General features: G+C 53.5%; 1 protein-coding gene across 1 annotated transcript; it reads right to left on the bottom strand.

Moving 5' to 3' along the window:
* Positions 1-23,922: 23,922 nt before the first annotated feature.
* On the bottom strand, positions 23,923-65,510 carry LOC147099660 (uncharacterized). The gene is made up of 5 exons (XM_085969341.1): positions 65,343-65,510; positions 55,834-56,163; positions 55,035-55,568; positions 50,229-51,383; positions 23,923-24,186 (listed from the first exon to the last, which is right to left on the bottom strand). Exons 1-5 carry the CDS (start codon positions 65,398-65,400, stop codon positions 24,146-24,148), a joined length of 2,118 nt encoding a protein of 705 aa, XP_085825467.1. The 5' UTR covers positions 65,401-65,510; the 3' UTR covers positions 23,923-24,145.
* Between the last annotated feature and the right edge of the window lie 4,932 nt (positions 65,511-70,442).

Genomic DNA, 70,442 nt, shown 5'->3' with positions numbered 1-70,442 from the left:
GGATAACAACAGAAAATGCTGGAAAAACTCAGCAGGCCAGGCAACATCCGTGGAGAGAAAATAGTCAACGTTTCGAGTCAAACTCTTTGTCAAGACTGGTTAAGAGGAGATCTGATAGAGTTGTTCAAAGGTATGAGAGATTTTGATGAAGTAAACAGGGAAAAGGTTTTCCACTGGCTAGTGAGTCGGTAACTAGAGGGAATCAATTTAAGATCATCGCACAAAAGAAGGAAGGGAACGGTGCGGAGTTTTTTCTTTACACAGAAAGGGAAATGGATAAATATTTGCAAAAAGAAAAATTAAAAAGTTATCGGAGAAAGACAGGGGATTGGGACCAATTAATTGGAGAGCTCTGTGAGTCCAGGCACGATGGGCCAAGTGCTCTCCTACTGGGCCTGTGAAACTCTAGCAAACGTTAATGTATTATTTCGTTCCATTTTTATTTCTTTAGAAGCCCAGTTGTCTCTCTGTCACTTCCACTGGACCAGAAAGGAGGCCATAAGCTGGCAACCAGATGTTTCCATGAATACCCTCTGTGATTGGCTGAAGGATGGTGCACTTTTACAGCTGTTAGTCTGGTCCCACCAACCCTGCGAACATTCTCAATTTGAGGAGTGGGATTGAAATTATTCATGGAGGAACGTTCTTGCACGATTATCAAGGTGCCACGCTTAGCTTCTGGTGTCCAGCACCAGGCACTCCCAGCTTCAGTCTGCTTTGGGCGACAGGTAGAGACTCCACTACTCATAATATAAGACCGAGGGCCAACCTGAACCACCGACCGTGCCAGTCGAACATTTCACCTTCCCACGCCAGTTACTAAGTGTGCTGCTTACTGGACAGCTTGAGCCTGAGACGTTGGGTCCAAACTGGTTCCACAGAGGGCTCTTACAGCCAGGATAGACTTACATCCCATCAGTCTGGGGAGGATTGGAGCGGAGGTCCTAGATGTGAGTGAACAGTGCTTTGACTCACTACAGCACTGAGACACCTCTGATTTGGGAGTTTGGTGAAATGGAAAGCAAGGAACTGAAGTCTCACTCGGCCTGAGATTACTGAGCTTGGGTAGATAGTATATATTTTTTCTTTCTTTAGTTGATTTTAAATGATTGTTTTTGATTGAGGGGGAGTAACATTTCCCTGGTGGTCGATTGGTTATGGGTATAAGGATGGGGAAACTCGCTGATCTTTGGCAAGGAGTTGTTCCTTATAAATTTTTTGTGCACCTTTGCCTCAATGTAGTATCATGGCGCCTTCTTGTTCAGTTGTAGAGAGAAGATATTCAGGGAGCACCATCAGGAGGGAGGGTTTCAGGGCCTTCCCGGAGCTCTGCGGGCTCTTTCCTCAATCTGGAGGTGGATCTTGACTCCGACTCCCATTCCCTGATTGACTCGCTGTAAGGGGGCAGTGCGAGATTCTGGCAGCTAATGGAACAGGCTGGAGAGGACAACTTCCGTGGGCATTGGGTGAGAGTGGGAGGACTTCAGCAAACGTGAAAGGCAGGAAGTCAGCTTTTGAGGAGGTGACCCCAACACCCACCGCTCTGGGCACATGCTGCGCCCCGCTGAGTGGGCAGTCATTTCTGCAGCACCAATATTTCATCGAGCTAGCTTGGACATTGGAGTTGTGTCACTAAATGGGCACAATGGGCAAAGGACACTCATTGGGAATATTTGTCAACAGGAATTTCCTGCATACAGGCGAACTCATACTGGCAACGTGATGGCTTGAATGGTAAAGGGTGAATTCCCCTGAAAAACAGCCTCTCCATGTCGTGGCTCAGTGGGTAGCACACTCTCACCTCTGAGTCAGAAGGTCGAGGGTTCAAGGTCCACGACAGTGACTTGAGCACAAACATCTTGGCTGATACTCCCAGTGCCAGTACTGAGGGAGCGCCGCAGTGTCGGAGGGGCAGTACTGAGGGAGCGCCGCACTGTCGGAGGGGCAGTACTGAGGGAGCGCCGCACTGTCAGAGGGGCAGCACTGAGGGAGCGTCGCACTGTCGGAGGGGCAGTACTGAGGGAGCACCGCACTGTCAGAGGGGCAGCACTGAGGGAGCGTCGCACTGTCGGAGGGGCAGTACTGAGGGAGCGCCGCACTGTCGGAGGGGCAGTACTGAGGGAGCACCGCAGTGTCGGAGGGGCAGTACTGAGGGAGCGCCGCACTGTCGGAGGGGCAGTACTGAGGGAGCGCCGCACTGTCGGAGGGGCAGTACTGAGGGAGCACCGCAGTGTCGGAGGGGCAGCACTGAGGGAGCACCGCAGTGTCGGAGGGGCAGCACTGAGGGAGCGCCGCACTGTCGGAGGGGCAGTACTGAGGGAGCGCCGCACTGTCGGAGGGGCAGTACTGAGGGAGTGCCGCACTGTCAGAGGGGCTGTACTGAGGGAGCGCCGCACTGTCGGAGGGGCAGTACTGAGGGAGCGCCGCACTGTCGGAGGGGCTGTACTGAGGGAGCGCCGCACTGTCGGAGGGGCTGTACTGAGGGAGCGCCGCACTGTCGGAGGGGCAGTACTGAGGGAGTGCCGCACTGTCGGAGGGGCAGTACTGAGGGAGCGCCGCACTGTCGGAGGGGCTGTACTGAGGGAGCGCCGCACTGTCAGAGGGGCAGTACTGAGGGAGCGCCGCACTGTCGGAGGGGCAGTACTGAGGGAGCGCCGCACTGTCAGAGGGGCAGTACTGAGGGAGCGCCGCACTGTCGGAGGGGCAGTACTGAGGGAGCGCCGCACTGTCAGAGGGGCAGTACTGAGGGAACACTGCACTGTCGGAGGGCGGTATATCTGTAGCGACAATGAGAGATGGTCCTCCTGGTGTGTCTGCGGCCCATGTAACCATGGTCACCACTGCCATTGTCATTGGCAAATTGTCCCCTGCTCAAAGTCTGACTTTAATGCAGACAACAGTTTGAAAAGAAAGAAAGACTTGCATTTCTCCAGAGCCTTTCACGACCTCAGGACGTCCCAAAGCGCTTCACAGCCAATGAAGTGTAGTCACTGTTGTAATGTAGGAAATGCGGCAGACAATTTGCGCACAGCAAGCTCCCACAAACAGAAATGTGATAAATGACCAGATAATCCGTTTTAGTGATGTTGATTATGTGATAAGTATTTGGCCCAGGACGCTGGGGAGAACTCCCCTGCTCTTCTTCCAATAGTGCAGTGGGATCCTTTACATCCACCTGAGAGGGCAGATGGGCCCTCAGTTTAACAGCTCATCTGAAAGACGGCCCCTCCGACAGTGCGGCGCTCCCTCAGTACTGCCCCTCCGACAGTGCGGCGCTCCCTCAGTACTGCCCCTCCGACAGTGCGGCGCTCCCACAGTACTGCCCCTCCGACAGTGTGGCGCTCCCTCAGTACTGTCCCTCCGACAGTGCGGCGCTCCCTCAGTACTGCCCCTCCGACAGTGCGGCGCTCCCTCAGTACTGCCCCTCCGACAGTGCGGCGCTCCCTCAGTACTGCCCCTCCGACAGTGCGGCGCTCCCTCTGTACTGCCCCTCTGACAGTGCGGCATTCCCTCAGTACTGCCCCTCCGACAGTGCGGCGCTCCCTCAGTACTGCCCCTCTGACAGTGCGGCGCTCCCTCAGTACTGCCCCTCCGACAGTGCGGCGCTCCCTCAGTACTGCCCCTCCGACAGTGCGGCGCTCCCTCTGTACTGCCCCTCTGACAGTGCGGCATTCCCTCAGTACTGCCCCTCCGACAGTGTGCCGCTCCCTCAGTACTGCCCCTCCGACAGTGCGGCGCTCCCTCTGTACTGCCCCTCTGACAGTGCGGCATTCCCTCAGTACTGCCCCTCCGACAGTGCGGCGCTCCCTCAGTACTGCCCCTCTGACAGTGCAGTGCTTCCTCAGTACTGAACTGAAGTGTCAGCCTGAATTTTGTGCTCAAGTCTCTGGAGTGGGACTTGAACCCACGATGTTCTGACTCTGAGGTGAGAGTGCTGCCCACTGAGCCACGGCTGACAGCTTGTCCATCCTCATATCATTGGAGCCAATCGCCTGCTCACAACCTTACTATATCTTAGTTAACATTTCCCAGTGTGAATGCCTTTCCTACGGAGATATTTAACAGCTCCCACTTTTAAACTTCATTTAGGCAAATGTTTCTGTCGGTTTACATTCCGCGCTGTTGAACAAGCGACCTGTTTGCCCGTTGTACTGGTTGAATGGTTCGTCATCTCCTTGTGAAGGATAGGGTTGTCACTGGCGATGGGTGACCAGTGCCCGCTTTTCATTCAGTCCCACTGTGGAGTTTATGTTGAGCGTAAATGCCTCCGAGGGGTTTGGGGGAGATGAGACGCATTTCATTATTTATTCGATGAAATATGGATCCCAATCCCAAAGCACTTCCTAAAACAAAACGAAAATTAATTTTTTTTGTCTCCCATGCCCTTAAATTTCTGAAATATTGTTGCGTACTGTGTTTACCTCGAGAGCTGTTCCTCAGGTATGTGTGGGCAGCTCCAGGCACAGGCTGTGGTCCCAATGATGCCCACATCGCTGACTGGAGCCTCTGATATTAAACCGCCCGCTGTGTTGTCTTTCTGCCTCTTGGTGATCAGAGGAACGAAAGGCTGTTGACTTTATCAGGCCAGGTTTATCATGGCAGCTGTTCAGAAGGTTGCTTGGGGCTAGAATTTTCTGTCTATCCCTGGTTCACAGAGAGTCCCTGCACTCCCTCCCTCTCCGGCTGTTCCCCGGCTCACTTTGCATTTCTTCATGAATGACTGTTCCACCTTCCTTCAACTGTCGTTGCAGTTTTTTTTCTGGCTTATGAAGGTGAGGGTGTTAGTGTCGGAGAATGGAACTCGTGCGTTCGGAAGCCCTCAGTCCCACCGACAGCTGTTCCTTCTACTCTGCTCCAATCACGTACGTGCTTTTCGATAGGTCCTTCCTGCTACGCCGATTCATCACCTCAGGCCGTCCAAAAGATCTTCACAGCCGACGAAGCACTTGTTGAAGCGCAGTCACTGTTGGAAACGCGGTAGCCAATTTGAAAACAGCAAGCTCCCTGCTGTGTACAGTTTTGGTCTCCTTACCTAAGGAGGGATATACTTGCCTTAGAGGGAGTGCAATGAAGGCTCACGAGGTTGATTCCTGGGATGGCGGGACTGTCGTATGAGAAGAGATTGAGTAAACTAGGCCTGTATTCTCTTGAATTCAGAAGAAAGAGAGGGGAACTCATTGAAGCATACAAAATTATTACAGGGCTTGATAGGGTGGATGCTGGGAGAATGTTTCCCTTGGCTGGGGAGTCTAGAACCAGGGGCCACAGCCTCAGGATAAAGGGTCGGCCATTCAGGACTGAGATGAGAAGAAATTTCTTCACACAGAGGGTGGTGAATCTTTGGAATTCTCTACCCCAGAGGGCTGTGGAGGCTCAGTCATTGGGTATATTCAACACAGAAGTCGATAGATTTCTGACTAGTAAGGGCATCAAGGGATATGGCGATAGGGCCGGTGAATGGAGTGGAGGCAGAAGATCAGCCATGATCTCATTGAATGGCGGAGCAGGCTCGAGGGGCCGAATGGCCGACTCCTGCTCCTATTTCTTATGTTCCCACAAACAGCAATGTGGTAATCAGCAGGTTTATCTGTTTTTAGTGATGTCAGTTCAGGGATGAATAATAAGCAGAACCCCAGGGAGAACTCCTTGCTGTTCTTTGAAATAGTGCCCGTGGGATTTTTTCTGTCCACCTGAGAGGGCAGTCGGAGCCTCGGTTTAACGTCTCATCTGAAAAGACAGCCCCTCCGACAGTGCAGCACTCCCTCAGTACTGCCCCTCCGACAGTGCAGCACTCCCTCAGTACTGCCCCTCCAACAGTGCGGCGCCCCCTCAGTACTGCCCCTCCGACAGTCCGGAACTCCCTCAGTACTGCCCCTCTGACAGTCTGGAACTCCCTCAGTACTGCCCCTCCGACAGTGCGGAGCTCCCTCAGTACTGCCCCTCCGACAGTGTGGAGCTCCCTCAGTACTGCCCCTCCGGCAGTCCGGAACTCCCTCAGTGAGGGTGTCAATGCAGGGAGGAGGGACTTGGTCCTATTGTTGGGAATTTGATTGCCTGTGGGGTGAACACACCTGGATTCAGATGTATTTAAACCTGTAAGAAAGATCTGCTATTAACAAGGTGTCAGTCTGTAGTGAGGCCTGTGTCAATGTTGAGAATAAGATAGTTCGCTGCACTTTGCTGAGATACTTGTCTTGTTGTTAACACTTTTCCCGACACTGTAACTCATGGAGCTGCCAGTCAGTGGGAGTGGTTCCCGTTGACTCTCCCTTCACTCCATTGCCGTGGGTTTTGTCATATTGTGGAGCTAAATGCGACAGAGAGATGGCTTTCAAAATTCCCCGTGTGGTTTGATACCAACCCTTGACAGAGCAGGATCCCAGGTTCAATCCCTGGTGTGGAGTTTGGGGAGTTTGGGGAGTTTGGGGAGGAGATTAGTCAGGGTTCCTGCTCCTGACCACTATCTCGTGAGCTTGGATAGAAAGTCGATGTACTGGATGGGACACCCATTGCATAAGGTTAATATTATGGTGTTAGATTTGAGTAGGTTTATGACTATAGTTACATAGAATTACACAGAATGCACAGCACAGAAACAGGCCATTCGGCCCATCGGGTCCGTGCCGGTGTTTATGCTCCACTCGAGCCTCCTCCCACCCCTCTTCATCTCACCCTATCACCATGTCCTTCTATTCCTTTCTCCCTCATGTGTTTATCCAGCTTCCCCTTAAATGTATCGATACTATTCGCCTCGACCACTCCCTGTGGCAGCGAGTTCCACATTCTCACCACTCTCTGGGTAAAGAAGTTTCTCCTGAATTCCCCATTGGATTTATTAGTGACTATCTTATATTGATGGCCCCTAGTCCTGGTCTCCCCGAGTGTTGTTCCAGGGTTGCAGTGTTTGAGCAATATTGGCTGGTCCAGGAAGGCAGGTAAGGACATAAGCAATAGAAGCAGGAGTCGGCCATTCGGCCCCTCGAGCCTGCTCCGCCATTCAATAAGATCATGGCTGATCATCGACCTCATCTCCACTTTCCCGCCCGATCTCCATATCCCTTGATTCCCCTAGAGACCAAAAATCTATCGACCTCTGTCTTGAATATACTCAACGACTGAGCCTCCACAGCCCTCTGGGGCAGAGAATTCCAAAGATTCACAACCCTCTGAGTGAAGAAATTTCTCCTCATCTCAGTCCTAAATGGCCGACCTCTTATCCTGAGACTGTGACCCCTGGTTCTAGACTCTTCCTTGGACTTGCCTGCAGCCTAAGGGTTAAATGTTGGGGGTGGGGCTGCACGTGGGAGTAACTGCTATTGGTTCCAAAAAGGCAATGATATTTTGCGGGTGAATTATGAAATTTGACTCCATTTACCACCACCCCTCCTGACTGGCTGGAGTGCGGGTTCCCAGTGTGGCTCCAGCATGCACCTCTCCTCAGTGCCAATTCTTCACCTGTGAGTCGAGGCACAGCTATTCAGTCAATGGGGGCATCACACCTGAGCTCACCTGATATTCACCTTCCTACAGGGGGTGGTGTGGGCAATAGTCGTTCCCTATTTACCCTAATTGTAGGTCTGTACAGTCTGTCGATTTATTTCCCCCCATGAGAACGTGGTTACCTCATGAACCATGAAAGCAGGACAAATCCCACCCGGCCAATTACCGCCCATCAGTCTACTCTCAATCATCAGCAAAGTGATGGAAGGTGTCGTCAACAGTGCGATCAAGTGGCACTTACTCACCAATAACCTGCTCACTGATGCCCAGTTTGGGTTCTGCCAGGACCACTCGGCTCCTGACCTCATTACAGCCTTGGTCCAAACATGGACAAAGGAGCTGAATTCCTGAATGAGGTGAGAGTGACTGCCCTTGACATCAAGGCAGCATTTGACCGAGTGTGGCATCATGGAGCCCTAGTAAAACTGAAGTCTATGGGAATCGGGGGAAAACTCTCCACTGGCTGGAGTCATACCTAGCACAAAGGAAGATGGTTGTGGTGGTTGGAGGTCAATCATCACAGCCCCAGGACATCGCTACAGGAGTTCCTCAGGGCAGTGTCCTAGGCCCAACCATCTTCAGCTGCTTCATCAATGATCTTCCCTCCAACATAAGGTCAGAAAAGGGGATGTTCGCTGATGACGGCACAGTGTTCAGTTTCATTCACAACTCCTCAGATAATGAAGCAGTCCGTGCCCGCATGCAGCAAGACCTGGACGATATTCAGGCTTGGGCTGATATGTGGCAGGTAACATTCATGCCAGGCAATGACTGTCTCCAAAAAGCGAGCATCTAACCACAGCCCATTGACATTCAATGGCATTACCATCGCCGAATCCTCCACCATCAACAACATCCTGGGGGTCACCATTGACCAGAAACTTAACTGGACCAGCCACATAAATACTGTGGCAACAAGAGCAGGCCAGAGGCTGCGTATTCTGTGGTGAGGGTCTCACCTCCTGACTCCCCAAAGCCTTTCCACCATCTACAAGGCACAAGTCAGGAGTGTGATGGAATACTCTCCACTTGTCTGGATGAGTGCAGCTCCAACAACACTCAAGAAGCTCGACACCATCCAGGACAAAGCAGCCCGCTTGATTGGCACCCCACCCACCACCTTAAACATTCACTCCCTCCACCATCGGCGTACCGTGGCTGCAGTGTGTACCATCTACAAGATGCACTGCAGCCACTCGCCAAAGCTTCTTCGTCAGCACCTCCCAAACCCGCAACCTCCACCACCTAGAAGGACAAGGGGCAGCAGGCGCCTGGGAACACCACCACCTCCAAGTTCCCCTCCAAGTCACACAACATCCTGACTTGGAAATATATCGGCCGTTCCTTCATCGTCGCTGGGTCAAAATCCTGGAACTCCCTCCCTAACAGCACTGTGGGAGCACCTTCACCACACGGACTGCAGCGGTTCAAGGCGGCTCACCACCACCTCAAGGGGCAATTAGGGATGGGCAATAAATGCTGGCCTGGCCAGCGACGCCCACATCCCGTGAATGAATATAAAAAACCTCCCCATTTAAGGAAAAGCCCAGTTTGAAATTCTCAATCCTTTGTGCCTGTAACTGTTGCTGACAGAAAGCAGGCACTCTCTCCAGAAACCGCTTTGCTATTTGTGGTGTAATTAGTTCCCCCATCATGTGGCCGCTCATCAATGCAATGTGTTTTCAATCACGCCCGCGATCAGACATTGCGAGGGGAAAGTAACCAGAGATGGAACAAATTAGAGAATCGGAGGGAATATTATTGGCATGAAGGTCAGACCAGAAATAGCACTTTGGCTTAAAGGAATTCATTATTTAAAGTGTTCAGTGTCTGATGAGTCTGGAAGGAAGCTTAATGGAGGGTGAAGTCTGACAACTGAGCGCTTTGGTCGAGTATTGATAATATCAGGACAATGCGGGACAGCGAGGGCGAGCTGGTGAGGTTCAGGGTATTAGGACATTACCAGAGGGCAGAGGTCAGAGGTCAGTTTGTAGGTCATCATTCTAGCTCAGGCCATGTCCATTCCTCTCAGTAGCCTCAGTGAAGGGCACGACACGGGGTCTGTGCTGTCTGAGCCTGTGCTGTCTGGGCCTGTCTGTCTGTCTGGGTCTGTGCGGCCTGGGCCTGTGCTGTCTGGGCCTGTGCTGTCTGGGTCTGTCTGTCTGGACCTGTCTGTCTGGGTCTGTCTGTCTGGGCCTGTCTGTCTGGGCCTGTCTGTCTGGGTCTGTCTGTCTGGGTCTGTCTGTCTGGACCTGTCTGTGTCTGGGTCTGTCTGTCTGGACCTGTCTGTCTGGGCCTGTCTGTCTGGGCCTGTCTGTCTGGGCCTGTCTGTCTGGGTCTGTCTGTCTGGACCTGTCTGTGTCTGGGTCTGTCTGTCTGGACCTGTCTGTCTGGGCCTGTCTGTCTGGGTGTGTCTGCCTGGGCCTGTCTGTCTGGGCCTGTCTGCCTGGGTCTGTCTGTCTGGGCCTGTCTGTCTGGACCTGTCTGTCTGGGTCTGTCTGTCTGGGCCTGTCTGTCTGGGCCTGTCTGTCTGGACCTGTCTGTCTGGGCCTGCCTGGCTGGGCCTGTGCTGTCTGGAGCTGTCTGTCTGGACCTGTCTGTCTGGACCTGTTTGTCTGGGCCTGTCTGTCTGGGTCTGTCTGTCTGGAAATGTCTGTCTGGGCTTGTCTATCTGGACCTGTCTGTCTGGGTCTGTCTGTCTGGGCCTGTCTGTCTGGACCTGTCTGTCTGGGTCTGTCTGTCTGGGCCTGTCTGTCTGGGCCTGTCTGTCTGGACCTGTCTGTTTGGGCCTGTCTGTCTGGACCTGTCTGTCTGGACCTGTCTGGCTGGGCCTGTGCTGTCTGGACCTGTCTGTCTGGGTCTGTCTGTCTGGGTCTGTCTGTCTGGGCCTGTCTGTCTGGACCTGTCTGTCTGGACCTGTCTGTCTGGGCCTGTCTGTCTGGACCGTCTGGGCCTGTCTGTCTGGACCTGTCTGTCTGGGCCTATCTGTCTGGGCCTGTCTGTCTGGGTCTGTCTGTCTGGGCCTGTCTGTCTGGACCTGTCTGTCTGGACCTGCCTGTCTGGGCCTGTCTGTCTGGACCTGTCTGTCTGGGCCTGTCTGTCTGGGCCTGTCTGTCTGGACCTGTCTGTCTGGGCCTGTCTGTCTGGGCCTGTCTGTCTGGACCTGTCTGTCTGGGTCTGTCTGTCTGGGCCTGTCTCTCTGGGCCTGTCTGTCTGGGCCTGTCTGTCTGGACCTGTCTGTCTGGGCCTGTCTGTCTGGGCCTGTCTGTCTGGATCTGTACGGTTTGTATCCAGGGGTTCCAGACCTCACTACTCCGTTGGGAAGTGGGTGCAGATGTCTGTGAGCGGAGAGCAGGCCCGGGCCTGGGCTCGGGCTGTGGGCCGCACCCTAACCCTGCCAACACTCAGCTAGTGGGCTCAGCCATAAACCAGCGCTCGGGTTTGGAGCCAGAGGGAGCCGGTGCCCAGGGGAGAAGGGGGAGGGCAATTGGGAAATGAAAGAGTGGAGCTCTGGAGCGTGCAGTGGGTATTCCTGATTCCTCAGTGCCCAGTGCAATTTAATAATTCACGGTTCGAAAACTATAACAAGAATTACCTGCTGCCTGAAACTGTCTGATTAGCTCCTTGTTCCTGCCTCTCCTTCATTGCCAGAACTGGAGAACTCTCATGAAAAGATAAATGGTCCGAGTGATGTTTGGAAATGGAATTAAAATGTTAATATCGCCGACATTTAGAAAGCAAAGTTTGGAAAGTGCGACCTCTGGCCGACCTGCCCGGAATCAAGGGTGTTGGGCTCAGGACCGACCTCAGAGCCGAGGGATGTTCCGCCAATTTGGCACTGGGTCCTGCACCGCGCCAACCGCGCTAGACTGTCTGAGACGGAGGGGGGGATCTGTGTGGAGGAAAGCAGCCAGCGGAGGCGGGTCAGCCAAGCCAGGAGATTGCGAATGAGCCAAGCAGCTCGACAAGCCCCACCCAGCGAGGCAGAGTCCGAGCAGCCTGGGCAGGAGCCTTGCTTCAGCTCTGCCCAGAGCGCGCGGGGCATTTCCTCTTCTCGGGGCTGCCCACAGGTGCTGGAGGGCCTCGTCCCTCAGGTGCAGGAGCTCAGGGTCTTCCTGGTGGCCGAGGCCTCACCGGGGGCTTCACCATCCTCCCGGCTCATGGGGGAGAGAGCACGAGAAAAACTCGCAAATCCCACCGCCAAGTGGCTTAGAAGAGTGAGAAAGGGAGACGGAGAGCGAACAGATGAGAGAGCAGCGGAGCTATGAACACCTCTGGTTTCCGCGGTGACGTGTGACAAGCCTGGTTTGCCAGCCTTTGTTTAGACTCGAGGTGGCTGATAATCTTGCTCCGAGGATTTGTCCAGTGTTTCCAGCCCCGAAATACATGTTAAATGTGAGACAGAAATGTCACAGAGAGTTCGAATCTGATTCACTTGGTGATCATTTCAGCACAACACCAGCTCAAAATGTCTCTTTCTTATTAAACTGACTGAATGTCCAGATTCTGCAGCATTGTTGACCCACTCTTCACTCTCCAGCCCCATCGTATACTCCCCTGCTCACACCTTCCAATCTAATCCTCTCCTCTCCTCTTCTCTCCGGATCTGTCCCTCTCTCTCTCTCTCCTTTCCCTCTCTCTCCTCCCCTCTCTCTCTCTCTCTCTCCTCTCTCTCTCTCTCTCTCTCTCTCTCCTCTCCCCCTATCTCTCTCTCTCTCTCCTTCTCACTCTCTGGCCTCTGAGTCAGAAGGTTGTGGGTTCAAGTCCTACTCCACAGACTTGAGCACAAAATCCAGTCTGACACTCCCAGTGCAGTACTGAGGGAGCGCCGCACTGTCGGAGGGGCAGTACTGAGGGAGCGCCGCACTGTCAGAGGGGCAGTACTAAGGGAGCGCCGCACTGTCGGAGGGGCAGTACTGAGGGAGCGCCGCACTGTCGGAGGGGCAGTACTGAGGGAGCGCCGCACTGTCGGAGGGGCAGTACTGAGGGAGCGCCGCACTGTCGGAGGGGCAGTACTGAGGGAGCGCCGCACTGTCGCAGGGGCAGTACTGAGGGAGCGCCGCACTGTCGGAGGGGCAGTACTGAGGGAGCGCCGCACTGTCGGAGGGGGCAGTACTGAGGGAGCGCCGCACTGTCGGAGGGGCAGTACTGAGGGAGTGCCGCACTGTCGGAGGAGCAGTACTGAGGGAGCGCCGCACTGTCAGAGGGGCAGTATTGAGGGAGCGCCGCACTGTCGGAGGGGCAGTACTGAGGGAGCGCTGCACTGTCAGAGGGGCAGTACTGAGGGAGCGCCGCACTGTCGGAGGGGCAGTACTGAGGGAGCGCCGCACTGTCGGAGGGGCAGTACTGAGGGAGCGCCGCACTGTCGGAGGAGCAGTACTGAGGGAGCGCCGCACTGTCGGAGGGGCAGTACTGAGGGAGCGCCGCACTGTCGGAGGGGCAGTACTGAGGGAGCGCCGCACTGTCGGAGGGGCAGTACTGAGGGAGCTCCGCACTGTCCCGGGGCAGTACTGAGGGAGCGCTGCACTGTCGGAGGGGCAGTACTGAGGGAGCGCTGCACTGTCGGGGGGGCAGTACTGAGGGAGTGCCGCACTGTCGGAGGAGCAGTACTGAGGGAGCGCCGCACTGTCGGAGGGGCAGTACTGAGGGAGCGCCGCACTGTCGGAGGGGCAGTACTGAGGGAGCGCCGCACTGTCGGAGGGGCAGTACTGAGGGAGCGCCGCACTGTTCGAGGTGCCGTCTTTTGGATGAGACGTTAACCCGGCCCCCGTCTGCTCTCTCAGGTGGATGTAAAAGATCCCATGGCACTATGTCGAAGAGCAGGGGAGATCTCGCCGGTGTCCTGCCCAATAATTATCTCTCAATCAAAATCACTAACACAGATGATCTGGTCATTATCACATTGCTGTTTGTGGGAGCTTGCTGTGCACAATTGGCTGCCGCGTTTCCTACATCACAACAGCGACCACACTGAAGTACTTCATTGACTGTAAAGCACTTTGGGACCTCCTGAGGTTGTGAAAGGCGCTGTATAAATGCGAGTCTCTCCGCCTCTCTCCTCTGTTCAGGGTTTGGGGCGAGCTGGGGAGCAGCGCCCCCCGGGGGCTCCACTGGAGGCTGCGGATTTTAAGCCAAGCCTGTAACCAGAGTCTCTGGCTCCCTCTCCTGGCCACTGGGCTCACTGCCCGCTGCAGTGGAAATCTTGGACACCAACGCCCCTCCGGAACCTTCTTCCCCTTCACTTTCCTCTGACCCCCCTTCTCCCAATCTCACCCCCTGCCGTGTGTTCACTATCCCCTCTGACCTTCCACTCTCTGACCCTGAACGATCAGTCCTCAGCAAAGGCCTGAGCTTCATCCCCTTACGCCCCCACCTCAATGAATTTCGAGCTCGGCACGATGCTGAGCTCTTTTTCCGCCGCCTTCGTCTCCGTGCCCACTTCTTTGGCCAGGAGTCCTCCCCCCGCACAACTGACCCTTTCTCCCGCTTGCAGAATTCCCATTCTACCTGGACCCCTCCCCCTGGCCTCTTACCCTCTCTAGATCTTTTCATCGCTAACTGCCGCCGTGACATCGGCCGTCTCCATTTCTCTGCTCCCCTCACTCACTCCAACCTACCTCCCTCTGAACTTGCAGCACTCCATTCTCTTAGATCCAACCCTGACATTGTCATTAAACCCGCTGACAAGGGTGGTGCTGTTGTTGTTTGGCGTACTGACCTCTACCTAGCGGAAGCTGAACGCCAACTCTCCGACACCTGCTCCTACCTCCACTTGGACCATGACCCCACTACCGAACATCAAACCACCGTTTCCAAGACTGTCACTGACCTCATCTCCTCTGGAGATCTTCCCCCCGCTGCCACCAACCTCATAGTTCCCCAACCCCGCACAGCCCGCTTCTACCTCCTTCCCAAGATCCACAAACAGGACTGCCCTGGTAGACCCATCGTTTCAGCCTGTTCTTGCCCCACGGAACTTATCTCTTCCTATCTTGACTCTATCTTTTCTCCCCTTGTCCAGTCTCTTCCCACCTACATCCGCGACTCTTCGGACGCCCTCCGCCACTTTAACAGTTTCCAGTTTCCTGGCCCCAACCGCTTCCTTTTCACCATGGACGTACAATCCCTCTACACCTCCATCCCCCACCCGGATGGCCTGAGGGCGCTCCGCTTCTTCCTTGAACAGAGGCCCAACCAGTCCCCATCCACCAGTTTGGGGGAGGGGGGTTTGGGGGAGGGGGAGTTTGGGGGAGGGGGAGTTTGGGGGAGGGGAGTTTGGGGGAGGGGGGTTTGGGGGAGGGGGAGTTTGGGGGAGGGGGTGTTTGGGGGAGGGGGAGTTTGGGGGAGGGGGAGTTTGGGGGAGGGGAGTTTGGGGGAGGGGGAGTTTGGGGGAGGGGGGTTTGGGGGAGGGGGAGTTTGGGGGAGGGGGTGTTTGGGGGAGGGGGAGTTTGGGGGAGGGGGAGTTTGGGGGAGGGGAAGTTTGGCGGAGGGGGAGTTTGGGGGAGGGGGAGTTGGGGGAGGGGGGTTTGGGGGAGGGGAGTTTGGGGGAGGGGGAGTTTGGGGGAGGGGGAGTTGGGGGAGGGGGAGTTGGGGGAGGGGGAGTTTGGGGGAGGGGGAGTTGGGGGAGGGGAGTTTGGGGGAGGGGGAGTTGGGGGAGGGGAGTTTGGGGGAGGGGAGTTTGGGGGAGGGGGAGTTTGGGGGAGGGGGAGTTTGGGGGAGGGGGGTTTGGGGGAGGGGGAGTTTGGGGGAGGGGGGTTTGGGGGAGGGGGAGTTTGGGGGAGGGGGAGTTTGGGGGAGGGAGAGTTTGGGGGAGGGGAGTTTGGGGGAGGGGAGTTTGGGGGAGGGGGGTTTGGGGGAGGGGGGTTTGGGGGAGGGGGAGTTTGGGGGAGGGAGAGTTTGGGGGAGGGGGAGTTTGGGGGAGGGGGAGTTTGGGGGAGGGGGAGTTTGGGGGAGGGGAGTTTGGGGGAGGGAGAGTTTGGGGGAGGGGGAGTTTGGCGGAGGGGAGATTGGGGGAGGGAGAGTTTGGGGGAGGGGGAGTTGGGGGAGGGGAGTTTGGGGGAGGGGAGTTTGGGGGAGGGGGAGTTTGGGGGAGGGAGAGTTGGGGGAGGGGAGTTTGGGGAGGGGAGTTTGGGGGAGGGGGAGTTTGGGGGAGGGGGAGTTTGGGGGAGGGGAGTTTGGGGGAGGGGGAGTTTGGCGGAGGGTTGTTTGGGGGAGGGAGAGTTTGGGGGAGGGGGAGTTGGGGGAGGGGAGTTTGGGGGAGGGGAGTTTGGGGGAGGGGGAGTTTGGGGGAGGGGGAGTTGGGGGAGGGGAGTTTGGGGAGGGGAGTTTGGGGGAGGGGGAGTTTGGGGGAGGGGAGTTTGGGGGAGGGGGAGTTTGGGGAGGGGGAGTTTGGGGGGAGGGGAGTTTGGGGGAGGGAGAGTTTGGGGGAGGGGGAGTTTGGGGGAGGGGAGTTTGGGGGAGGGGGAGTTTGGGGGAGGGGAGTTTGGGGGAGGGGGGTTTGGGGGAGGGGGGTTTGGGGGAGGGGGAGTTTGGGGGAGGGAGAGTTTGGGGGTGGGGGAGGTTGGGGGAGGGGGAGTTTGGGGGAGGGGGAGTTTGGGGGAGGGGAGTTTGGGGGAGGGAGAGTTTGGGGGAGGGGGAGTTTGGCGGAGGGGAGTTTGGGGGAGGGAGAGTTTGGGGGAGGGGGAGTTGGGGGAGGGGAGTTTGGGGGAGGGGAGTTTGGGGGAGGGGGAGTTTGGGGGAGGGAGAGTTGGGGGAGGGGAGTTTGGGGAGGGGAGTTTGGGGGAGGGGGAGTTTGGGGGCGGGGGAGTTTGGGGGAGGGGGAGTTTGGGGGAGGGGAGTTTGGGGGAGGGGGAGTTTGGCGGAGGGTTGTTTGGGGGAGGGAGAGTTTGGGGGAGGGGGAGTTGGGGGAGGGGAGTTTGGGGGAGGGGAGTTTGGGGGAGGGGGAGTTTGGGGGAGGGGGAGTTGGGGGAGGGGAGTTTGGGGAGGGGAGTTTGGGGGAGGGGGAGTTTGGGGGAGGGGAGTTTGGGGGAGGGGGAGTTTGGGGGAGGGGGAGTTTGGGGGAGGGGGAGTTTGGGGGAGGGGAGTTTGGGGGAGGGAGAGTTTGGGGGAGGGGGAGTTTGGGGGAGGGGAGTTTGGGGGAGGGGGAGTTTGGGGGAGGGGGAGTTTGGGGGAGGGAGAGTTTGGGGGAGGGGGAGTTGGGGGAGGGGAGTTTGGGGGAGGGGAGTTTGGGGGAGGGGAGTTTGGGGGAGGGAGAGTTTGGGGGAGGGGGGTTTGGGGGAGGGGGAGTTTGGGGGAGGGGAGTTTGGGGGAGGGGGAGTTTGGGGGAGGGGAGTTTGGGGGAGGGAGAGTTTGGGGGAGGGGAGTTTGGGGGAGGGAGAGTTTGGGGGAGGGGGCGTTTGGCGGAGGGGTCAAGACTTGACGTTTGATCCTGAATTATTGGAATGTTTGGGCTTTTTGGTTAAAACCCAGGCTGTGATCCAGTTTTGGTTTTAGAAATTTCTGGGGCCCCTATTCAAAAAATTGGTGTTTCCTGAACAGGGACTGAAGTGTCTGAGCCAATCAGCATTGGCCTCGAGCTCTGCTGCACTCTATTGGTCCAGCGTTCCAAGTGCCAGCAGGGGGCAGCAACAGCCCATTATTTAAAGGGACCACAATATTTAACCCTCACTGTATTTCGGAAAAGACAGGCAGAAAGGAACAGGAGGTGGGGTAGCTCTGCTAATAAAGGATGAGATCAGTGCAGTGGTGAGAAATGATCTTGGCTCAGAAGATCAAGATGTAGAATCAGTTTGGGCGGCGATAAGAAATAGTAAGGGAAAGATGTCACTGGTGGGAGTAGTCTATAGGCCCCTGAACAGTAGCTATACTGTAGGACTGAGTATAAATCAAAAAATAATGGAGGCTTGTAAGAAAGATGCTGCAATAATCATGGGCGATTTTAATCTTCATATAAATTAGGCAAATCAAATTGGCAAGGGTAGCCTTGAGGACGAGTTCATAGAGTGTATTCGGGATGGTTTCTTAGAACAATACGTTGTGGAACCAACCAGGGAGCAGGCTATTTTAAATCTGGCAATGTGCAATGAGACAGGATTAATTAATGGTCTCATAGTAAAGGATCCTCGAGGGAAGAGTGATCATAGCATGATAGAATTTCCAATTCAGTTTGAGGGTGAGAAACTTGGGTCTGAAACTAGTGTCCTAAACTTAAATAAAGGCAATTACAAAGGTATGAAGACAGAGTTGGCTAAAGTGGACTGGGAAAATAGATTAAAGGGTAAGACAGTAGATAAGCAGTGGCAGACATTTAAGGAGATATTTCATAAATCTCAGCAAAGGTTTATTCCAGTGAGAAAGAAAGGCTCTACAAGAAGGATGAACCATCCATGGCTAACTAAGGAAGTTAAGGATGGAATCAAATTGAAAGAAAAGACATACAATGTTGTGAAGATTGGTGGTAGGCCAGAGGATTGGGAAAGTTTTAGAAACCAGCAAAGGATGACTAAAAAAATAAAGAGGGAGAAGATAGAGTATGAGAGTAAACTAGCAAATAATATAAAAACAGACAGTAAGAGCTTCTACAGGTATATAAAAAGGAAGAGAGTAGTTAAAGTAAATGTTGGTACCTTAGAGGATGAGACTGGGGAATTAATAATGGGAAATAGAGAAATGGCAGAGACTCTAAACAATTATTTTGGATTGGTCTTCACGGTATAAGACACTAAAAGCATCCCAATAATAATAGATAATCAAGGGGCTATAGGGAGGGAGGTACTTAAAACAATCGCTATCACTAGAGAGAAAGTACTAGGCAAACTAAAGGCTGACAAGTCCCTTGGACCCGATGGCCTGCATCCTAGGGTCTTAAAAGAATTGGCTGCAGAGATAGTGGATGCATTGGTTGTAATCTGCCAAAATTCCCTGGATTCTGGAGAGGTCCCAGCTGATTGGAAAACCGCAAATGTAACGCCCCTATTCAAGAAAGGAGGGAGACGGAAAGCAGGAAACTATCGGCCAGTTAGCCTAACATCTGTCGTTGGGAAAATGCTGGAATCCATTATTGAAGGAAGTAGTAGCAGGACATTTAGAAAATCATAAGACAATCAAGCAGAGTCAACATGGTTTTATGAAAGGGAAATGGTGTTTGACAAATTTGCCAGAGTTCTTTGAGGATGTAACAAACAGGGTGGATAAAGGGGAACCAGTAGATGTAGATCTCCAGAAGGCATTCAATAAGGTGCCACATAAAAGGTTACTGGGATTGGCTAACTAACAGAAAACAGAGAGTCGGGATAAATGGGTCATTTTCAGGTTGGCAAACTGTAACTAGTGGGGTGTCGCAGGGATCAGTGCTGGGGCCTCAACTATTTACAATCTATATTAATGACTTGGATGAAGGGGCCGAGTGTACTGAAGCTAAATTTGCTGATGATACAGATAGGTGGGTTAGCAAGTTGTGAGGCGGACACAAAGGGGGAAAAATTCAGTTGTTTGCGCCTCCCGTTAGCGCCTTAAGAGGGCGCTAATGGGGCGCAAAGCAACTGGCGCCCGGGCGCGGCGATGTTTGCGCCGCTCGCGAAATTAACATTTTGCAGCGGCGTTAAACACTACCGCCACGGTCTCCTGCACCAGCAAATTGTGACATCAGTCGAGTGCGCAGCGCCCCGGTAGCGCCCGGACCGGATATTGAGTGGCGCCCCCTGCCTTACCGCCTGCCGCTAGCAACGACAGGTTGAGGGGAGCGTTTTGCTGTCAGAAAGGGACTAGGGGAGCGCTATTTAAAGGCGACCGCTTCCTGCCTTTTTTTGTCTGTGACATTTTTGTACCACGCATTTTGAGGGAGAGAGAGAGAGACTTCTGGAGAGATTCAACGCTGTGTGAAGGGGTTTTGGGTACTGAGCAGCACTTTGCAGGTTTATTTTGATTTGTCCTTCCTTGCTTCGCCAGCGCTCTGAGGTAGCGCCTCGCTCCTCGGCCTTTGCGCCTTAAGACAGGTGTAAAGCGCCTGATTTAGCGCTCCAATCACCTCCAGGGGCGATAAAAGCCAAGTTTGCTGTCGGAGGCGATAATTAGCGCCAGGCGCTAAACTTTGCGCACGGCCGATAATGGCGCCCCAAACGGGGCGGTACCGAATTTTTCCCCCAAAGTGTCTGCAAAGAGATATAAGTTAAGTGAGTGGGCAAAAATTTGGCAGATGGAGTATAATGTGGGAAAATGTGAGGTTACCCACTTTGGAAGGAAGAATGAAAAAGTGAATTATTTAAATGGAGAGAGACTACAGAATGCTGCGGTCCAGAGGGATCTGGGGGTCCTCGTACACGAAACACAAAGCGTTAGCATGCAGGCACAGCAAGTAATTAGGAAGGTTAATGGAATGTTGGCCTTTATTGCAAGAGGGATGGAGTATAAAAGTAGGGAAGTCCTGTTACAACTGTACAGGGTGTTGGTGAGAGCACAACTGGAGTACTGCGTACAGTTTTGGTCTCCTTATTTAAGGAAGGATATACTTGCATTGGAGGCAGTTCAGAGAAGGTTCACGAGGTTGATTCCTGGGATGAAGGGGTTGACGTATGATGAAAGGTTGAGCAGGTTGGGCCTATACTCATTGGAGTTTAGAAGAATGAGAGGGGATCTTATTGAAACATGTAAGTTTCTGAGGGGGATTGACAGGGTAGATGCTGAGAGGATGTTTCCCCTCGTGGGGGAATCTAGAACTCGGGGGCATAGTTTCAGAATAAGGGGAAACCCTTTTAAATCGGAAATGAGGAGGAATTTCTTCTCTCAGGGGGTCGTGAACCTGTGGAATTCTCTTCCCCAGAGAGCTGTGGAGGCTGGGTCATTGAATATATTCAAGGCGGAGATAGACAGACATTTGAACTACAGGGGAGTCGAGGGTTATGGGGAGAGAGCGGGAAAGTGGAGTTGAGGCCAAGATCAGATCAGCCATGATCTTATTGAATGGCGGAGCAGGCTCGAGGGGCCGAATGGCCGACTCCTGCTCCTATTTCTTATGTTCTTCTCTCGAGCTGTCTGCTGCCTCTGGTCTGAACACTCAATGGATGCAGGGGTACACAGCAGGTCTGTCAGTGTCGGGGGGCGGGGAGCAGTTGCTGTTGTGGGCATTGACCCTTTGTCGGGGCACAGTTCTGGGGAGGGGTCACCCTCGGGCCTTTGCTGTCTGTTCTCTTGTTGGCCGCCAGACCCCTACTGGCCCTCCGCCATTTTCTGTGTTTGTTATCATAGAATCACAGAAAGTTACAACACAGGGGGCGGCCACTCGGCCCATCGTGCCTGTGCCGGCTCTTTGAACGAGCTCTCCAATTAGTCCCACTCTCCCTGCTCTTTCCCCAGAGCCCTGCTAATTTTTCATTTTCAAGTATTTATCCGATTCTCTTTTGAAAGTTACTATTGAATCTGCTTCCACCGCCCTTTCAGCCAGCTCATTCCAGATCACAACAACTCGCTGCGTAAAAACATTCCCCTCATCTCCCCTCTGGATCTTTTGTCAATCATTTTAAATCCATGTCCTCTGGTTACTGACCCTCCTGCCACTGGAAACAGTTTCTCCTTATTTACTCGAGCAAAACATTTCATGAGTTTGAACGCCTCGATTAAATCTCCCCTTAACCTTCTCTGCTCTAAGAACAATCCCAGCTTCTCCAGTCTCTCCACACAACTGAAGTCAATGTTCCCCCTAATTTTTTTTGGGCACGAGGCCCATTCACAGTTTCACACACACGTGAAATGTAACATTGGGAAAGTCAGTCCCGGGCTGCGCAGGGCCAGCAGAGAGCCGTGCAGCTTAGAGGGAATGTTAACTGAAGTCCCTCATCCCTGGAACCATTCTAGTACATCTCCTCCGCACCCTCTCTAAGGCCGTGACATCCCTCCTATGGTATGGTGTCCAGAATTGAACACAATACTCCAGCTGAGGCCTAATCTGTGTTTTATAATAGTTTAGCATAACTTCCTTGCTTTTGTACTCTATTCCTCTATTAATAAAGCCAAGGAACCCATATGCTTTTTTAACAGCCTTCTCAACCTGTCCTGCCACCTTCAGTGATTTGTGTTCCTACACCCCCAGGTCTCTCTGTTCCTGAACCCCCTTTAAAATTGTACCATTCAGTTCCTATTGCCTCTCCTCATTCGTCCTCCCACAATGTGTCACTTCACACTTCTCTGCGGTAAACCTCATCTGCCACGTGTCTGCCCTTTTCATCAGTCTGTCTCTGTCCTCCTGATGCCCTGTGACGTAAGAAAACTACTAGGCACTTGGTCTAAGCGTTAAACAAAGCTTTAATCAACTGTTTTACAACATGGAGGTCTAGTTGTGTCCTTCACTAGTTCCTGTTAAGAATGTCCTGCGCAAGCTGGGCCCGTGCCCGAGTATTTATACTCTCCCTGGACAGCGCCACCCACAGGCCGCTCAGTATTATTTCATAAGTCTTTCTTTCATGAATGACTGATTCATGTCACCCTGTATACCCAAGTCCAGGGCATTAATATAGATCAAACTCAAACTCAAGTTGGACAGACACGATTTGCCTTTAACAAATCCGTGCTGACTGTCGATTATTCTCTCATACTTTTCCAAGTGACATTTAACTTTGTCCCGGATTATCGTCTCTAAACGTTTCCCCATCACTGGCGTTAGGCTGCCCGGCCTGTAGTCACCTGGTTTATCCCGCTCCCCTTTTTTAAACAGGGGTGTAACGTTTACAATCCTCCGGTCCTCTGGCACCACTCCCGTATCCAAGGACAATTGGAAGATTGTGGCCAGAATCTCCGCAATTTCCACCCTTACTTCCCTCAACAACCTGGGATCTTTGTTCCCCATTTCCCTTCCTGTCTCACTGAGACAGCCTTTGGAGAAACATCTTCGCTTCTTTCCAGCTTTTTAAAGAACCTGTTTGGGGGCCCCAACACGTTCCCTTCCTCCCTCCCTCCCCACACCTGTAGTCTTGTTCAATTCCATTCAGACGTTTGCACATCCTCCAGTCTAATGGCTCCAGGATGGTGGGAACCAGCGCCTTTGTGGGGTGAGACTGAGAGTATCACGGAGTGAACAAGTTGTGCAAGGGCAGACCTAGGTTAGATGTTGGGCGGTTCTCCTTCTCCCAGAGAATAGTGGACCTGGGGGAGATCAGATTGCCAACTCATGCAGTGGATGCCGATTGGCTGATTTCCTTTAAGCGAGAGCTGGGTCTGTTACTGCTGGGGCGGAGATCACTTTGTACAAGAGGCAACTATATTGGAGCATAAATCAGGGCCAGTGTGATCTCCTGGACTGGTTTTGATTGCCGAAGGGGGTCGGAGAGTGATTTTCCAGTCTCCCTGCCCTCCCCACCCAATTGGCCTGGGTTTTTAATCTGATTTTTTGCCTCTCCCTGTCCGCATCGTGAGGCACAAGGCAGCCGGATGGACCAGAGGGGCTTTTCCTGCCTGTGATTTTCATAGGTTTATCGGTCGAGCTGGGAATGGGGAGAAGTGTTACAGAGACGGTGGCATAGTGGTTAGCACTGTTGCCTCACTAGCGCCAGGGACCCGGGTTCGAATCCGGCCTCGGGCGACTGTCTGTGTGGAGTTTGCACATTCTCCCCGTGTTTGCGTGGGTTTCCTCCGGGTGCTCCGGTTTCCTCCCACAGTCCAAAGATGTGCGGGTTAGGTTGATTGGCCATGATAAATTGACCCTTAGTGTTAGGGGGATTAAATACGTGGGGTTACGGGGATCGGGTGGGATATGTGTTGGTGTAGGGGATACTGGGATCGGGTGGGATATGTGTCGGTGCAGGGGATACTGGGATCGGGTGGGATATGTGTTGGTGTAGGGGTTACGGAGATCGGGTGGGATATGTGTCGGTGCAGGGGATACTGGGATCGGGTGGGATGTGTGTCGGTGCAGGGGATACTGGGATCGGGTGGGATGTGTGTCGGTGCAGGGGTTACGGGGATCGGGTGGGATATGTGTTGGCGCAGGGGATACTGGGATCGGGTGGGGTATGTGTTGGTGTAGGGGTTACGGGGATCGGGTGGGATATGTGTCGGTGCAGGGGATACGGGGATCGGGTGGGATATGTGTCGGAGCAGGGGATACAGGGATCGGGTGGGATGTGTGTCGGTGCAGGGGATACGGGGATCGGGTGGGATATGTGTCGGTGCAGGGGATACGGGGATCGGGTGGGATGTGTGTCGGTGCAGGGGATACTGGGATCGGGTGGGATGTGTGTCGGTGCAGGGGATACAGGGATCGGGTGGGATGTGTGTCGGTGCAGGGGATACTGGGATCGGGTGGGATGTGTGTTAGTGTAGGGGATACGGGGATCGGGTGGGATGTGTGCCGGTGCAGGCTCGATGGGCCGAAATGGCCTCTCTCTGCACTGTGGGGTTTCTGTGATTCTGTGAGAAGGACAATGGGGACACCAATCACACAAACATCGATTTATTGCATCTTACACGGACGAAAGGAGCACAATCTGGACAGCGCTTGCTCGCGGCCCCCGGACGGACGGACAGACATTTGAAATGACGCAAAACAGTAAACACGGGAAACCTTCTAGCCAACACAACAATCACAAACTATTAACAACAGGAGCTGAGAGAGTCAGAAACAGCGATTGTGGCCGGTCTCTCGCCGGCTCAGAGTTTCTCAGTTCTTGCCACCCGATTTCTTTGCCTTTGTGGATTTATCTGGAAGAGACGAGAAACAGAAATTAATTCAGCTTTTGTCGAGCGGGAACCCATGGGACAGTGAGCAGGTGTAGCGGCCACACCAGGGACCAGTGGCAGGACAATGGGCAGACAAGGGTTAATGTGTAGGTTAGAGAACAGCAGAAACTGTGCAGCAGAATTTCACACATTTCCTTTCCCGAGTCCCGCCCAGAGCTGGAATATTCCCGCTGTGTCGCTCCCGAGACACAAACACTGCAACTCGACATAGTTTCACAAAACGTTCTCCCTGCAGGAATGAGTTGGGCCGGGAGTTGTGTTCATCCCTCTATATCAGCACCGAAAGATTTGTTACTGTGATGAGATATAATACAGGAACATTAGGAACAGGAGGAGGCCATTCAGCCCCTCGAGCCTGCTCCACCATTCAATTGGTGCCTTTCACCACCTCAGGGCCTCCCAAAACCCTTTACAGCCAATGAGGTACGTTTCAAGTGTAGGAAATGTGGGAACGATCAGGGCTGATCTGGACCTCAACTCTGTTCATGGGATGTGGGTGTCGCTGGCAAGGCCCAGCATTTATTGCCCATCCCTAGTCGCCCCTTGAGAAGGTGGTGGTGAGCCGCCTTCTTGAACCGCTGCAGTCCGTGTGGTGAAGGTACTCCCACAGTGCTGTTAGGGAGGGAGTTCCAGGATTTTGACCCAGCGACGATGAAGGAACGGCCGATGTATTTCCAAGTAAGGATGGTGTGTGACTTGGAGGGGAACTTGGAGGTGGTGGTGTTCCCATGCGCCTGCTGCCCTTGTCCTTCTAGGTGGAAGAGGTCGCGGGTTTGGGAGGTGCTGCCGAAGAAGCCTTGGCGAGTTGCTGCAGTGCATCTTGTACATGGTCCACACTGCAGCCATGGTGCGCCGGTGGTGGAGGGAGTGAATGTTTAAGGTGGTGGATGGGGTGCCAATCTAGCGGGCTGCTTTGTCCTGGATGGTGTCGAGCTTCTTGAGTGTTGTTGGAGCTGCACTCACCCAGACAAGTGAAGAGTATTCCATCACACTCCTGACTTGTGCCTTGTAGATGGTGGAAAGGCTTTGGGGAGTCAGGAGGTGAGACACTCGCCGCAGAATACCCAGCCTCTGACCCGCTCTTGTAGCCACAGTAGGGTCATCGACCTGAAACGTTAACTCTGTTTCTCTCTCCACAGATGCTGCCTGACCTGCTGCGTATTTACAGCATTTTCTGTTTTTATTTCAGATTTCCAGCATCCGCAGTATTTAGTTTTTGTACAGAGGGAGTCTGTGAGGGGCCGGCGATGGAGAATGTTCCTGTCCCTCATCAGAGCCTGAGATCAGAAACCTTCTCGGTTTTGACATTTATCATTTCTGATTTATGTTAAAACAGATTTTAAAAATTCCCCTTCCCCCCCCTCAGTTTTCTCCCCCCTCTTCCGGGGGCAAAGGCCCCAGGGCTCTGATTCTTCATGCGCGCAGACTGTAGGCATCGCAGCCAAGCCCAGTCTTTGCCTTCGCTCTGCGGGTAACTCAATCACCAAAACCACAGCACAGAAGAAGGCCATTGTGCCCCTGCTGGCTTCTTCAACTAGGACGCTGCATGCTGATCCCATTCCCCGCCTTTACCCTGTATCGTTTTAGAGTCTTTCTTTTCAAATCCTTATCCAAGTCCCTTTTCAATAATATTCCAGTCTCTGCCTCAATAGCCCCTTGTGGTAAATATTCCCTGTTCTAATAACCCTCTGTGTGAAAACATTCCTTTGAACGTCACTCCTTGAGATAGTTTTCAGACGGAACAACATTGGAGACACATAAATACTGTGGCAACAAGAGCGGGTCAGAGGCTGGGTATTCTGCGGCGAGTGTCTCACCTCCTGACTCCCCAAAGCCTTTCCACCATCTACAAGGCACAAGTAAGGGGTGTGATGGAATACTCTCCACTTGCCTGGATGAGTGCGGCTCCAACAACACTCAAGAAGCTCGACACCATCCAGGACAATGCAGCCCGCCTGATTGGCACCCCATCCACCACCTTAAACATTCACTCCCTCCACCACCGGCGCACTGTGGCTGCAGTGTGTACCATCTACAAGATGCACTGCAGCAACTCGCCAAGGCTTCTTCGGCAGCAACTCCCAAACCCGTGACCTCTACCACCTAAAAGAAAAGTGGATAAATCCCCAGGCCCAGGCGAGATGTATCCCAGGCTGCTGTGTGAGGCAAGGGAGGAGATTGCAGGAGCTCTGACACAAATTTTCAGAACCTCTCTGGCCACAGGGAGGTGCCAGAGGACTGGAGAACAGCTAACGTAGTACCATTATTCAAGAAGGGTAGTAGGGATAAACCAGGGAATTACAGGCCAGTGAGCCTAACAACAGTGGTAGGGAAATTATTTGAAAACATTCTGAGGGACAGAATTAGTCTCCACTTGGCGAGGCAAGGATTAATCAAGGATAGTCAGCATGGCTTTGTCAGGGGGAGATTATGTCTAACCAATTTGATTGAATTTTTCGAGGGGGTGACTAGGTGTGTGGATGAGGGTAGTGTAGTTGCTATAGTCTACATGGACTTCAGTAAGGCTTTTGACAAAGTCCCACATGGGAGACTGGTCAAGAAGGTAAGAGCCCATGGGATCCAGGGCAATTTGGCACATTGGATCCAAAATTGGCTTAGTGGCAGGAGGCACAGGATGGTCGAAGCTTGTTTTTGTGACTGGAAGCCTGTGTCCAGTGGTGTACCGCAGGGATCGGTGCTGGGCCCTTTGCTGTTTGTAGTGTACATTAATGATTTAGATATGAATGTAGGAGGTATGATCAGTAAGTTCGCAGATGACACGAAAATTGGTGGAATGGTAAATAGCGAGGAGGGAAGCCTCAGGCTACAGGACGATATAGACGGGTTGGTCAGATGGGCAGAACAGTGGCAAGTGGAATTTAACCCTGAAAAGTGTGAAATGATGCATTTTGGGAGGACTAACAAGGCAAGGGAATACACAATGAGTGGTAGGACCCTAGGAAGGACAGAGGATCAGAGGGACCTTGGTGTGCATGTACATAGATCCCTGAAGGCAGCTGGACAGGTAGATAAGGTGGTTAAAAAGGCATATGGGATACTTGCCTTCATTAGCCGAGGCATAGACTATAAGAGCAGGGAGGTTATTTATGATGGAGCTGTACAAAACGCTGGCTAGGCCACAGCTGGAATACTGTGTGCAGTTCTGGTCGCCACACTATAGGAAGGATGTGATTTCATTGGAGAGGGTGCAGAGGAGATTCACCAGGATGTTACCTGGGCTGGAGCGCTTCAGCTATGAAGAAAGACTGGACAGGCTGGAGTTGTTTTCCTTGGAGCAGAGAAGGCTGAGGGGGAACCTGATTGAGGTGTACAAAATTATGAGGGGCATAGATAGGGTAGATAGAAAGGAACTTTTCCCCTTAGTAGAGGGGTCAATAACCAGGGGGCATAGTTTCAAGGTAAGGGGCAGGAGGTTTAGAGGGGATTTGAGGAAAAACGTTTTCACCCAGAGGGTGGTTGGAATCTGGAACTCACTGCCTGAAAGGGTGGTAGAGGCAGGAACCCTCACAACATTCAAGAAGCATTTAGATGAGCACTTGAAACACCATAGCATACAAGGCTACGGACCAAGTGCTGGAAAATGGGATTAGAATAGACAGGGCTTGATGGCCGGCGCGGACACGATGGGCCGAAGGGCCTCTTTCTGTGCTGTATAACTCTATGGGCAGGATTTTCATTGTGTCGTGGAGTCAGGATTGGAGGTGCGCGGGGGGTTAAAATCCTGAAATCGGGGGTCCCGACCCCATCCCTCACCCAAACCTGCCTCCATGCCAATTTCAAAGGAGGCAGGTACCTGCCCCACACTGGGAGCCGCCTACCCGAGGCGGGAAGGGATTGGTGCCAATTAACTGCCTGTTAACAGGTAGTTAACGGGCAGTTTTTAGCCTAATCCCTATTTTAAAGCTTGAAGTGTGGGATTCCTGATGGCTCCAAACCACGCCTAGTTAGAGGAGTCGGGCCGTTGGGTTGAAGGACTATGAGGGGTCGCGATGTCGGTGAGTGATGGGTGCATGAGTGCAAAGGTAAGTGTGTTTGGTGTGTCTAAAGTGATTAAAGAAGTTTAAATTACCATTTCTTACCTTTTCAGGCTTCCTTCCTTTAGGTCTCGGGAGTCCCTCATCTCACCGGCACAGAAAGCAGAATGGCTGCGAACTGTCAAAAGTGACAGACTTCAGCTTTCTGTGCCGGTGAGATTTCTAACTGAGTCTGTGGAGAAGGACTCAGGTTAGAAGTAAGACTGTCAGTGTTTGACAGCTTCAAACAGCTGTGAAACACTGATATTTGATCTGTCAAAACCTCTTGACAGATGAAATTTCAGTCTGTGACGTCACCTGTTGCCGGGTGGTCCTTAATTGGCCTGCTGGGCCCGCTGGGCGGCCTCAACAAGGTCAATCAAGTTAAAATCGCGTGGATTGGCCGCATCTCGATGGAGGCGGGACTACAACCCCGAAAGTTGCAGCCCCGCCTCCAACCCGACTTCTGAGTTAAAATCCTGCCCAATGACTCTAAGGGCAGTAGGCACATGGGAACACTGTCCCCTCCAAGTCACACACCATCCTGATTTGGAAATATATCGACCGATCCTTCATCGTCGCTGGGTCAAAATCCTGGAACTCCCTCCCCAACAGCACTGTGGGAGCACCTTCACCACACGGACTGCAGCGGTTCAAGAAGGCGGCTCACCACCACCTTCTCAAGGGCAATTAGGGATGGGCAATAAAGGCCAGTCTTGCCAGCGATGCCCATATCCCATGAACGAATTAAAAAAACACAGGGAGATCTGCTCTAGTCATCATTGCACTAGAAACACGGGCCAGTTCACTGCCACATCACCAAGTGCGTCCTACACACATCCTGGCTGATCTCTCCACTCTCTAACACCAGAAGTGGCAGCTCAACTGGGACCCTTCCTGACCTCAGCCAATGCAGCAGAGACCAGGGGTGGGGCCGGAGACCTCCTGGTCCGAATGATCCAGTCCGACACCAGGCAGGGCATTTACACACGGAGCCACCAGGGGGGCTTAAACTGCGGGTCTGCAACATTTACAGCTCCTCCGGTCTCTCTCGGGTTTTATAATTTTACAGGCTGTGCCCCAGACTAGCTCCGTCGATAGTCAATCATTCCAGGACGAGCCCAATGCCGCGTTGTTCACCGGATCGACCTGCACATTGGACTGTGGCAATCCCAGTACCAGCTGATCCAGGTGCATTTCTAGAGAAGGTGATGATTTTTATTGGGAAACTCCGGTGAAAGTCCAAATGCTTGAGTGCAGGACAATGGCCCAGTTGGTGAGAAAATCAGTCGTGAGTTAAGATCAGTAGATCATCACTAAGACCGCCTATTTCCACCTCTGTAACATCACCCGTCTCCACCCCTGCCTCATCTCATCCGCTGCTGAAACCCTCATCCATGCCTTTCTTACCTCTAGACTCGACTATTCCAACACTCTCCTAGCCGGCCTCGCACGTTCTACCCTAGGAAAACATGAGGTCATCCAAAACTCGGCCGCCCGTGTCCTAACTCGCACCGAGTCCTGTTCACCCATCAGCCCCTCTGCTCGCTGACCTACATTGGCTCCTGGTTAAGCAACACCCCGATTTCAAAATTCTCATCCTTGTTTTCAAATCCCTCCATGGCCTCGCCCCCTCCCTATCTCTGTAACCCCCTCCAGCCCCACAACCCCCCCGAGATATCTGAGCTCCTCCAATTCTGGCCTCTTGAGCATCCCTAATGATAATCGCTCAACCTTTGGTGGCTGTGCCTTCAGATGCCTGGGCCCTGAGCTCTGGAATTCCCTCCCTAAACCTCTCCGCCTCGCTCTCCTCCTTTAAGACGCTTCTGAAAACCGACCTCTTTGACCAAGCTCTGCCCTAATATCTCATTGTGTGGCTCAGTTTCTGTGAAGCGCCTTGTGGTGTTTTTCTATGTTAAAGGCGCTATATAAATGCAAGTTGTTGTTGTTGAATTCAGGTCAGTGGGGGGTTTCAGTCAGTGGGGGACAGTGGGGGGTCAGTGGGGGGTTTCGGTCTGTGGGGGGTCAGTGGGGGGTTTCGGTCAGTGGGAGGTCAGTGGGGGGTCAGTGGGGGGTTTCGGTCAGTGGGGGTCAGTGGGGGGTTTCGGTCTGTGGGGGGTCAGTGGGGGGTTTCGGTCAGTGGGGGTCAGTGGGGGGTTTCGGTCAGTGGGGGGTCTCGGTCAGTAGGGGTTTTGGTCAGTGGGGGGTTTCGGTCTGTGGGGGGTCAGTGGGGGGTTTCGGTCAGTAGGGGTTTTGGTCAGTGGGGGGTTTCGGTCTGTGGGGGGTCAGTGGGGGGTTTCGGTCAGTGGGGGGTCAGTGGGGGGTTTTGGTCAGTGGGGGTTTTGGTCTGTGGGGGGCCAGTGGGGGTTTTGGTCAGTGGGGGTTTCGGTCAGTGGGGGGTCAGTAGGGGGTCAGTGCGGGGTTTCGGTCAGTGGGGGTTTCGGTCAGTGGAGGGTCAGTGGGGGTTTCGGTCAGTGGGGGTTTCGGTCAGTAGGGGTTTTGGTCAGTGGGGGGTTTCGGTCTGTGGGGGGTCAGTGGGGAGTCAGTGGGGGGTTTCGGTCAGTAGGGGTTTTGGTCAGTGGGGGGTTTCGGTCTGTGGGGGGTCAGTGGGGGGTTTCGGTCAGTGGGGGGTCAGTGGGTGGTTTTGGCCAGTGGGGGGTCAGTGGGGGGTTTCAGTCAGTGGGGGGTCAGTGGGGGGTTTCGGTCAGTGGGGGGTCAGTGGGTGGTTTTGGCCAGTGGGGGGTCAGTGGGGGGTTTCGGTCAGTGGGGGGTCAGCGGGGGGTTTCGGTCAGTGGGGGGTTTCGGTCAGTGGGGGGTCAGTGGGGGTTTCGGTCAGTGGGGGGTCAGTGGGTGGTTTCGGCCAGTGGGGGGTTTCGGTCAGTGGGGGGTCAGTGGGGGGTTTCAGTCAGTGGGGGGTCAGTGGGGGGTTTTGGTCAGTGGGGGGTCAGTGGGGGTTTCGGTCAGTGGGGGGTCAGTGGGGGTTTCGGTCAGTGGGGGGTCAGTGGGTGGTTTCGGCCAGTGGGGGGTTTCGGTCAGTGGGGGGTCAGTGGGGGGTTTCAGTCAGTGGGGGGTCAGTGGGGGGTTTCGGTCAGTGGGGGGTCAGTGGGGGGTTTCAGTCAGTGGGGGGTTTTGGTCAGTGGGGGGTATCGGTCAGTGGGGGGTTTCGCTCAGTGGGGGGTCAGTGGGGGGTTTCGGTCAGTGGGGGGTCAGTGGGGGTTTCGGTCAGTGGGGGGTCAGCGGGGGGTTTCGGTCAGTGGGGGGTTTTGGTCAGTGGGGGGTTTCGGTCAGTGGGTGGTTTCGGTCAGTGGGGGGGTCAGTGGGGGTTTCGGTCAGTGGGGGGTTTTGGTCAGTGGGGGGTTTCGGTCAGTGGGGGTTTCGGTCAGCGGGGGGTCAGTGGGGGTTTCAGTCAGTGGGGGGTCAGTGGGGGTTTCGGACAGCGGGGGGTCAGTGGGGGTTTCGGTCAGTGGGGGTTTCGGTCAGCGGGGGGTCAGTGGGTGGTTTCGGTCAGTGGGGGTTTCGGTCAGCGGGGGGTCAGTGGGGGTTTCAGTCAGTGGGGGGTCAGTGGGTGTTTCGGACAGCGGGGGGTCAGTGGGGGTTTCGGTCAGTGGGGGTTTCGGTCAGCGGGGGGTCAGTGGGGGTTTCGGTCAGCGGGGGGTCAGTGGGGGTTTCGGTCAGTGGGGGGTCAGTGGGGGTTTTGGTCAGTGGGGGGTTTTGGTCAGTGGGGGGTTTCGGTCAGTGGGGGTTTCGGTCAGTGGGGGGTCAGTGGGAGTTTCGGTCAGTGGGGGTTTCGGTCAGCGGGGGGTCAGTGGGGGTTTCGGTCAGCGGGGGGTCAGTGGGGGTTTTGGTCAGTGGGGGGTTTTGGTCAGTGGGGGGTTTCGGTCAGTGGGGGTTTCGGTCAGTGGGGGGTCAGTGGGAGTTTCGGTCAGTGGGGGTTTCGGTCAGCGGGGGGTCAGTGGGGGTTTCAGTCAGTGGGGGGTCAGTGGGAGTTTCGGTCAGTGGGGGTTTCGGTCAGCGGGGGGTCAGTGGGGGTTTCGGTCAGTGGGGGGTCAGTGGGGGGTTTTGGTTAGTGGGGGTTTCGGACAGTGGGGGTTTCAGTCAGTGGGGAGCTCAGGTTCGACCCCAGCCTGGTGCAGGGAATCCAGCCCATGGACAATCCCAGAAACTCCCTAAGTCCCCGACGAGAACCAACTACCTGAAGGTCTGATGCTGTGACCTGAGCCAGCGCAGTGCTGATGATAGACTCCTTTCAGTGGCTGGATGGCAATGAGAGGCTTGTGTTCTGTGTGGAGTGTTACAGTCATTGATGAATCACTCTGGCCGTGGGCAACAAGCACTGATTCAATCTGAGCTCTCACCGACGCTGTTAGTTTTGGCTCAGGCACTCAGCGTGGTTTGGGTATGGGTTCGAGTTGAGTGGGTTTGGAGATGGAGGCTGAGGGAGAGCGTGTGGGGAGGGATGGAGTGGGTGTCTGTTAGTTCATGTCAACTGACGGGAAAATCTAAATCCAGGCCAGTTGATCCATCGTTATATAAAACGTGGATTGAATTAGTTACAACCTGCCTTTCAGTGTGATACTCGGAGACCAGCGAGTCTCGGTAAACAGCAGACAATTTAAAGCTCACTAAATAGATTGCTGTGTTAAAATAGAGAGCAAACCTGCCAGCGTTAAACTCAGGACCTTTAAACATCACGGAATGCCGAGGAGCTTGTCCAGGACCCGCGAAGGTCCGATGAATGGCGACGTTGCATTTTCGAATCTCTCTGCAAGGTGCTGATGTCAGAAGGTGCCTATGACACCAGAACAGTCAGCAGTCCCTGAATATCACCGGCCCACCCACACAGCTGCCAGAAACACATGTGCTTCTCCCTTCGTGCCTTCATGCTAACCTGCTGCAGATGGCGTGCCGGAACGGACACAGCTGAAGTTAGCACCAATTTAGGGTTTGCTCCTCAGTGGGAGCGAGGCCGTTCGGGAGTGCAATCAGGAGGCATTTTTTCACACAAAGGATAGTGGTGCTCGCTGACTTCCATTGGCTCCCGGTCCGGCAACTACTCAATTTTAAAATTCTCATCCTTGTTTTCAAATCCTTCCACGGCCTCGCCCCTCCCTACCTCTGTAACCTCCTCCAGCCCCACAAACCCCGCCGAGATCTCTGCGCTCCTCTAATTCCGGCCTCTTGCACATCCCCAATTTTAATCGCTCCACCATTGGTGGCCGTGCCTTCAGGGCCCTGAGCTCTGGAATTCCCTCCCTAAACCTCTCCGCCTCTCTCTCCTCCTTTAAGACGCTCCTTAAAACCGACCTCTTTGACCCAGCTTTTGATCACCTGTCCTAATATCTCCTCATGTGGCTCGGTGTCAAATTTTGTCTGATAATCGCTCCTGTGAAGCATCTTGGGACATTTTACTACGTTAAAGGCGCTATATAAATACAATTTGTTGTTGTTGAAATCTGGAACTCTCTCGCCCAAAGGTTGAGGCTGGGGGTCAATCAAAATTTTATAGAATCATAGAATCATAGAAAGTTACAGCACGGAAGGAGGCCATTCGGCCCATCGTGTCCACGCCGGCCAACAAAGAGCTATCCAGCCTAATCCCACTTCCCAGCTCTTGGTCCGTAGCCCTGCAGGTTAGAGCATCCCAAGTGCACATCCAAGTACTTTTTAAATGTGGTTAGGGTTCCTGCCTCTACCACCCTTTCAGGCAGTGAGTTCCAGGCCCCCACAACCCTCTGGGTGAAAAAATTTCCCCTCAAATCCGCTCTAAACCTTCCACCAATTACTTTAAATCTGTGCCCCCTGGTTTTTGACCCCTCTGCTAAGGGAAATAGGTCCTTTCTATCTACTTTATCTAGGCCCCTCATAATTTTATACACTCAATAAGGTCTCCCCTCAGCCTCCTCTGTTCCAAGGAAAACAGACCCAGCCTATCCAGTCTTTCCTCATAGCTAAGATTCTCTACTCCCGGCAACATCCCTGTAAATCTCCTCTGTACCCTCTCGAGTGCAATCACATCTTTCCTGTAACATGGTGACCAGAACTGCACGCAGTACTCTAGCTGAGGCCTAACTAGTGTTTTATACAGTTCAAGTATAACCCCCCTGCTCTCGTATTCTATGCCATGGCTAATAAAGGCAAGTATTCCGTATGCTTTCTTAACCACCTTATCTACCTGGCCTGCTACCTTCAGGGATCTGTGGACATGCACTCCAAGGTGCCTTTATTCCTCTACACTACTCAGTGTCCTACCATTTAATGTGTATTCCCTTTCCTTGTTAGCCCTCCCCAAATGCATTACCTCACACTTCTCCGGATTGAATTCCATTTGCCACTGTTCTGCCCACCTGACCAATTTATTGATATCTTCCTGCAGTCTACAGCTTCCTTCTTCAGTATCAACCACACAGCCGATTTTAGTATCATCTGCAAACTTCTTAATCATACCCCCTATGTTCAAGTCTAGATCATTGATATATACCACAAAAAGCAAGGGACCTAGTACTGAGCCCTGCGGAACCCCACTGGAAACAGCCTTCCAATCAAAAAAACACCCATCAACCATTACCCTCTGCTTCCTGTCTCCGAGCCAGTTTTGAATCCAACTTGACACTTTGCCCTGGATCCCATGGGCTTTTAACTTCGTGACCAGTCTGCCATGTGGAACCTTATCAAAAGCCTTCCTAAAGTCCATATAAACTACATCAAACGCACTACCCTCATCTACCTTCCTTGTTACCTCCTCAAAAAATTCAATCAAGTTTGTCAGACACGACCTTCTCTTAACAAATCCGTGCTGACTATCCTTGATTAATCCGTGTCTTTCTAAATGAAGATTTATCCTGTCCTTCAGAATTCCTTCGAATAATTTTCCCACCACTGAGGTTAGGCTGACTGGCCTGTAATTTCTCGACCTATCCTTTTCTCCCTTTTTAAACAGGATGATATAGATGGGTTGGTCAGATGGGCGGAACAGTGGCAAATGGAATTTAACCCTGAAAAGTGTGAGGTGATGCATTTTGGACGGACTAACAAGGCAAGGGAATACACAATGAATGGTAGGATCCTAGGAAGGACAGAGGATCAGAGGGACCTTGGTGTGCATGTACATAGATCCCTGAAGGCAGCAGGACAGGTGGATAAGGTGGTTAAAAAGGCATATGGGATACTTGCCTTCATTAGCCGAGGCATAGAATATAAGAGCAGGGAGGTTATGATGGAGCTGTACAAAATGCTGGTAAGGCCACAGCTGGAATACTGTGTGCAGTTCTGGTCGCCACACTATAGGAGGGATGTGATTGCATTGGAGAGGGTGCAGAGGAGATTCACCAGGATGTTACCTGGGCTGGAGTGCTTCAGCTATGAAGAAAGACTGGACAGGCTGGGGTTGTTTTCCTTGGAGCAGAGAAGGCTGAGGGGGGACCTGATTGAGGTATACAAAATTATGAGGGGCATAGATAGGGTAGATAGAAAGGAACTTTTCCCCTTAGTAGAGGGGTCAATAACAAGGGGGCATAGATACAAGGTAAGGGCAGGAGGTTTAGAGGGGATTTGAGGAAATTTTTTTTCACCCAGAGGGTGGTTGGAATCTGGAACTCACTGCCTGAAAGGGTGGTAGAGGCAGGAACCCTCACAACATTCAAGAAGCATTTGGATGAGCACTTGAAACGCCATAGCATACAAGGCTACGGACCAAATGCTGGAAAATAGGATTAGATTAGTCAGGGCTTGATGGCCGGCGCGGACGCGATGGGCCGAAGGGCCTCTTTCTGTGCTGTATGACTCTATGGTACCACGTTAGCAGTCCTCCAGTCCTCCGGCACCACACCTGAAGCCAGAGAGGGTTGGAAAATGATGGTCAGGGCCCCTGCTATTTCCTCTTTTGCTTCGCTTAACAGCCTGGGATACATTTCATCCGGGCCTGGGGATTTATCCACTTTTAAAGCTGCTAAACTTCCTCTCTCACTATGTTTATTTCATCTAATATTTCACACTCCTCCCTCCCGATAGCAATGTCTGCTTCGCCCCTCTCCTTTGTGAAAACAGACGCAAAGTATTCATTAAGAACCCTACCGACGTCTCCTGCCTCCACACACAGATTACCCTCATGATCTCTAATGGGCCCTATCCTTTCTTTAGTTATCCTCTTACTCTTAATATATTTATAAAACATCTTTGAGTTTTCCTTGATTTTACTTGCCAAGAATTTTTCATGCTCTCTCTTTGCTTTCCTAATATCCTTTTTAATTGCACCCCTGCACTTTCTGTACTCCTCTAAAGATTCTGGAGTATTTAGCCCTCGGTATCTGTCATACGCCTCCCTTTGTTACTTTAATCCTACCCTGCATGTCCCTAGACATCCAGGAGTCTCTAGATTTGTCAGTCACACCTTTTTTCTTTAAGGGCACATATTTGGTCTGAACCCTCCGGATCTCCTTCTTGAATGCCTCCCACTGCTCTGACACTGATTTACCTTCAAGTAGCTGTTTCCAGTCCACTATGGCTAATTCTCCTCTGAGCTTAGCAAAATTTGCTTTACCCCAAATTAGAATTTTTATACAAGACTGAAGTCAATGGTTTTTTGTACGGGTAAACAAAAGAAAGTCTTGCATTTTTATAGTGCCTTTCACAACCACCGGATGTCCCAAAGCACTTTACAGCCAATGAAGTACTTTTCGAAGTGTGGTCACTGTTGTAATGTAGGAAACGCAGCAGCCAATTTATACACAGCAAGCTCCCACAAACAGCAATGTGATAATGACCAGATCACCTGTTTTATTGATGTTGATTGAGGGATAAATATTGGCCCAGGACACCGGGGAGAACTCCCCTGCTCTTCTTCGAAATAGTGCTGTGGGATCTTTTACATTCACTTGAGAGAGCAGACGGGGCGTCGGTTTAACGCCTCATCTGAAAAACGGCCCCTCCGACAGTGCGGCGCTCCCTCAGTACTGCCCCTCCGACAGTGCGGCGCTCCCTCAGTACTGCCCCTCCGACAGTGCGGCGCTCCCTCAGTACTGCCCCTCCGACAGTGCGGCGCTCCCTCAGTACTGCCCCTCCGACAGTGCGGCGCTCCCTCAGTACTGCCCCTCCGACAGTGCGGCGCTCCCTCAGTACTGCCCCTCCGACAGAGCGGCGCTCCCTCGGTACTGCCCCTCCGACAGTGCGGCGCTCCCTCAGTACTGCCCCTCCGACAGTGCGGCGCTCCCTCAGTACTGCCCCTCCGACAGAGCGGCGCTCCCTCAGTACTGCCCCTCCGACAGTGCAGCGCTCCCTCAGTACTGCCCCTCCGACAGTGCGGCGCTCCCTCAGTACTGCCCCTCCGACAGAGCGGCGCTCCCTCAGTACTGCCCCTCCGACAGAGCGGCGCTCCCTCAGTACTGCCCCTCCGACAGAGCGGCGCTCCCTCAGTACTGCCCCTCCGACAGTGCGGCGCTCCCTCAGTACTGCCCCTCCGACAGAGCGGCGCTCCCTCAGTACTGCCCCTCCCACAGTGCGGCGCTCCCTCAGTACTGCCCCTCTGACAGAGCGGCGCTCCCTCAGTACTGCCCCTCTGACAGTGTGGCGCTCCCTCAGTACTGCCCCTCTGACAGAGCGGCGCTCCCTCAGTACTGCCCCTCCGACAGTGCGGCGCTCCCTCAGTATTGCCCCTCCGACAGTGCAGCGCTCCCTCAGTACTGCCTCTCCGACAGTGCAGCACTCCCTCAGTACTGCCCCTCCGACAGTGCGGCACTCCCTCAGTACTGCCCCTCCGACAGTGCAGCGCTCCCTCAGTACTGCCGCTCCGACAGTGCAGCGCTCCCTCAGTACTGCCCCTCCGACAGTGCAGCACTCCCTCAGTACTGCCACTCCGACAGTGCGGCGCTCCCTCAGTACTGCCCCTCCGACAGTGCGGCGCTCCCTCAGCACTGCCCCTCCGACAGTGCGGTGCTCCCTCAGTACTGCCCCTCCGACAGTGCAGCACTCCCTCAGTACTGCCCCTCCGACAGTGCGGCGCTCCCTCAGCACTGCACTGGGAGTCTCTGGAGTGGGACTTGAACCCACAACCCTCATGAACCCAGAGGTGAGAGCGTGGCCCACTGAGCCACAGCTGACACTGTATCAAGGGATATGGAGCAAAGGCGAGTAAATGGAGTTGAGAGATCAGCTGTGATCTAATTCAATGACGGAACAGGCTCAAGGTGCCGAATTACGCAGAATCTACGGCATGGAAACAGGCCATTAGGCCCACCTGGTCCGTGCCGGTGTTTATGCTCCACACGAACCTCCTGCCACCCGCTTCATTTCACCCTATCAACGTAGCCGTCCATTCCTTTCTCCCTCATCTACTTATCGAGCTTCCCCTTAAATTCATCTATTTCCTGCTCTTGTCCCAATGTGAATTGTAAATTGTGATTCAGCTCTTTCTCGTCTCTGCTCGTCTCTTCGCTGACCTGCCACTGGGATAGCAGCCGATTGGTCAGTCACTCTCCAGCAAGACGCCCAATCCCCATTCCTCCTGCGTGAGCCTGACCTGCGAATTTAACCTCCTCTCTTGGGTCAGTAATTATATTCAGCACCCAGAGTGGTACTGAGGCAAGTGCCATGGAGCTGTACCCCAGTGAGAGTCAGCAGCTTCAGGAACTGTACCCCAGTGAGAGTCAGCACCCGGGGAACTGTACCCCAGTGAGAGTCGGCACCTTCAGGAACTGTACCCCAGTGAGAGTCAGCACCCTCAGGAAATGTACCCCAGAGAGAGTCAGCACCTTCAGGAACTGTACCCCAGTGAGAGTCAGCACCCGGGGAACTGTACCCCAGTGAGAGTCGGCACCTTCAGGAACTGTACCCCAGTGAGAGTCAGCATCTTCAGGAACTGTACCCCAGTGAGAGTCAGCATCTTCAGGAACTGTACCCCAGTGAGAGACAGCAGCTTCAGGAACTGTACCCCAGTGAGAGTCAGCACCTTCAGGAACTGTGTCCCAGTGAGAGTCAGCACCTTCAGGAACTGTACCCCAGTGAGAGTCAGCACCTTCAGGAACTGTACCCCAGTGAGAGTCAGCACCTTCAGGAACTGTACCCCAGTGAGAGTCAGCATCTTCAGGAACTGTACCCCAGTGAGAGTCAGCACCTTCAGGAACTGTGCCCCAGTGAGAGTCAGCACCTTCAGGAATTGTACCCCACTGTACCACAGTGAGATCCAGCACCTTCAGGAACTGTACCCCAGTGAGAGTGAGCACCTTCAGGAATTGTATCCCACTGTACCCCAGTGAGAGTCAGCACCTTCAGGAACTGTACCCAAGTGAGAGTCAGCACCTTCAGGAACTGTACCCCAGTGTGACTCAGCATCTTCAGGAACTGTACCCCAGTGAGAGTCAGCACCTTCAGGAACTGTACCCCAGTGAGAGTGAGCACCTTCAGGAATTGTACCCCACTGTACCACAGTGAGATCCAGCACCTTCAGGAAATGTACCCCACTGTACCCAAGTGAGAGTCAGCACCTTCAGGAACTGTACCCCAGTGAGAGTCAGCACCTTCAGGAACTGTACCCAAGTGAGAGTCAGCACCTTCTGGAACTGTACCCCAGTGTGACTCAGCATCTTCAGGAACTGTACCCCAGTGAGAGTCAGCACCTTCAGGAACTGTACCCCAGAGAGAGTCAGCACCTTCAGGAACTGTACCCCAGTGAGAGTCAGCACCTTCAGGAACTGTACCCCAGAGAGAGTCAGCACCTTCAGGAACTGTACCCCAGTGAGAGTCAGCACCTTCAGGAACTGTGTCCCAGTGAGAGTCAGCACCTTCAGGAACTGTGTCCCAGTGAGAATCAGCACCTTCAGGAACTGTACCCTAGTTTGAGTCAGCACCTTCAGGAACTGTGTCCCAGTGAGAATCAGCACCTTCAGGAACTGTACCCCAGTGAGAGTCAGCACCTTCAGGATCTGTACCCCAGTGAGAGTAAGCACCTTCAGGAACTGTACCCCAGTGAGAGTCAGCACCTTCAGGAACTGTACCCCAGTGAGAGTCAGTGTCTGTGGAACTGTACCCCAGTGAGAGACAGCACCTTCAGGAACTGTACCCCAGTGAGAGTCAGCACCTTCAGGAACTGTACCCCAGTGAGAGTTAGCACCCGGGGAACTGTACCCCAGTGAGAGTCAGCACCTTCAGGAACTGTACACCAGTGAGAGTCAGCATCTTCTGGAACTGTACCCCAGAGAGAGTCAGCACCTTCAGGAACTGTACCCCAGTGAGAGTCAGCACCTTCAGGAACTGTACCCCAGTGAGAGTCAGCACCTTCAGGAACTGTACCCCAGTGAGAGTCAGCACCTTCAGGAACTGTACCCCAGAGAGAGTCAGCACCTTCAGGAACTGTACCCCAGTGAGAGTCAGCACCTTCAGGAACTGTACCCCAGTGAGAGTCAGCACCTTCAGGAACTGTACCCCAGTGAGAGTCAGCACCTTCAGGAACTGTACCCCAGTGAGAGTCAGCACCTTCAGGAACTGTACCCCAGTGAGAGTGAGCACCTTCAGGAATTGTACCCCAGAGAGAGTCAGCACCTTCAGGAACTGTACCCCAGAGAGAGTCAGCACCTTCAGGAACTGTACCCCAGAGACAGTCACACCTTCAGGAACTGTACCCCAGTGAGAGTCAGCACCTTCAGGAACTGTGTCCCAGTGAGAGTCAGCACCTTCAGGAACTGTGTCCCAGTGAGAATCAGCACCTTCAGGAACTGTACCCTAGTTTGAGTCAGCACCTTCGGAAACTGTGTCCCAGTGAGAATCAGCACCTTCAGGAACTGTACCCCAGTGAGAGTCAGCACCTTCAGGAACTGTACCCCAGTGAGAGTCAGTGTCTGTGGAACTGTACCCCAGTGAGAGTCAACAACTTCAGGAATTGTACCCCAGTGAGAGTCAGCACCTTCAGGAACTGTACCCCAGTGAGAGTTAGCACCCGGGGAACTGTACCCCAGTGAGAGTCAGCACCTTCAGGAACTGTACACCAGTGAGAGTCAGCACCCGGGGAACTGCACCCCAGTGAGAGTCAGCATCTTCTGGAACTGTACCCCAGAGAGAGTCAGCACCTTCAGGAACTGTACCCCAGTGAGAGTCAGCACCTTCAGGAACTGTACCCCAGTGAGAGTCAGCACCTTCAGGAACTGTACCCCAGTGAGAGTCAGCACATTCAGGAACTGTACCCCAGAGAGAGTCAGCACCTTCAGGAACTGTACCCCAGTGAGAGTCAGCACCTTCAGGAACTGTACCCCAGTGAGAGTCAGCACCTTCAGGAACTGTACCCCAGTGAGAGTCAGCACCTTCAGGAACTGTACCCCAGTGAGAGTCAGCACCTTCAGGAACTGTACCCCAGTGAGAGTCAGCACATTCAGGAACTGTACCCCAGTGAGAGTGAGCACCTTCAGGAATTGTACCCCAGAGAGTCGGCACCTTCAGGAACTGTACACCAGTGAGAGTCAGCACCTTCAGGAACTGTACCCCAGTGAGACTCAGCACCTTCAGGAACTGTACCCCAGTGAGAGTCAGCACCCGGGGAACTGTACCCCAGTGAGAGTCAGCACCTTCAGGAACTGTACCCCAGTGAGAGTCAGCACCTTCAGGAACTGTACCCCAGAGAGAGTCAGCACCTTCAGGAACTGTACCCCAGTGAGAGTCAGCACCTTCAGGAACTGTACCCCAGTGAGAGTCAGCACCTTCAGGAACTGTAGCCCAGTGAGAGTCAGCACCTTCAGGAACTGTACCCCAGTGAGAGTCAGCACCTTCAGGAACTGTACCGCAGTGTGACTCAGCACCGTCAGGAACTGTACCCCAGCGAGAGCCAGCACCTTCAGGAACTGTACCCCAGTGAGAGTCAGTGCCTTCAGGAACTGTACACCAGTGAGAGTCAGCACCTTCAGGCACTGTACCCCAGTGAGAGTCAGTGTCTGTGGAACTGTACCCCAGTGAGAGTCAGCACCTTCAGGAACTGTACCCCAGTGAGAGTCGGCACCTTCTCAAACTGTACCCCAGAGAGAGTCAGCACCTTCAGGAACTGTACCCCAGAGAGAGTCAGCACCTTCAGGAACTGTACCCCAGAGAGATTCAGCACCTTCAGGAACTGTACCCCAGTGAGAGTCAGCACCTTCAGGAACTGTGTCCCAGTGAGAATCAGCACCTTCAGGAACTGTACCCTAGTTTGAGTCAGCACCTTCGGAAACTGTGTCCCAGTGAGAATCAGCACCTTCAGGAACTGTACCCCAGTGAGAGTCAGCACCTTCAGGATCTGTACCCCAGTGAGAGTAAGCACCTTCAGGAACTGTACCCCAGTGAGAGTCAGCACCTTCAGGAACTGTACCCCAGTGAGAGTCAGTGTCTGTGGAACTGTACCCCAGTGAGAGTCAACAACTTCAGGAATTGTACCCCAGTGAGAGTCAGCACCTTCAGGAACTGTACCCCAGTGAGAGTTAGCACCCGGGGAACTGTACCCCAGTGAGAGTCAGCACCTTCAGGAACTGTACACCAGTGAGAGTCAGCACCCGGGGAACTGTACCCCAGTGAGAGTCAGCATCTTCTGGAACTGTACCCCAGAGAGAGTCAGCACCTTCAGGAACTGTACCCCAGTGAGAGTCAGCACCTTCAGGAACTGTACCCCAGTGAGAGTCAGCACCTTCAGGAACTGTACCCCAGTGAGAGTCAGCACATTCAGGAACTGTACCCCAGAGAGAGTCAGCACCTTCAGGAACTGTACCCCAGTGAGAGTCAGCACCTTCAGGAACTGTACCCCAGTGAGAGTCAGCACCTTCAGGAACTGTACCCCAGTGAGAGTCAGCACCTTCAGGAACTGTACCCCAGTGAGAGTCAGCACCTTCAGGAACTGTACCCCAGTGAGAGTCAGCACATTCAGGAACTGTACCCCAGTGAGAGTGAGCACCTTCAGGAATTGTACCCCAGAGAGTCGGCACCTTCAGGAACTGTACACCAGTGAGAGTCAGCACCTTCAGGAACTGTACCCCAGTGAGACTCAGCACCTTCAGGAACTGTACCCCAGTGAGAGTCAGCACCCGGGGAACTGTACCCCAGTGAGAGTCAGCACCTTCAGGAACTGTACCCCAGTGAGAGTCAGCACCTTCAGGAACTGTACCCCAGAGAGAGTCAGCACCTTCAGGAACTGTACCCCAGTGAGAGTCAGCACCTTCAGGAACTGTACCCCAGTGAGAGTCAGCACCTTCAGGAACTGTAGCCCAGTGAGAGTCAGCACCTTCAGGAACTGTACCCCAGTGAGAGTCAGCACCTTCAGGAACTGTACCGCAGTGTGACTCAGCACCGTCAGGAACTGTACCCCAGCGAGAGCCAGCACCTTCAGGAACTGTACCCCAGTGAGAGTCAGTGCCTTCAGGAACTGTACACCAGTGAGAGTCAGCACCTTCAGGCACTGTACCCCAGTGAGAGTCAGTGTCTGTGGAACTGTACCCCAGTGAGAGTCAGCACCTTCTCAAACTGTACCCCAGAGAGAGTCAGCACCTTCAGGAACTGTACCCCAGAGAGAGTCAGCACCTTCAGGAACTGTACCCCAGAGAGATTCAGCACCTTCAGGAACTGTACCCCAGTGAGAGTCAGCACCTTCAGGAACTGTACCCCAGTGAGAGTCAGCACCTTCAGGAATTGTACCCCACTGTACCCCAGTGAGAGTCAGCACCTTCAGGAACTGTACCCCAGTGAGAGTCAGCACCTTCAGTAACTGTACCCCAGAGAGAGTCAGCACCTTCAGGAACTGTACCCCAGTGAGAGTCAGCACCTTCAGGAACTGTAGCCCAGTGAGAGTCAGCACCTTCAGGAATTGCACCCCACTGTACCCCAGTGAGAGTCAGCACCTTCAGGAACTGTACCCCAGTGAGAGTCAGCACCTTCAGGAACTGTACCCCAGTGAGAGTTAGCACCTTCAGGAACTGTACCCCAGTGAGAGTCAGCACCTTCAGGAACTGTACCCCAGTGAGAGTGAGCACCTTCAGGAATTGTACCCCAGAGAGAGTCAGCACCTTCAGGAACTGTACCCCAGAGAGAGTCAGCACCTTCAGGAACTGTACCCCAGAGACAGTCACACCTTCAGGAACTGTACCCCAGTGAGAGTCAGCACCTTCAGGAACTGTGTCCCAGTGAGAGTCAGCACCTTCAGGAACTGTGTCCCAGTGAGAATCAGCACCTTCAGGAACTGTACCCTAGTTTGAGTCAGCACCTTCGGAAACTGTGTCCCAGTGAGAATCAGCACCTTCAGGAACTGTACCCCAGTGAGAGTCAGCACCTTCAGGAACTGTACCCCAGTGAGAGTCAGTGTCTGTGGAACTGTACCCCAGTGAGAGTCAACAACTTCAGGAATTGTACCCCAGTGAGAGTCAGCACCTTCAGGAACTGTACCCCAGTGAGAGTTAGCACCCGGGGAACTGTACCCCAGTGAGAGTCAGCACCTTCAGGAACTGTACACCAGTGAGAGTCAGCACCCGGGGAACTGCACCCCAGTGAGAGTCAGCATCTTCTGGAACTGTACCCCAGAGAGAGTCAGCACCTTCAGGAACTGTACCCCAGTGAGAGTCAGCACCTTCAGGAACTGTACCCCAGTGAGAGTCAGCACCTTCAGGAACTGTACCCCAGTGAGAGTCAGCACATTCAGGAACTGTACCCCAGAGAGAGTCAGCACCTTCAGGAACTGTACCCCAGTGAGAGTCAGCACCTTCAGGAACTGTACCCCAGTGAGAGTCAGCACCTTCAGGAACTGTACCCCAGTGAGAGTCAGCACCTTCAGGAACTGTACCCCAGTGAGAGTCAGCACCTTCAGGAACTGTACCCCAGTGAGAGTCAGCACATTCAGGAACTGTACCCCAGTGAGAGTGAGCACCTTCAGGAATTGTACCCCAGAGAGTCGGCACCTTCAGGAACTGTACACCAGTGAGAGTCAGCACCTTCAGGAACTGTACCCCAGTGAGACTCAGCACCTTCAGGAACTGTACCCCAGTGAGAGTCAGCACCCGGGGAACTGTACCCCAGTGAGAGTCAGCACCTTCAGGAACTGTACCCCAGTGAGAGTCAGCACCTTCAGGAACTGTACCCCAGAGAGAGTCAGCACCTTCAGGAACTGTACCCCAGTGAGAGTCAGCACCTTCAGGAACTGTACCCCAGTGAGAGTCAGCACCTTCAGGAACTGTAGCCCAGTGAGAGTCAGCACCTTCAGGAACTGTACCCCAGTGAGAGTCAGCACCTTCAGGAACTGTACCGCAGTGTGACTCAGCACCGTCAGGAACTGTACCCCAGCGAGAGCCAGCACCTTCAGGAACTGTACCCCAGTGAGAGTCAGTGCCTTCAGGAACTGTACACCAGTGAGAGTCAGCACCTTCAGGCACTGTACCCCAGTGAGAGTCAGTGTCTGTGGAACTGTACCCCAGTGAGAGTCAGCACCTTCAGGAACTGTACCCCAGTGAGAGTCGGCACCTTCTCAAACTGTACCCCAGAGAGAGTCAGCACCTTCAGGAACTGTACCCCAGAGAGAGTCAGCACCTTCAGGAACTGTACCCCAGAGAGATTCAGCACCTTCAGGAACTGTACCCCAGTGAGAGTCAGCACCTTCAGGAACTGTGTCCCAGTGAGAATCAGCACCTTCAGGAACTGTACCCTAGTTTGAGTCAGCACCTTCGGAAACTGTGTCCCAGTGAGAATCAGCACCTTCAGGAACTGTACCCCAGTGAGAGTCAGCACCTTCAGGATCTGTACCCCAGTGAGAGTAAGCACCTTCAGGAACTGTACCCCAGTGAGAGTCAGCACCTTCAGGAACTGTACCCCAGTGAGAGTCAGTGTCTGTGGAACTGTACCCCAGTGAGAGTCAACAACTTCAGGAATTGTACCCCAGTGAGAGTCAGCACCTTCAGGAACTGTACCCCAGTGAGAGTTAGCACCCGGGGAACTGTACCCCAGTGAGAGTCAGCACCTTCAGGAACTGTACACCAGTGAGAGTCAGCACCCGGGGAACTGTACCCCAGTGAGAGTCAGCATCTTCTGGAACTGTACCCCAGAGAGAGTCAGCACCTTCAGGAACTGTACCCCAGTGAGAGTCAGCACCTTCAGGAACTGTACCCCAGTGAGAGTCAGCACCTTCAGGAACTGTACCCCAGTGAGAGTCAGCACATTCAGGAACTGTACCCCAGAGAGAGTCAGCACCTTCAGGAACTGTACCCCAGTGAGAGTCAGCACCTTCAGGAACTGTACCCCAGTGAGAGTCAGCACCTTCAGGAACTGTACCCCAGTGAGAGTCAGCACCTTCAGGAACTGTACCCCAGTGAGAGTCAGCACCTTCAGGAACTGTACCCCAGTGAGAGTCAGCACATTCAGGAACTGTACCCCAGTGAGAGTGAGCACCTTCAGGAATTGTACCCCAGAGAGTCGGCACCTTCAGGAACTGTACACCAGTGAGAGTCAGCACCTTCAGGAACTGTACCCCAGTGAGACTCAGCACCTTCAGGAACTGTACCCCAGTGAGAGTCAGCACCCGGGGAACTGTACCCCAGTGAGAGTCAGCACCTTCAGGAACTGTACCCCAGTGAGAGTCAGCACCTTCAGGAACTGTACCCCAGAGAGAGTCAGCACCTTCAGGAACTGTACCCCAGTGAGAGTCAGCACCTTCAGGAACTGTACCCCAGTGAGAGTCAGCACCTTCAGGAACTGTAGCCCAGTGAGAGTCAGCACCTTCAGGAACTGTACCCCAGTGAGAGTCAGCACCTTCAGGAACTGTACCGCAGTGTGACTCAGCACCGTCAGGAACTGTACCCCAGCGAGAGCCAGCACCTTCAGGAACTGTACCCCAGTGAGAGTCAGTGCCTTCAGGAACTGTACACCAGTGAGAGTCAGCACCTTCAGGCACTGTACCCCAGTGAGAGTCAGTGTCTGTGGAACTGTACCCCAGTGAGAGTCAGCACCTTCTCAAACTGTACCCCAGAGAGAGTCAGCACCTTCAGGAACTGTACCCCAGAGAGAGTCAGCACCTTCAGGAACTGTACCCCAGAGAGATTCAGCACCTTCAGGAACTGTACCCCAGTGAGAGTCAGCACCTTCAGGAACTGTACCCCAGTGAGAGTCAGCACCTTCAGGAATTGTACCCCACTGTACCCCAGTGAGAGTCAGCACCTTCAGGAACTGTACCCCAGTGAGAGTCAGCACCTTCAGTAACTGTACCCCAGAGAGAGTCAGCACCTTCAGGAACTGTACCCCAGTGAGAGTCAGCACCTTCAGGAACTGTAGCCCAGTGAGAGTCAGCACCTTCAGGAATTGCACCCCACTGTACCCCAGTGAGAGTCAGCACCTTCAGGAACTGTACCCCAGTGAGAGTCAGCACCTTCAGGAACTGTACCCCAGTGAGAGTTAGCACCCGGGGAACTGTACCCCAGTGAGAGTCAGCACCTTCAGGAACTGTACACCAGTGAGAGTCAGCATCTTCTGGAACTGTACCCCAGAGAGAGTCAGCACCTTCAGGAACTGTACCCCAGTGAGAGTCAGCACCTTCAGGAACTGTACCCCAGTGAGAGTCAGCACCTTCAGGAACTGTACCCCAGTGAGAGTCAGCACATTCAGGAACTGTACCCCAGTGAGAGTCAGCACCTTCAGGAACTGTACCCCAGTGAGAGTCAGCACCTTCAGGAACTGTACCCCAGTGAGAGTCAGCACCTTCAGGAACTGTACCCCAGTGAGAGTCAGCACCTTCAGGAACTGTACCCCAGTGAGAGTTGGCAACTTCAGGAACTGTACCCCAGTGAGAGTCAGCACCTTCAGGATTTGTACCCCAGTGAGAGTCAGCACCCGGGGAACTGTACCCCAGTGAGAGTCAGCACCTTCAGGAACTGCACCCCAGTGAGAGTCAGCACCTTCAGGAACTGTACCCCAGTGAGAGTCAACACCTTCAGGAATTGTACCCCAGTGAGAGTCAGCACCTTCAGGAACTGTACTCCAGTGAGAGTTAGCACCCGGGGTACTGTACCCCAGTGAGAGTCAGCACCTTCAGGAACTGTACCCCAGTGAGAGTCAGCACCTTCAGGAACTGTACCCCAGTGAGAGTCAGCACCTTCAGGAACTGTACACCAGTGAGATTCAGCACGTTCAGGCACTGTACCCCAGTGAGAGTCAGCACCTTCAGGAACTGTACCCCAGTGAGAGTCAGCACCTTCAGGAACTGTGTCCCAGTGAGAGTCAGCACCTTCAGGAACTGTGTCCCAGTGAGAGTCATCACCTTCAGGAACTGTACCCCAGTGTGAGTCAGCACCTTCAGGAACTGTACCCCAGTGAGAGTCAGTGTCTGTGGAACTGTACCCCCATGAGAGCCAACACCTTCAGGAATTGTACACCAGCGAGAGTCAGCACCTTCAGGAACTGTACCCCAGTGAGAGTTAGCACCCGGGGAACTGTAGCCCAGTGAGAGTCAGCACCTTCAGGAACTGTACACCAGTGAGAGTCAGCAGCTTCTGGAACTGTACCCCAGAGAGAGTCAGCACCTTCAGGAACTGTACGCCAGAGAGAGTCAGCACCTTCAGGAACTGTACCCCAGTGAGAGTCAGCACCCGGGGAACTGTACCCCAGTGAGAGTCGGCACCTTCAGGAACTGTACCCCAGTGAGAGCCAGCACCTTCAGGAACTGTACCCCAGTGAGAGTCACCACCCGGGGAACTATACCCCAGTGAGAGTCGGCACCTTCAGGAACTGTACCCCAGTGAGAGTCAGCACCTTCAAGAACTGTACCCCAGCGAGAGTCAGTACCTTCAGGAACTGTACCCCAGTGAGAGTCAGCACCTTCAGGAACTGTACCCCAGAGAGAGTCAGCACCTTCAGGAACTGTACCCCAGTGAGAGTCAGCACCTTCAGGAACTGTGTCCCAGTGAGAGTCAGCACCTTCAGGAACTGTGTCCCAGTGAGAGTCATCACCTTCAGGAACTGTATCCCAGTGTGAGTCAGCACCTTCAGGAACTTTACCCCAGTGAGATTCAGTGTCTGTGGAACTGTACCCCAGTGAGAGCCAACACCTTCAGGAATTGTACCCCAGTGAGAGTCAGCACCTTCAGGAACTGTACCCCAGTGAGAGTTAGCACCCGGGGAACTGTAGCCCAGTGAGAGTCAGCACCTTCAGGAACTGTACACCAGTGAGAGTCAGCAACTTCTGGAACTGTACCCCAGAGAGAGTCAGCACCTTCAGGAACTGTACCCCAGAGAGAGTCAGCACCTTCAGGAACTGTACCCCAGTGAGAGTCAGCACCCGGGGAACTGTACCCCAGTGAGAGTCGGCACCTTCAGGAACTGTACCCCAGTGAGAGTCGGCACCTTCAGGAACTGTGCCCCAGTGAGAGTCAGCACCTTCAGGAACTGTACCCCAGCGATAGTCAGTACCTTCAGGAACTGTACCCCAGTGAGAGTCAGCACCTTCAGGAGCTGTACCCCAGAGAGAGTCAGCACCTTCAGGAACTGTACCCCAGTGTGTGTCGGGACCTTCAGCAACTGTACCCCAGTGAGAGTCAGCACCTTCAGGAACTGTACCCCAGTGAGAGTCAGCACCTTCAGGAACTGTACCCCAGTGAGAGTCAGCACCTTCTGGAACTGTACCCCATGAGAGTCAGCACCTTCTGGAACTGTACCCCTGTGAGAGTCAGCACTTTCAGGAACTGTACCCCAGTGAGAGTTGGCACCTTCAGGAAGTGTACCCCAGTGAGAGTTGGCACCTTCTGGAACTGAACCCAATGAGTGTCACCACCCGGGGAACTGTACCCCAGTGAGTGTCACCACCCAGGGAACTGTATCCCAGTGAGAGTCTGTTCCCATGGAACCTGTATCCCAGTGAGACACCACAATCTCAATTACCTGCTGTACTACATTTTTTTGATGTCTATCTCATAATAAATTTACTTTTAACCTACTGTGCTGTCAGTATTCACCCTAAATTTAAGTAATTAAAGAATCAATGTAATAAGCAGAAAGCATGTACTCAACCAGAATTACTGTTGTCACTGGAATCACTGGAGTCACTCGAATCATTGGAGTCACTGGAATCACTGGAGTCACTGGAATCACTGGAGTCACTGGAATCATTGGAGTCACTGGAGTCACTGGAATCATTGGAGTCACTGGAATCTTTGGAGTCACTGGAATCATTGGAGTCACTGGAGTCACTGGCATCATTGGAATCACTGGAATCATTGGAATCACTGGAATCACTGGAATCATTGGAATCACTGGAATCATTGGAGTCACTGGAATCATTGGAGTCACTGGAATCACTGGAATCATTGGAGTCACTGGAATCATTGGAATCACTGGAATCATTGGAGTCACTGGAATCATTGGAGTCACTGGAATCATTGGAGTCACTGGAATCATTGGAGTCACTGGTATCACTGGAGTCACTGGAATCATTGGAGTCACTGGAATCACTGGAGTCACTGGAATCATTGGAGTCACTGGAGTCACCGGAATCACTGGAGTCACTGCTATCACCGGAGTCACTGGAATCACTGGAGTCACTGCTATCACTGGAGTCACTGCTATCACTGGAGTCACTGGAGTCACTGGAATCACTGGAGTCACTGGAGTCACTGGAATCACTGGAATCATTGGAGTCACTGGAATCATTGGAGTCACTGGAATCACTGGAGTCACTGGAATCACTGGAGTCACTGGAGTCACTGGAATCACTAGAGTCACTGCTATCACCGGAGTCACTGGAATCACTGGAGTCACTGCTATCACTGGAGTCACTGGAGTCACTGCTATCACTGGAGTCACTGCTATCACTGGAGTCATTGGAGTCACTGCTATCACTGGAGTCACTGCTATCACTGGAGTCACTGGAGTCACTGCTATCACTGGAGTCACTGGAGTCACTGCTATCACTGGAGTCACTGCTATCACTGGAACCACTTGAACCACTGGAGTCACTGGAATCGCTGGAATCACTGGAGTCACTGGAATCGCTGGAGTCACTGGAATCGCTGGAGTCACTGGAGTCACTGGAATTGCTGGAGTCACTGGAATCGCTGGAGTCACTGGAATCACTGGAATCACTGGAGTCACTGGAATCACTGGAGTCACTGGAATCACTGGAGTCACTGGAATCACTGGAATCACTGGAATTGGCAACTTCACCACCTGCAGAACACATACAGCAAAATTTAGATTAGGTTTCTGTGTCAGTAGATTTACGTACCCATTGGAGTAGTGATTGGTGTAAATCCCGTGTAAAATGGGTGTAAGCTGCTGGAGTGTACGGAATCTGGAGTGCCGGCTTTAACAAGTCAGTCCAGCAGCAGATTGGGGACAACCAGCTGAAGAAGGAGTGGAGTTCGGCTCACTCACCTGATTCTCAGAGAAGTTCACTGCCTGTTTCATCAATCTTTTCATCAGACACTTGAAGAATCTACACAGGATACCTGTCCCCAGCAGCAGGCAGTGTAACAGAGCACGGCTCCCAGGAGCAGAAGAACTCATAATTTTGCAGACACTGACCTCCAAATTCTTCTGGAGGAGATTCAACTCTGAATGCTCAGAGTCCCAGATGTCCATGTCAGCAAGCCAGTCACTCGTACCAGCTGGAGGGAGCTGGCACTGACACTGAGTGTCACCTCCCTCACCTCCAGGACAGTAGACCAGTTTTCAAATGCCCTACAGCCCTCCGAGATCTCGGTAACTTCTTCCAGCCCTACAACCCTCCGAGATCTCGGTAACTTCCTCCAGCCCTACAACCCTCCGAGATCTCGGTAACTTCCTCCAGCCCTACAACCCTCCGAGATCTCTGTAACTTCCTCCAGCCCTACAACCCTCCGAGATCTCGGTAACTTCCTCCAGCCCTACAACCCTCCGAGATCTCTGTAACTTCCTCCAGCCCTACAACCCTCCGAGATCTCTGTAACTTCCTCCAGCCCTACAACCCTCCGAGATCTCTGTAACTTCCTCAAGCCCTACAACCCTCGGAGATCTCGGTGCTCCGCCAATTCTGCCCTCTTGAGCACCCCTGATTTCCATCCCTCCACCATTGGCGGCTGAGCTTTCAGCCGTCTAGACCTTAAACTCTGGAATTCCCTCCCTAAACCTCTCCTCCTCTCTCTCCTCCTTTAAAACGCTCCTTAAAACCTACCTCATTGACCAAGCTTTTGGTCACCTGTCCTAATATCTCCTTCTTTGGCTCGGTGTCAAATTTTGTCTGATAATCACTCCTGTGAAGCGCCTTGGGACGTTTTACTACGTTAAAGGCGCTATATAAATGCAAGTTGTTGTTGTTGTAAGAAGTCCAACATCCTGAACAGGGTTGCCAGGGTAACGCACTGGGCATTCTTCCTTTGCATCCTTGCCCACCCTGGGCACCAGCAGACTAGTAACCACTTGCACAACCAACACTTCATACACACGCTGGTTAAAGGGCTCTACCTCAATGAGTCTCACTACAGCTCCCCTCCCCTCACAGCAATTACATATAGGCACAACCCTGAAGCCCCTTCCTCCACTTTAACAGCCTCACAGCCCACGCCCACCTCCCGCATGTCTCTTCCTTCAGCTCTCCTATACCACTTGGCACACGCACTCCTCTCTGCCAGCCTTCCCCTCATATACTCCAAGTTCACCCTTTCGTCGAGCAGGAGCAGCCTCGTGTGATCCTTGACATAAATCTTGTCATTCATGAAAGAAAGACTTATGAAATAATACTGAGCGGCCTGCGGGTGGCGCTGTCCAGGGAGAGTATAAATACTCGGGCACGGGCCCAGCTTGCGCAGGACATTCTTAACAGGAACTAGTGAAGGACACAACTAGACCTCCATGTTGTAAAACAGTTGATTAACGCTTCGACCAAGTGCCTAGTAGTTTTCTTACATCAATCCTGGTCTTTGGGTTGCGCCTCGGAGAAGCATGAGGAAAGGTGAAGGAGAGGCCCATGTAGCCCCCTCACCCCCAGGAAGCCACAGTTTGAGGGCAGAGTAGCTCGGTTTATGCTCACTTTTCACTTCATTGTATCAAAATAGAACATGCACTGACATAGACTCATAGAAACACACAGCACAGAAGGAGGCCATTCGGCCCATTGTGCCTGTGCCGGCTCTTTGAAAGGGCTCTCCAATTAGTCCCACTCCCCTGCTCTTTCCCCACAGCCCTGCAAATTTCTCCTTTTCAAGTATTTCTCCGATTCCCTTTTGAAAGTTACTATTGAATCTGCTTCCACCGCCCTTTCAGGCAGCGAGTTCCAGATCACAACAACTCGCTGATGAAACAACTTCGCCTCATCTCCCTCTCCTGGTTCCATTGACAATTATCTTAAAATGGCCCTTTGTTATTCATGGAGTTTCGAGCCATATAGGAAAAGGTGCTGACTTATTCACACAAGTTGATGATTACGGGCAAAGAGGGCTGAGGTGTTGTCATGCTCTAGGACAGGGTCTGGATTGCAGGAATGCCCCATTATTTTGAAAGTGGGGGAGAAGGAAGTTGGGCGATGGGGCCAAAGGTGGACTGTTACACAGCAGAGAAGATCTCAGTGATGAGCTGTGCTGTGATGCCCTCCTACAGGTGTGACTGAAGAGTCCTCAGAGTGCGGGTCACCCTGATGCTCTGCTCCTGTAGATCCGACTCCAATAGAGCCAAACTTGCCCCCCGCCCCCCTGGAGTAATGTAAGAAGTCCAGCCCTTCTTGAGTGTTGAAGTTGTGAAGGGCAGAGGTGGGTCATGATTATTGCTGACATGTTCTGGAGCACAATCCAAAGCCTCTGCCAACATGTCCCAGCTGGGAAAGTGTGCCTTTACGATCCCGCTGGCCCTCTCGATGACCAGTTTTACAGAGGCACATGCCTTGTTGTGCTCCTCAGCTGCTGTTCGAACTGTTCTTAATGGGGTCATCCCAGTAGTGGCCCCCTGCAGGTGTGGGATTAACCTTTCAAAATTCTCATCCTTGTTTTCAAATCCCTCCATGGCCTCGGCCCTCGCTGTCTCTGTAATCTCCTTCAGCCCCAGAGCCCCCCGCGATATCTGCGCTCCTCTAATTCTGCCCTCTTGAGCATCCCTGATTATAATCACTCCACCATTGGTGGCTGTGCCTTCAGCTGCCTGGGCCCTAAGCTCTGGAATTCCCTCCCCAAACCTCTCCGCCTCTCTCTCCTCCTTTAAGACGCTCCTTAAAACCGACCTCTTTGACCCAGCTTTTGGTCACCTGTCCTAATATCTCCTTATGTGGCTCGGTGTCAAATTTTTTGTCTTAAAATACTCCTGTGAGGCACCTTGGGACGTTTTACTACATTAAAGGTGCTATACAAGTACAAGTTGTTGTTGTTTATGATCTATGGGTTATGGGGACAAGGGGAAGATTCCTTCTGGTCGCTATGTGTAGTGACCTTCTATTTCCATTGCTGGCGATTTCCCCATGTCAGAATCACAACGGTCTTCCCTGAACACTTTCTCAGTTGGCAGGAATTACGCAGCCGAGAAGATCTTGACTTGGTTTTTCTCTCAGTTTTTCTATCTTTGCTCTAGCTTACGCCTCATCTTCCAGTAACTTGGACCCCTCAGGGTCAGGATCTGTCCTCTTTCCCATGCTCCTCCTCCATGTCACTGACCTCTTCACCCATCACCCAACCATTTACCCAGGATTATTGCACAGGAGACATTCCCCATTTCTAACAACAACAATTCCTGCAAGTGTTTTGAGAATTGGCCTCTTATAGACACCTGACTACCTCAGGATTGGGTCTTTTACATTTCAGTCAGTGCGGTACTGACACGGCTAGTGAAGACTATAGAAAAGGAAACAAAAGCACATACCTCCATTCCCGTTGCCTTTCCCGTTGCCGTTCCCATTGCCGCTCCCTTTGCCATTTCCAACTCCGTTCTCATGACCATTCCAGTCTCCATTGCCATCTCCATTGTCGAGTCCGTTCCAGTCTCCATTCCCGTCTCCGTTCCCATCTCCATTCCAGTCTCCGTTGCCATCTCCATTGTCGAGTCCGTTCCCGTCTCCGTTCCCGTCTCCGTTCCCATTTCCATTCCAGTCTCCGTTGCCATCTCCATTGTCGAGTCCGTTCCCGTCTCCGTTCCCGTCTCCGTTCCCATTTCCATTCCAGTCTCCGTTGCCGTTCCCATTTCCATTTCCATTCCAGTCTCCGTTCCCATTTCCGTTCCCGTCTCCGATCCCATTTCCATTCCAGTCTCCGTTCCCGTTCCCATTTCCATTTCCATTCCAGTCTACGTTCCCCTTTCCGTTCCCGCCTCCGTTCCCATTTCCATTCCAGTCTCCATTTCCAACTCCATTCGTGTGTCCATTCCCATTTCCATTCCAATCACCATTCCCATTGTGCTCTGAAATAGAAGAGTACATAATATTGAAATTGAAAGTTATTTAAAGCAACCATCACAGTATTTTGTGATTTCATTGTATATAGCGGGCATGCATTGCCCTGCCAGCAGCCTTAAGCTAGGAGCTTGTTGGTCTCTGAAAGCTCAGCACCAAACTGGGCATTGCGTTTACCTGGCTGGCACCAATGTGGAGCCAAACCTCGGAACAGCCGTCACATCCGCTAACTGATCCCAAGAAATTTTCAGAAAAGTCATTGCGCGCACTCACCGTTGCTGTCACTATCACTGCTGTCCTCACCATATCCATTGCCATCACCGCTGTCACTGCTGTCGTCATGGTGTCCATTGCCGTAGCCATTGCCGTATCCATTGTTATGACCATTGCCGTAGCCATTGTCGTATCCATTGTCGTATCCATTGTTATGACCATTGCCATAGCCATTGCCATAGCCATTGCTGTAGCCATTGCCGTAGCCAGTGCCATAGCCATTGCCGTATCTGTTACCGTGCCCATTTCTGTCATCACTGTCGCCGCCATTTCCGTTCCACTCATCACTGTCGCTCTCGGCACTGCGCCGGACCACAGCGTGTCCAATGTCTGAAATCAAAGAGAGGTACGAGTTAGAGCAGAGAGAGTGCCACGACTGGCAGCCATTTTTGCACCTGACACGCTCCGCAACCCCGGCCCCACGAACTGGATTGCGTTGCGATGTCGGAAGTTAAACGCAACCTCAACCAATCAACGACCAGCACGCTCTGCAACTCTCTTTTGATTGGTGCTGGCTATTGATTGTCTGGGGTCGCACTGCTTTCTGTCCCTTGGATCCCTCTGATTGGGGCATTTTACGTGAAAGCCACTGGGGCGGCTGAAGGCAGGTGGCTTTCCGAGAAAAAGCCTGTCCGAGCGAGGTATGGGGACCTGGGCTAATCCGTGCTGGGAATGTTATCTGGGACACGGCTGTGTCATGGTCTTGAAGGGCTGTCCATCCAAGAATGTGTTGTGAAAATGAGTCAGGCCTCTTCCATGTGGGCTAGATGTTTACACACTGGTTTCCTTTTAGACCAGTAAAACATGTTTATTTACATCTGTCTGGAGCTGTATTGCAGATACAAGTCTCATGAGGGATTTAGGTGTCCTTGTACATGAATCACAGAAAGTTAACATGCAGGTAGAGCAAGCAATTAGGAAGGCAGATGGCATCTTGGTCTTTATTGCAAGTTGGTTGGAGTACAAGAATAAGGAAGTCTTGCTACAATTATATAGGGCCCTGGTGAGACCACACCTGGAGTACTGTGTACAGTTTTGGTCTCCTTACCTAAGGAAGGATATACTTGCCATAGAGGGAGTGCAACAAAGGTTCACCAGACTGATTCCTGGGATGAGAGGATTGTCCTATGAGAGTAGACTAGGCCCATATTCTCTGGAGTTTAGAAGGATGAAACGTGATCTGATTGAAACGTATAAAATTCTTAGAGGCTTGACAGGGTAGATGCTGAGAGGTTATTTCCCCTGGCTGGAGAGTCTAGAACCAGGGGTCACAGTCTCAGGATAAGGGAGTTCAGGTAGAAGATCATAAGACGTAGGAGCAGGAGTCGGCCATTCGGCCCCTCGAGCCTGCCCCGCCATTCAATAAGATCATGGCTGATCTGATCTTGGCCTCAACTCCACTTCCCTGCCCGCTCCCCATAACCCTCGACTCCCTTATCGTTCAAAAATCTGTCTATCTCCACCTTAAATATATTCAATGACCCAGGCTCCACAGCTCTCTGGGGAAGAGAATTCCACAGATTCACAACCCTCAGAGAGAAGAAATTCCTCCTCATTTCCGATTTAAAAGGGTGCCCCCTTATTCTGAAATTATGCCCCCTGGTTCTAGATTCCCCCACGAGGGGAAACATCCTCTCTGCATCGACCCTGTCAAGCCCCTTCAAAATCTTATATGTTTCAATAAGATCCCCTCTCATTCTTCTAAACTCCAATGAGTATAGGCCCAACCTGCTCAACCTTTCCTCATAAGACAACCCCTTCATCTCTGGAATCAACCTCGTGAACCTTCTCTGAACTGCCTCCAATGCAAGTATATCCCTCCTTAAATAAGGAGACCAAAACTGTACGCAGTGCTCCAGGGGTGGTCTCACCAGCGCCCTGTACAGTTGTAACAGGACTTCCCTACTTTTATACTCCATTCCCTTTGCAATAAAGGCCAACATTCCATTTGCCTTCCTCATTACTTGCTGTACCTACATGCTAACTTTTTGTGATTTATGTACAAGGCCCCCCAGATCAATCTGTACCTCAGCATTTTGTAATCTCTCCCCATTTAAATAATAATTTGCTTTTTTATTTTTCCTACCAAAGTGGATAACCTCGCATTTTCCCACATTAAACTCCCATCTGCCAGATTTTTGCCCACTCACTTAGCCTATCTATATCCCTTTGGAGATTCTTTGCATCCTCCACACAATTTGCTTTCCCACCTATCTTTGTATCAGCAGCAAATTTGGCGACTTTACACTCGGTCCCTTCATCCAAGTCATTAATATAGATTGTAAATAGTTGAGGCCCCAGCACTGATCCCTGATCCACTAGTTACAGTTTGCCAACCTGAAAATGATCCATTTATCCCGACTCTCTGTTTTCTGTTAGTTAGCCAATCCTCCGACCATGCTAATATATTACCCCCAACCCTGTGAGCTCTTATCTTGTGCCGTAACCTTTTATGTGGCACCTTATCGAATGCCTTCTGGAAATCCAAATACACAACATCTACTGGTTCCCTTTATCCACCCTGCTCGTTACATCCTCAAAGAACTCCAGCAAATTTGTTAAACATGATTTCCCTATCATAAAACCATGCTGACTCTGCTTGACTGCATTATGATTTTCTAAATGTCTGCTATCAGTTCCTTAATGAAGGATTCCAGCATTTTCCCAATGACAGATGTTAGGCTAACTGGTCGATAGTTTCCTGCTTTCTGTCTCCCTCCTTTCTTGAATAGGGGCGTTACATTTGCGGTTTTCCAATCCGCTGGGACCTCTCCAGAATCCAGGGAATTTTGGTAGATTACAACCAATGCATCCACTATCTCTGCAGCCACCTCTTTTAAGACTCTAGGATGCAGGCCATCGGGTCCAGGGGACTTGTCCACCTTTAGTCCCATTAGTTTGTCTAGTACTTTCTCTCTAGTGATAGTGATTGTTTTAAGTTCCCCCCGCCCCCACCCCAATAGCCCAATAGTTAACAGTGTGTACCGTGCAGAGAACGGTAATTCACTCAGGTACGGCACGGTCTGGGACTCAGAACTGTGCGGAAGTCAAAATTGTCCACAACAGACGATTCCAAAGCTGGACTGGAGCTCAGAATTGGCCTGATTAAAGGTTATTTGGGGAAAATGCAATCCAGTTCAGTTCAGACATCTTGGTGCCTGTCCCTTTAAAAAGTAAGAAGCATGGGCCCTGGTAAGGAGCAGCTGGGTGTGCACAAGTCGGCTTGTAGACCCAGTCCGATGTTTCCCACTGGGCCTGACACTGGGTCTGGAGCAGCGACAAAGGCAACTCCAACATTAATCTTCTTTTTCTCATCTGAAATGTTTTTGTAGCGGCAGAAAGAAAGGGGGCAGCATTTCATAAGAACATGAGGAGCAGGAGTCGGCCATTCGGCCCCTCGAGCCTGCTCCGCCATTCAATATCATGGCTGATCATCGAACTCAGCTCCACCTTCCCGCACTATCCCCATATCCCTTGATGCCCCTAGAGTCCAAAATTCTATCGATCTCTACCTTGAATATGCTCAACGACTGAGCCTCCACAGCCCTCTGGGGTAGGGAATTCCAAAGATTCACCACCCTCTGAGTGAAGAAATTCCTCCTCATCTCGGTCTTGAAAGGTCGACGTCTTATCCTGAGACTATGACCCCTGGTTCTAGACTCCCCAGCCATGTTTCAGACACTCTGCCCATATGTGTATCAGACCCTCTACTCATGTCTGTTTAACATCTCATCTGAAAGACGACACCTCCGACAGTGCGCCGCTCCCTCAGTACTGCCCCTCCGACAGTGCGCCGCTCCCTCAGTGCTGCCCCTCTGACAGTGCAGCGCTCCCTCAGTACTACCCCTCCGACAGTGCAGCACTCCCTCAGTACTGCCCCTCCGACAGTGCAGCGCTCCCTCAGTACTGCCCCTCCGACAGTGCGGCGCTCCCTCAGTACTGTCCCTCCGACAGTGCGGCACTCCCTCAGTACTGCCCCTCCGACAGTGCGGTGCTCCCTCAGTACTGCCCCTCTGACAGTGCGGCGCTCCCTCAGTACTGCCCCTCCGACAATGCGGCGCTCCCTCAGTACTGCCCCTCCGACAGTGCAGCGCACCCTCAGTACTGCCCCTCCGACAGTGCAGCGCTCCCTCAGTACTGCCCCTCCGACAGTGCAGCGCTCCCTCAGTACTGCCCCTCCGACAGTGCGGCGCTCCCTCAGTACTGCCCCTCCGACAGTGCGGCGCTCCCTCAGTACTGTCCCTCCGACAGTGCGGCACTCCCTCAGTACTGCCCCTCCGACAGTGCAGCGCTCCCTCAGTACTGACCCTCCGACAGTGCAGCGCTCTCTCAGTACTGCCCCTCCGACAGTGCGGCGCTCCCTCAGCACTGCCCCTCCGACAGTGCGGCGCTCCCTCAGTACTGCCCCTCTGACAGTGCGGCGCTCCCTCAGTACCGCCCCTCCGACTGTGCAGCGCTCCCTCAGTACTGCCCCTCCGACAGTGCAGCACTCCCTCAGTACTGCCCCTCCGACAGTGCGGCGCTCCCTCAGTACTGCCCCTCCGACAGTGCAGCACTCCCTCAGTACTGCCCCTCCGACAGTGCAGCACTCCCTCAGCACCGCACTGGGAGTGTCGGCCTAGATTTTGTGCTCTAATCTGTGGAGCGGGGCTTGAACCCACGACCTCTGACTCAGAGGTGAGACTGCTGCCCACTGAGATACAGCTGACAGTGTGGGAATTCTGGGAGCTGCTGTAACTTGAGACGCAGCCAATGACTGCCAAGCTGCGTCAGTTCACAACTGGACTGTTGGACGGAGCAAGTGTACAACATTCCCCTGGGGGAAAGGGGAGCAGATGGGAGACCCCAAGTGGGCCAGTTTTCTCCTGCTTGGTCCCAACTGAACGGATCTGAAAACTGTACAGCACTCCAAATATCTACACTTACTCTCCGGAGTCAAAAACCACAACGTGCATTTATATAGCGCCTTTAACATAGTAAAACGTCCCAAGGCGCTTCACAGGAGCGTAAATCAGACAAAACTGAGTCAAAGAAAGAGACATTAGGACAGGAAGGAGGAGAGCGAGGTGGAGAGGTTTAGGGGGAATTCCAGAGCTCAGGACCGAGGCAGCTGAAGGAACGGCCACCAATGGTGGGACGAAAGGTGTGGGGGAGGCACAAGAGGCCAGAGTTGGAGCAACATAGATTATTGGAGGGTTGTAGGGCTGGAGAAGGTTACAGAGACAGGGAGGGGCGAGAAATATTTGCAGCTTCTCAATGTTACAAAGGAGAATTGTAGAGAGGGATGATAAAGAAAGTTCACCAAAATAGAAAACACTCAAAAATTAAAAGTTTTCTTTACTAGTTAAGCAGTGACTCACTAAATATAACTATTGTTTTTAATCCCACGCTGATGACTCAGTCAGTAAATGCATTTCCAGTGTGTCACTGAGCCATAGAGAGCAGGACAGTCTCGGTCTCCAGCCCCTGAGTGAGCGGACCTCAGTCCGGGTACTGGAAGGATAGACGACAACAGGGCATGAGGGTGAAAAATCAGGCACATCTCTCCCCAACCATCCCCCTCCCCATCCACCTCTCCCCATCCATCCCTCTCCCCATCCCCCTCCCCATCCAACCCCTCCCCAAACATCCCCCTCCCCATCCACCTCTCCCCATCCATCCCTCTCCCCATCCCCCTCCCCATCCAACCCCTCCCCAAACATCCCCCTCCCCCATCCATCCCCCTCCCACGTCCATCCCCCTCCCCATCCATCCCCCTCCCCATCCCCATCCATCCCTCTCCCCATCCACCTCTCCCCATCCATCCCTCTCCCCATCCCCCTCCCCATCCAACCCCTCCCCAAACATCCCCCTCCCCATCCATCCCCCTCCCCATCCCCATCCATCCCTCTCCCCATCCACCTCTCCCCATCCATCCCTCTCCCCATCCCCCTCCCCATCCAACCCCTCCCCAAACATCCCCCTCCCCATCCATCCCCCTCCCCATCCCCATCCATCCCTCTCCCCATCCACCTCTCCCCATCCATCCCTCTCCCCATCCCCCTCCCCATCCAACCCCTCCCCAAACATCCCCCTCCCCATCCATCCCCCTCCCCCATCCATCCCCCTCCCACGTCCATCCCCCTCCCCATCCATCCCCCTCCCCATCCCCATCCATCCCTCTCCCCATCTATCCCCCTCCCCATCTCCCTCCCCATCCATCCCCCTCCCCATCCATCCCCCTCCCCCATCCATTCCCCTCCCCCATCCATTCCCCTCCCCATCCCCCTCCCCATCCATCCCCTCCCCATCCTCCTCCCCATCCATCCCCCTCCCCATCCATCCCCCTCCCTATCCATCCCCTCTCCTAATGTCTATCTATCCCTTCTCCTGACCTCGATCCGTTCTCTCCCCTGATCTCGATCGTTCCTGCCCTGGTTGCTTTTCCACATCCTGCCGAAGTGAGTGTTGACTTTGGGTGAGGTCAGGATTGGCCGTGTTGCTCTCTGTGGTTAAGTCTCCAGCCAATGCTCACTGTCTGGACTCCCACACACAGAAAAGCCACTGGGTGAGATTCCAGAGGGTCTCCATTACCCCTGGATCTGTATCCCAACAAGTGTCAGTGCCTTCAGGATAGAACAAAACTGGGGGAGTATTTTTAAAGACCCTTGCTTTCTGTGGAGAGCGTTGATAGTTTGAGTCTGGGGCTGTGCTGATGAGGGAGTCGAGCTGGGCTCAGAGCGAGAGGCCTGGTGGGCACAGAGAGAGAGAGAGAGGCCTGGTGGCCTCAGAGGGAGAGGCCTGGTGGGCTCACAGAGAGAGAGAGGCCTGGTGGGCTCACAGAGAGAGAGAGAGAGGCCTGGTGGGCTCAGAGAGAGAGAGAGGCCTGGTGGGCTCACAGAGAGAGAGAGAGAGGCCTGGTGGGCTCACAGAGAGAGAGAGGGGCCTGGTGGGCACAGAGAGAGAGAGGCCTGGTGGGCTCACAGAGAGAGAGAGAGGCCTGGTGGGCTCAGAGAGAGAGAGAGAGGCCTGGTGGGCTCAGAGAGAGAGAGAGGCCTGGTGGGCTCAGGGAGAGAGAGAGAGAGGCCTGGTGGGCTCAGAGAGAGAGAGAGGCCTGGTGGGCTCAGAGAGAGAGAGGCCTGGTGGGCTCAGAGAGAGAGAGAGAGAGAGGCCTGGTGGGCTCAGGGAGAGAGAGAGGCCTGGTGGGCTCAGAGAGAGAGAGGCCTGGTGGGCTCAGAGAGAGAGAGGCCTGGTGGGCTCAGAGAGAGAGAGGCCTGGTGGGCTCAGAGAGAGAGAGAGAGGCCTGGTGGGCTCACAGAGAGAGAGAGAGGCCTGGTGGGCTCACAGAGAGAGAGAGAGGCCTGGTGGGCTCACAGAGAGAGAGAGAGGCCTGGTGGGCTCAGAGAGGGAGAGGCCTGGTGGGCTCACAGAGAGAGAGAGAGGCCTGGTGGGCTCAGAGAGAGAGAGGCCTGGTGGGCTCAGAGAGAGAGAGAGAGGCCTGGTGGGCTCAGAGAGAGAGAGGCCTGGTGGGCTCAGAGAGAGAGAGAGAGAGAGGCCTGGTGGGCTCACAGAGAGAGAGAGAGGCCTGGTGGGCTCAGAGAGGGAGAGGCCTGGTGGGCTCACAGAGAGAGAGAGAGGCCTGGTGGGCTCAGAGAGAGAGAGGCCTGGTGGGCTCAGGGAGAGAGAGGCCTGGTGGACTGAGAGAGAGAGGCCTGGTGGGCTCAGAGAGAGAGAGAGAGAGGCCTGGTGGGCTCACAGAGAGTGAGAGAGGCCTGGTGGGCTCACAGAGAGAGAGAGAGGCCTGGTGGGCTCAGGGAGAGAGAGAGGCCTGGTGGGCTCAGAGAGAGAGAGGCCTGGTGGGCTCACAGAGAGAGAGAGGCCTGGTGGGCTCAGAGAGAGAGGCCTGGTGGGCTCAGAGGGAGAGAGAGGCCTGGTGGGCTCACAGAGAGAGAGAGGCCTGGTGGGCTCAGAGAGAGAGGCCTGGTGGGCTCAGAGGGAGAGAGAGGCCTGGTGGACTCACAGAGAGAGAGAGAGAGGCCTGGTGGGCTCAGAGAGAGAGGCCTGGTGGGCTCACAGAGAGAGAGGCCTGGTGGGCTCACAGAGAGAGAGAGGCCTGGTGGGCTCAGAGGGAGAGGCCTGGTGGGCTCACAGAGAGAGAGAGGCCTGGTGGGCTCAGAGGGAGAGGCCTGGTGGGCTCACAGAGAGAGAGGCCTGGTGGGCTCAGAGGGAGAGGCCTGGTGGGCTCAGAGAGAGAGAGAGACGCCTGGTGGGCTCAGGGAGAGAGAGAGACGCCTGGTGGGCTCACAGAGAGAGAGAGACGCCTGGTGGGCTCAGGGAGAGAGAGAGAGGCCTGGTGGGCTCACAGAGAGAGAGGCCTGGTGGGCTCACAGAGAGAGAGGGAGGCCTGGTGGGCTCACAGAGAGAGAGAGAGGCCTGGTGGGCTCAGAGAGAGAGAGAGAGGCCTGGTGGGCTCACAGAGAGAGAGGCCTGGTGGGCTCAGAGAGAGCGAGGCCTGGTTGGCTCACAGAGAGAGAGAGAGGCCTGGTGGGCTCAGGGAGAGAGAGGCCTGGTGGGCTCACAGAAAGAGAGAGAGACGCCTGGTGGGCTCAGAGAGAGAGAGAGAGGCCTGGTGGGCTCACAGAGAGAGAGAGAGACGCCTGGTGGGCTCAGAGAGAGAGAGAGGCCTGGTGGGCTCAGAGAGAGAGAGAGAGAGGCCTGGTGGGCTCACAGAGAGAGAGAGACGCCTGGTGGGCTCAGAGAGGGAGAGAGGCCTGGTGGGCTCAGAGTGAGAGAGAGGCCTGGTGGGCTCAGAGTGAGAGAGAGGCCTGGTGGGCTCAGAGAGAGAGAGAGGCCTGGTGGGCTCAGAGAGAGAGAGAGGCCTGGTGGGCTGTTACTGAGAAACACACTTCCTGAGCCAGTGTCACTAGAGCTATTGACAAACACCAACAGTAACTCTCACTTATACACTGCATTTACCAGTCTCGATTTGGAAACAATCATTTTATGAATAACTTTGAGTTTTTCTAACGTATAATGTGAATTTCCCCCTGTTCCCCCATTCCCAGCTTCTCGCAATGGTCTTTGTCAGTCTTACTCTCAATAACTCCCAGCCATTAGAATGTGCGATGACTGCCTCTGATACTGGGGGACGGTCCCCTAACTGTGCGCCATTCCTCTGCCTGCGATTAATCTGATTACTTTAATGGGTTAAAGTGGGACAATGTAGCCCAGTGCTCCTCACTAATGCCGCAACCAATTGTCAGGCTACAGCTCCTAAAGGGGCGGCTGTCGCCCTTCACGCCTCTCTCGCTGGTTTGCGAATGCAGCCTGCGAGGTGCAAGCTGCACGAATGCATTATTGCAGCGAAGCAGCGGCCTATCGAACCGGTTACCTAAAGACCCTCCCCCCGACACCCCGAGACTGACTGCTCGCAGTGGGTCACCCGCTGGCGGGCAGCGCAACATTCGCCCCCACGCAATGGACGGGCTTCCGGGCCGGAAGGGAATCGGAGGCGAAACAAATGTACTCACGTCTGCAGTGACCCGCGGCCAGCAGCCCCAGCAGGGCGAGGAATAGTAAGGTCCTCATGGTCCTCGGCGTCTTGTCTCTCTCTCGCTCTCTATCAGGGACTCTTGCTCAATTAGAGATGGACAATCCTGTGAGTTCTGTGGGCACAGGACTGAGCTCCCTCCATTTATACTCTCCCCGGCCACAGATGCTCATTGACACGGCGACGGTCTCGTGATGCCTGTGGTTGGCTAATCCCGGAGGCGGAAGGAATGTGGTTTACCACACCAACAGTAATTCGAAAAAAAACCCCAAACGCTCGACCGTAATAACAGCCTGGAGAGAAGGTCCCTATCCACCCGCTCCCCAGGACCAGCAAGTGGCAAGGAAAAAACTAACGAGGGAAGTGGCCAACCCAACAATTAGGTTCATTTTGGATCTCGTGGAGTTTGTGACAGTTTTCATCGTTTAAACTTCAGACATGTCATTCCTTCTAAACAGCACGTTGCACATTCTCGTTTGTTTTAATTCCCCCTCCGCAGTCTTTTTCTGAAAGGGGCTGGGTTCATGGTGACACTCGATTTACCTTATCCTAAGGACCCCGCATCCGTGTAGTGCCCATAATCTTGGCTGACCCTCCCAGTGCAGTACTGAGGGAGTGCCGCACTGTCGGAGGGGCAGTAATGAGGGAGCGCCGCATTGTCGGAGGGGCAGTACTGAGGGAGCGCCGCACTGTCGGAGGGGCAGTACTGAGGGAGTGCTGCACTGTCAGAGGGGCAGTACTGAGTGAGTGCCGCACTGTCAGAGGGGCAGTACTGAGGGAGCGCCGCACTGTCGGAGGGGCAGTACTGAGGGAGCGCTGCACTGTCGGAGGGGCAGTACTGAGGGAGCGCTGCACTGTCGGAGGGGCAGTACTGAGGGAGCGCTGCATTGTCGGAGAGGCAGTACTGAGGGAGCGCCGCACTGTCGGAGGGGCAGTACTGAGGCAGTGCCGCACTGTCGGAGGGGCAGTACTGAGTGAGTGCCGCACTGTCAGAGGGGCAGTACTGAGTGAGCGCCGCACTGTCGGAGGGGCAGTACTGCGGGAGTGCTGCATTGTCGGAGAGGCAGTAGTGAGGGAGTGCCGCACTGTCGGAGGGGCAGTACTGAGGGAGTGCCGCACTGTCGGAGGGGCAGTACTGAGGGAGCGCCACACTGTCGGAGGGGCAGTACTGAGGGAGCGCCGCACTGTTGGAGGGGAAGTACTGAGGGAGCGCCGCACTGCCAGCGGGGCCGTACTGAGGGAGCGCTGCACTGTCGGAGGTGCTGTCTGCCAGCGAGGCCCCATCTACCCTCTCAGGTGGATGTAAAACATCCCATGGCCACTATTTTGAAGAAGCGCAGGGGAGTTCTCCCAGGTGTTCCGCCCAATACCTATTCTTCAACCAACAGCTCAGATGGGATGTTAAACCAAGTCTGCCCTCTGTGGTGACCGTAAAAGATACAGAGTAAAGCTCCCTCTACACTGTCCCGTCAAACACTCCCAGGGCAGGTACAGCACGGGTTAGATACAGAGTACAGCTCCCTCTACACTGCCCCATCAAACACTCCCAGGGCAGGTACAGCACGGGTTAGATACAGAGTAAAGCTCCCTCTACACTGTCCCGTCACACACTCCCAGGGCAGGGACAGCACGGGTTAGATACAGAGTAAAGCTCCCTCGACACTGTCCCGTCACACACTCCCAGGGCAGGCACAGCACGGGTTAGATACAGAGTAAAGCTCCCTCTACACGGTCCCGTCAAACACTCCCAGGGCAGGTACAGCACGGGTTAGATACAGAGTAAAGCTCCCTCTACACTGTCCCGTCACACACTCCCAGGGCAGGGACAGCACGGGTTAGGTACAGAGTAAAGCTCCCTCTACACTGTCCCGTCAAACACTCCCAGGGCCGGTACAGCACGGGTTAGATACAGAGTAAAGCTCCCTCTACACTGTCCCATCAAACAGTCCCAGGGCAGGTACAGCACGGGTTAGATACATAGTAAAGCTCCCTCTACACAGTCCCATCAAACACTCCCAGGGCAGGGACAGCACGGGTTAGATACAGAGTAAAGCTCCCTCTACACTGTCCCGTCAAACACTCCCAGGGCAGTGACAGCACGGGTTAGATACAGAGTAAAGCTCCCTCTACACTGTCCCATCAAACACTCCCAGGGCAGGGACAGCACGGGTTAGATACAGAGTAAAGCTCCCTCTACACTGTCCCATCAAACACTGCCAGGGCAGGTACAGCGCGGGTTAGATACAGAGTAAAGCTCCCTCTACACTGTCCCATCAAACACTCCCAGGGCAGGTACAGCACGGGTTAGATACAGAGTAAAGCTCCCTCTACACTGTCCCATCAAACACTCCCAGGGCAGGTATAGCACGGGTTAGATACAGAGTAAAGCTCCCTCTACACTGTCCCGTCAAACACTCCCAGGGCAGGTTCTGCACGGGTTAGATACAGAGTAAAGTTCCCTCTGCACTGTCCCATCAAACACTCCCAGGGCAGGTACAGCACGGGGTTAAATACAGAGTAAAGCTCCCTCTACACTTTCCCATCAAACACTCCCAGGGTAGGTACAGCACAGGTTAGATACAGAGTAAAGCTCCCTCTACACTGTCCCCATCAAACACTGCCAGGGCAGGTACAGCATGGGTTAGATAGAGTAAAGCTCCCTCTACACTGCCCCATCAAACACTCCCAGGGCAGGTACAGCACAGGTTAGATACAGCGTAAAGCTCCCTCTACACTGTCCCATCAAACACTCCCAGGGCAGGTACAGCACGGGTTAGATACAGAGTAAAGTTCCCGCTACACTATCCCATCAAACACTCCCAGGGCAGGTACAGCACGGGCTAGATACAGAGTAATGCTCCCTCTGCACTGTCCCATCAGACACTCTTGGGGCAGGTACAGCACGGGTTAGATATAGAGTAAAGCTCCCTCTACACTGTCCCATCAAACACGCCCAGGGCAGGTACAGCACGGGTTAGATACAGAGTAAAGCTCCCTCTACACTGTCCCAGCAAACACTCCCAGGGCAGGTACAGCATGGGTTAGATAGAGTAAAGCTCCCTCTACACTGCCCCATCAAACACTCCCAGGGCAGGTACAGCACAGGTTAGATACAGCGTAAAGCTCCCTCTACACTGTCCCGTCAAACACTCCCAGGGCAGGTACAGCACGGGCTAGATACAGAGTAATGCTCCCTCTGCACTGTCCCATCAGACACTCTTGGGGCAGGTACAGCACGGGTTAGATACAGAGTAAAGTTCCCGCTACACTATCCCATCAAACACTCCCAGGGCAGGTACAGCACGGGCTAGATACAGAGTAATGCTCCCTCTGCACTGTCCCATCAGACACTCTTGGGGCAGGTACAGCACGGGTTAGATACAGAGTAAAGTTCCCGCTACACTATCCCATCAAACACTCCCAGGGCAGGTACAGCACGGGCTAGATACAGAGTAATGCTCCCTCTACACTGTCCCATCAAACACTCTTCGGGCAGGTACAGCACGGGTTAGATATAGAGTAAAGCTCCCTCTACACTGTCCCATCAAACACTCCCAGGGCAGGTACAGCACGGGTTAGATACAGAGTAAAGCTCCCTCTACACTGTCCCGTCAAACACTCCCAGGGCAGGTTCAGCACGGGTTAGATACAGAGTAAAGTTCCCTCTACACTGTCCCATCAAACACTCCCAGGGCAGGTACAGCACGGGTTAGATACAGAGTAAAGCTCCCTCTACACTGTCCCATCAAACACTCCCAGGTCAGGTACAGCACGGGTTAGATACAGTGTAAAGCTCCCTCTAGACTGTCCCATCAAACACTCCCAGGGCAGGTACAGCACGGGTTAGATACAGTGTAAAGCTCCCTCTACACTGTCCCATCAAACACTCCCAGGGCAGGTACAGCACGGGTTAGATACAGAGTAAAGCTCCCTCTACCCTGTCCCATCAAACACTCCCAGGGCAGGTACAGCACGGGTTAGATACAGAGTAAAGCTCCCTCTACACTGTCCCATCAAACACTGCCAGGGCAGGTACAGCATGGGTTAGATAGAGTAAAGCTCCCTCTGCACTGTCCCATCAAACACTCCCAGGGCAGGTACAGCACAGGTTAGATACAGCGTAAAGCTCCCTCTGCACTGTCCCATCAAACACTCCCAGGGCAGGTACAGCACGGGTTAGATACAGAGTAAAGCTCCCTCTACACTGTCCCATCAAACACTCACAGGGCAGGTACAGCACAGGTTAGATACAGAGTAAAGCTCCCTCTACACTGTCCCATCAAACACTCCCAGGGCAGGTACAGCACAGGTTAGATACAGAGTAAAGCTCCCTCTACACTGTCCCATCAAACACTCCCAGTGCAGGTACAGCACGGGTTAGATACAGAGTAAAGCTCCCTCTACACTGTCCCATCAAACACTCCCAGGGCAGGTACAGCACGGGTTAGATACAGAGTAAAGCTCCCTCTACACTGTCCCATCAAACACTCCCAGGACAGGTACAGCACGGGGTTAGATACAGAGTAAAGCTCCCTCTACACTGTCCCATCAAACACTCCCAGGGCAGGTACAGCACAGGTTAGATACAGAGTAAAGCTCCCTCTACACTGTCCCATCAAACACTCCCAGGGCTGGTACAGCAAGGGTTAGATACAGAGTAAAGCTCCCTCTACGCTGTCCCAGCAAACACTCCCAGGGCAGGTACAGCACGGGTTGGATACAGAGTAAAGCTCCCTCTACACTATCCCATCAAACACTCCCAGGGCAGGTACAGCACGGGTTGGATACAGAGTGGAAGAAGAGCAGGGAAGATCTCCTAGTTTGACAGTCATCTCTCAGCCAACACCACCTAAAAACTGATTGATTGACTAATTATCTAAGTGGTGTGTGGGATCTTGCTGTGTGCAAATGAGCTGCTCTATTGCTCTACAAAACCACAGCTTCCTACATCATTCAGCAAATGAAGTGTTTTGCGACACACTGGTGAGGTGAAAGTTGTCATAATTGCAACATTTCTTTCTCTTCTTGCATGAGTTTTGGCTGGCTATTCAACCGTGAAGGGCCTCACAGCCGAACCCGT

This window comes from Somniosus microcephalus, chromosome 28 (genome assembly GCF_052327205.1).
Source record: "Somniosus microcephalus isolate GS21.2 chromosome 28, FLI_Smic_1.0, whole genome shotgun sequence".
Classification (NCBI taxonomy): Eukaryota; Metazoa; Chordata; class Chondrichthyes; order Squaliformes; family Somniosidae; genus Somniosus; species Somniosus microcephalus.
Note: the sequence above shows the minus strand (reverse complement) of the source record. Positions and strands in the feature narration are given on the sequence as shown.

What these genes read in the sequence shown, in the direction of transcription:
- LOC147099660 (XM_085969341.1), bottom strand. Translation starts at nt 65,400, where the DNA reads ATGAGGACCTTACTATTCCTCGCCCTGCTGGGGCTGCTGGCCGCGGGT. An exon ending in CAGTGATAGTGACAGCAACG is followed by an intron (nt 55,569 to 55,833) that starts GTGAGTGCGCGC and finishes CTTCTATTTCAG; the next exon opens with AGCACAATGGGAATGGTGAT. An exon ending in CAGTGACAACAGTAATTCTG is followed by an intron (nt 24,187 to 50,228) that starts GTTGAGTACATG and finishes CGTCTCTTCCAG; the next exon opens with ATAAATCCACAAAGGCAAAG.